The following is a 72089-nucleotide window of genomic DNA, read 5'->3' as shown; positions in this document are numbered from 1 at the left end:
TGCTCAAAGCGTCTGTTTTCCACATGTCCCAACAGTGAGCAAAGAGTAAAAGAAAATGGAATTTTAAGACGTACGGGCCATAAAGCCCTATTGGTAAAATACCCCTTTTGCTTGGTGCCAGACGTTTACCATTCATGTATTCACAGTAGCTTGAAATGAAAAACACTGACCTATAAATATCACTTTATGGGTAACAGTCCCAAAGGCAACCTCATTGAAATCATTTTGCCATCATCTGGGCACCATGTTTTCCAGCCCAGCACTGAGTTAATTTAAAATAAATGACCACTTCAGTGTCTCTGTGCCATATAAGGTGGGGTGTAATTTCATGGGAAAGGTAGGTGCTTAATGGAGCCGTGAAACACATACAGAGCCAACACCTGTTTTATACAAAAATTCTGGGCTTTATATAAACGTGTCATTAAGTCACAAAGACTTGTTGGGAGCCGAGTTTTTACTCTCTAAACAATTCTCGCTTGTGAAAGCCTTCAAGAACTTTCTTGACTTGAAAATGCATTTAATGATCTGTAAAGGGCAAAAGAAAAATGCTGAAATCCACTACAAATAATAATTCCCATGTTCAACATGGAAAAATAATGACGTATCGGTAATCATTAGGTTTTGTGTTTATCTAGAGTTTTTCTCCAAAGCGGCTGCAGCAGTGAGAGTCACCTTTCAATACAGAGTGGCTCCCTAAGTTAAGTCTTGAGCAAACAGTGGGAGAGAAAATATTTCCCTGTGTGCTCACACATCTTTCTTCCCAACTTTTAACTCATTCTCCTCTTTTCTTATGTTTCTGACATCTCCTGTTAGATCCCAGTTTCAGCCGGAAATGGCGCAGGTGATGTTTCTTTACTGTCTTTGTTTAAACTGATTCTTTCTTTCATGTAACAAATAGGCATTGGCTCTCACTCCCATCAGAGAAAACTCTATGGGTGTGTGGCTTGAGGTCCCAGAGAGACAAGAAATGGAATCTAGCATCTACTGAGGGGCCCTTGCTGGCTCCACTGCGCCCCCTCCAGGACATAGTAGGTCTTCATCACTGCAGGCACTCTTTCCGTCAAAACAAGTGCAGCTAAAGCCCAAGGCTCCAGGAGTTCCCTTTGTGGCTCAGGGGAAATGAATCTGACTAGCAACCATGAGGACACAGGTTCGATCCCTGACCTCACTTAGTGGGTTAAGTTGTGGTGTAGGCCACAGACGTAGCTTGGATCTGGCGTTGCTGTGGTGTAGGCCAACAGCTACAGCTCCCATTTTGACCCCTAGCCAGGGAGTCTCCATATGCATATGCCTTGGGTTTGGCCCTAAAAAAACACAAATGAAAAAAATCCCTAGGCTTCAAAGTGAAGACAGAGAATTCAGCTGATAAGCTAATCATTTCATCTCCTGTGTGCCTTGAGAGGAAAAGAAATGAGCTTCTCACTTTCAAAATGAGGTAAATCCAGGATGAGCTACTAAGAAATAGGTCACTTGCCTCAGAAACCCAGGCAAAGATGGTGCTACATGAATCCCCAAAAGCACCATACATGCCAGAATGATGAGAGAGAATTGGAACCGAATCCCACCCCTGACAGCTGGCAGACACCACAGGCAGCCGGCTCAGCCTCCCTGGGTCAGCTTCGTACTTGTAACATAGGAAGAAACATCTCAGTCAGCCTCCAAACCTGGGTTTTGAGACCTTTGGTGGGGGGGAAGATGCATGTCCCAAACCAGCTCTCTCTTCCATAACTCACCACATTGCAGATGAGATATCGCTATGTGAACAAAATTGATTCTTCCAATCTAATCACTCAGGGGGAAAAAAATTGCACCTTTAAGACAAAGAGAAACACCAAAGCTGGCAGTTCTACTGAAAAGAAAAAAGTTTTCACAATATCAAAACACCTTTCCATGATGGAGAGAAAAGGTGTGTGTGTGTGTGTGTGTGTACATATTTTTTTGGCAGGACAATCGGAATGAAGGGACCAATTTGCTTGTTTGTTGACCAGAAATCTCTGCCCAGTTGACTGTTCTGCCCTCCTTAAGGGAAGTTCTGGAACTGCCCAAGTGGGAATTGGGTAAAGAGCCATCCCTCCCTCCATGTCGCCTTCTCCCCACTTTACTCAGGAATTGGCCTCATTGCCCGCTGCAGCCCCACTGCTGAGAGCCCCCCCCACCCCCACCCTCTGCAGTGGGGAACCCCTTTCTCCTCCATCCCCCCCCCGCCTTTAGGAAAGAACATACCGCCCTGCAGGAGGGCTCCCCCAGACCAAGCCTGCCTTTGCCTGCCTCCTGCCCAGCTGCTTCCCTTAGACATTGCAGAGGAAAGAACTAATACATCCTGAATGGAGGCTGGCAGTCTGGGGGACAGGCTGGTGTCAGGAGCCTAGGAGGGCACCCTGGGAGTCCTGGCAGATCTGAGAGAAGCTCAGAAGAACAGTAAGAACAGGACGCTTTGCGGTCAGTTATTTTTTTCTTCAGAAGTCCCACGCCCTTCCCTGAAGATCAGTGAAAGCACCAGTACATCAGTCAGTCCTTCCTCCCATCTCCCTGGGGGACAAGTGTTTCCCCCAATATCTGTGAGCCATCTCGTCTGATCAGCGCTCCGGAAGCTCTGAGGCTGACGATCCTGCACTGCAGCTGTTCCTGAGTAACAAATATAATTAAGGCTCTTCATTTAGCAAGGAATCCACCAGAGCACTTGGGAAAGAAGTGACATTTATGAGAACATTTACATTTTCATGCTAAAATATTATCTGAAAACTTCACGCTCTATCACTAAATACGGTTGTGGGTGAAATTAAACACATCTCGTGTGGCTCAGCATCCCAGGCCTCTTAAGCCTTGTGCTCTTGAAATGTCTGAGGTTGCACAGGCATCGACGTAAGAAGGTGGTTCAGGAGGGGGAAAATGAGTCCGTTTTTTCCAGGGAGTCTTCCGTCCTTAGGCACCTAGGAAACCAGAGGCCGTGGTGTGGATTCCATGACCCAGTCGACTTGACCAGCTGCCTTATCCTGAGGCTCATAGCAGCTCCTGAGAAGAACTGAAGGCGGAAACGCTTGCCTACCTGACAAGAACGTGGCTGGGTTTCCTGATGACTCTGTCTGTGGCTTCTAATCTGCCCTTCCTGACAACTCATTACTTTCTCTCCTAAACATGCCAGGTGCTAGATGGCCATCTCTGGGGCTGAGGAAAAAGGACGTGAACCTTCTGAAGTGCAGAGTTGAGCCACTCGTCTCAGCAGACCCCGCAAAGATTCTTGCTGCGGGAGCTCCTCCTGAGAGAGTCTGGGACTCATTGCCCAGCAACAAGCGCTCCCTGGACTTTAACCCCGTTCGCATTTCTCTCGCTTGAATGTATGAGGGATGGATGCACGTAAATTTAGCAATCTAATAATGAACAGACTTGGCGGTTGCCAGGGGTGAGGAGGGGAGGGTTGGGAAGGATTGGGTGTCTGGGATTAGCAGATGCAAACTAGTATATATGGTGTATATAAAATATATATATATACATATACATATAAGATGGGTAAACATTAAGGTCCTACTATTGTAGGGAACCTGTATTGAATACAGGGACCTGTAGTCAACATCCTGTGATAAACTATCATGGAAAAGAAAAGAAAAGATATACATACTTACATATATTTACATATATATGTATTTTATATTACATATATTTATATATTATATTTTGTACAGAAATATATATTTACATATAAATATATATATGAATCGGTTTACTCTGCAGCAGAAATGAACACAACCTTGTAAATCAACTATACTGCAATAAAATTTTTAAAAAATACTGCAGATTACCAAGGAGCTTTTAAGACCAAAAGACGAAAAGGAAAAAGAAATCAAACTTTGCCTGGGAGACACTTTGAACATATAGACATAACTAAAGTCTTATTTTAAACAAATTTTTCCCAGTGAATTGTGCACGAAGCATAGGGGTGTCGCCTTTTTAGACTCCTATATTGTGTAGAGTGTGGCTATCACTGTATTCTTCTCATTCAAATGGTTTGCTTCTTCTTTTTACTTTCTTTTTTTAAAATTTTTTTTTATTTTTTATTTTTTAGGGTCACACCTCCAGCTTATGGAAGTTCCCAGGCCAGGAGTCAAACCGGAGCTATAGCTGCCAGCCTGCACCATAGCCACAGCCACAGCAACATGGGATCTGAGCCACATCTTCAACCTACACCAGAACTCATGGCAACACCGGATCCTTAACCCACTGAGCGAGGCCAGGGATCAAACCCGCATCCTCATGGATACCAGTCAGGTTTGTTACTGCTGAGCCACGATGGAAATGCCAAATGGTTTGTTTTTGACATGTGCCTCACCCACTTAGATGAGGTTTCCAATACGCCAAGGGTAGGGCTACCATGTTCCAGGGACCCCTCCATACCCTTTGGTTTCTCTAGGGTTCCATTTCTTCTTGGCTCTGTGGTATACTCAAATCAGATGACTTTTAACAAAAAAGTTGGCGATGACATCAGTATCAAGTCAGCTGCAAGTCAAGTTTGCTTCCCAAACCCCCTTCCTTTCCCTGGAGCCAAATAACTATGAAAGATTTTATAACGGTACTTAAGACCCAGAGGACTGTGTATCAGTTAGGACACGAGTTCTGCAATGTGTGACAGAGACCCAGAATCACACTGGTTTAAACAAGATAGAAATAGATTTCTCTCTCATTGGCAAGTTGCTCCCAACCACACATCCTGGAGACTTCATGAAGTCCACATTCCAGCCAGCAGGAAGGGCTGGGGGAGGCATGGGGGTACCACTCCTCTCTCGACTCTCATTGGCCAGAATTTAGTGACTCAGCTCTACCTGGCTGCAAGGGAGTCTGGGAAGTGTAGTCTTTAGTCTGGGAGAGCTTGTCTGATAACTGGAAGGCTACCAGATAATGTCCCACACAATAACCATGAAGCCAAAACAATTTGTGACTTTAGACCAGACTCTTCCCTTGAAACAGATTTGTGAAAGTACTCCCTTCACTTTACAGCTCCAGGAGCAGCATGTGCATCAGATAGGATGCTTCCTATTTGGGGATCTGCATTTCTTGATCCCAGGAAAACTGTATAGAGAATGGAGTGTGCAAAAGAATTATCCAGATTAACTCAAGGCAAAAACCATTAATTTCTCAGAAACAAGACTTCTTATTTGGGGGTGGGGGGCGGAGCTTGAACCGGAAGGACCCTCTTCCCAGACTGAGGCGTCTGACATGCTGAGAATCATTAAGTGAAAAGTCTCCCTTTGGGCAGAGAAATCTATTTCAAGTAGCTGGGTGCAGCACCCCCAAAAGCCTGACAATGTGCTGAGGAATTCCCTTTATGGCTCAGTGGGTTATGAATCTAACCAGTATCCATGAGGATGCAGGTTCCATCCCTGGACTTACTCAGTGGGTTAAGGATCCGGTGTTGCCTTGAGCTGTGGTGTAAGTCGAAGACGTGGCTCAGATCCCACATTGCTGAGGCTGCGGTGTAGGCTGGCAGCTGCAGCTCTGATTTGACCTCTAGCCTGGGAACTTCCCTATGTTGTGGGTAAGACCCTAAAAAAAAAAGAGGGAGAGATGATGTGCCGAGAGAATGAATCACAGGTTACAAGGCAGAGTCAAACGTCACTCTGGTATGTCACCATGTTTAGGAAGAAGAACAAGCATTCAGTTGATCAAAAGTCACAATTCTGACCTTAGCCTGCTTGGGTCCCCACATGGGAAAAACATGCCTTCTCTGCCTTTCCCCCGGCAGCAGGGCTGCTGGCTGCTGCTTCTAAAGAGCACTTGACTGGGAACTTACACTAAAAGACGACACGTCTTTATTTTACCCTGGATTCAGGAAAAGATATCCAAAAAAGGAAATGTTTGGCTCCTTGAGGGCTGAGTTTCTGAGTTTGCTGGCAGAAATCATCTAAAGCAGTGATTCCTCACTCATTATACATTTTAAATATCTGTGCCCAGCCCCAGCCCCAGGGATTCTGAGCCAGTTATCCCAAGGTTGGGCCAAAGGACTGGAATTTTTCAACAATCCCAGAGTGATCCTGATGTGCAGCCAGGGTTGGGAACAAATCATCTAAAAACCTCCCTGTGCTTTGCTGTTGTTGTTGTTTGTTTGGGCTTTTGTGTTGGTTGGTTTGTTAGGGCTGCAGCATATGGAATTCCCAGGCTAGGGGTCACATTGGAGCTGTAGTCACCGGCCTACACCACAGCTCAAGGCAGTGCTGGATCCCCAACCCATTGAGAGGCCAGGGATCAAACTGCACCCTCATGGATACTAGTCAGAATCATTTATGCTGCGCCACAATGGGAACTCCTAATTTTATTTATTAAAGTATAGTTGAGTTACAATGTTCTGTCAATTTCTGCTCTACAGCAAAGTGACCCAGTCATATATATATACACATTCTTTTTCTCATATTATCTTCCATCATGTTCTATCCCAAGAGTTTGGAATAGTTCCTGGTTTGTTTTTGTGTGTGTGTGTGTGTGTGTGTGTGTGTGTCTTTTTGCCATTTCTTGGGCCACTCCCGCAGCATATGGAGCTTCCCAGGCTAGGGGTCGAATCAGAGCTGTAGCCGCCAGCCTACCCCAGAGCCAGAGCAACGCCAGATCCCAGCCGCGTCTGCAACCTACACCACAGCTCACGGCAACGCCGGATCCTTAACCCACTGAGCAAGGGCAGGGACCGAACCAGCAACCTCATGGTTCTTAGTCGGATTCGTTAACCACTGCGCCACGACGGGAACTCCAGAATAGTTCCCTGTTCTATACAGCAGGACCTGATTGCATATCTATTCTAAATGTAAGCGTTTGCATCTACTAACCCCAAACTCCCAGTCCGTTCCACTCCCTCCCCTGTGTTTTGCAGTGAACCCTGATCCAGGCCAACCACTATGGGATATATAACCAAGATGAAGAGATTTCAGACAGACTGAGGAGGGAGCCCTGTTGCCTTCAGTGGTTGTAGCCAATTATCACACATCCACAGCTCTGATGTTGAGCCCTGGGAAAGAGTCGATAGCATAAAAAGAGGAAGAAGTAACAAGGGAGATGATGAGCTTCGGTCATGCTCTTTTTGTATCAGGAATCCAATTAAAGCACCCCTCAAAAGATGTGGGTTTAATAGAACCCTAGGAATGCACCTGAAACAACTGTGGAAAATGAGCTGATTCTGGGGATCGGCTCCTCTGTCAGTTTCCCTCAAGGGCCTAATATTAAGATGGCTCATAATGTTTCCTGAACTGCTCACCTCGCTGCCTTGTTGCTCACTCCCTTCTGCTAGTAACCCAACACTCCAGCCAAGCTGGACCACTCTTCGTTCCCAGCGTCCTGACTTTATCATGGAGTCATTTTCATGTCCCTCAATAGGGTGTGCTCTGGGACCCCTCTTAAGCCCATAGGTTGCACCTTTATTACAACACAAGCTATTGCCTATTTTATACTTTCTTGTATTCCAGCCTTTTCCTCCCAATGGTTTAAAAGCATCTTGGCGTTCCCATCGTGGCTCTGTGGGTTAAAAACCCGACGCAGTGTCCGTGAGGATGCGGGTTCAATCCCTGGCCTTGCTCAGTGGGTTAAGGATCCAGTGTTGCCACAGCTGGGCGTAGGTTGCAGATGTGGGCTGAAGCCTGTGTTGCTGTGGCTGTGGCGTAGGCTGGCAGCTGCAGCTCTGATTGGACCCCTAGACTGGGAACCTCCAATATGGTGCATGTGCGGCCATTAAAAAAAAAACAAAAAACGCATCTAGCAAACAAGCCCTGAGTCTTACTCATCTTTGCATCCCTAAGACCCTAATGATGTGGTGCTTTCCATGTGATTGGCCTTCAGCAAATATTTATTGAATACATGTGAACTTCCAGAAGCACCTCCAGATGGTTCTTTCATTTAGTGTGTGGGTCCTGAGAAAAGGTACTTCGTATCTTATCTCCTGCTTCTGAGCCATGAGAGACTTCGCCACTCTTTCAGACTCTTCGAACAAGGTTCTTCTAAGGCCTGCCCAGGATTAAGAAAAATCGCTCTGGACCTGCCACCTATTATTTATGTAGCAGCACGGCAGTCTGCTATCTTAAATGGCTCTCTTCCAGCTGCCATGAGTCACTTGATATTTCAGGGTAGGAAGGAAAAAATCCCAGAGTCCCTCTTTCAAAACTCTTGGGGCTATTAGAGGAAAAAAGGCTGGGAATGGGTGGGGCTCAGGGGTAGACACACAAAGAAAGTTCTTCGAATGACAATAAAGCTTTTAAATCATTGTGGCAAAGGAAGAAATGCTTTCCAGATGCCAAGAGGTTTTTCAGTTAAATGAAATTCTCCATCTCCAGGGAGGCTTGGGCCCCGGGTTGGAGCTGCAGGGAGGAGGGAGAAAGAGCAGGCAAAGGATTTTACTCCTAAACACATTCTTGGTTTTTTAAGCTTTAAAAAGCCAGCCGAGGAGTTCCCCTCGTGGCACAGCAAGCTAAGGATCCAGCGTTGTCACTGCAGCAGCTTGGGTCACTGCCGTGGTGCAGGTTCAATCCCTAGCCCAGGAGCTTCCCCATGCTGTGGGTGCAGCCAAAAAAACCACCCAGCCAAACACTCTGCCTCCCTGGGAAACAGGAAAAATAACTCTATGCACAGAGTTGGTGACGATTGACTGATTCATATTATTGTCATACTAATATTAGCATGATTGATATTATATTTATATGACACCTCACAGTTTACAAAATTTTTTTTATGCACTGTCTCACTTTGGCCTCACACCAACCCTGAGAGTAATAGAAATTATGATATCCAGAGTCCCCGTCATGGTGCAGCGGAAATAAATCTGACTAGGAACCATGAGGTGGCGGCTTCGATCCCTGGCCTCTCTCGGTAGGTTAAAGATCCGGCGTTGCCATGAGCTGTGGTATAGATCTCAGACGTGGCTCAGATCTGGTGTTGTGGCTGTGGCGTAGGCGGGCAGCTACCGCTCCGATTCGACCCCTAGCCTGGGAACCTCCATATGCCACGGGTGCAGCCCTAAAAAGACAAAAAAAAGACCAAAAAAAAAAAATGCAATTATGATACCCATTTTACAGAGCGTGAAACTGAGGTGCTGGTCCCTGGCAAGGAGGAGGGACCACATGTTCTTTCCAACCACAACACATTCCATTGATGTAGAAGGCCAGGCAGATGGAGGTCCATGCACACATCCCCCTACTCAGGACACGGGTAGAGCCAGCGAGGCTCTGGGGTCAGACCGACCAGCCCTGGATCCCAGCTCTGCCTCTCCAGAACCATGGGCGGGGGGACTTCCTAAATTCACTGGGTAGCAGGCTCCTAATTTGTCAAAGGGGCACACTCATACTCACAGGTTTTCCTCAGGATTAAACGAGTTTGCAAAGTGCTTAACACAGGACCAGACACAAGACAAACCCTTAATGAATGGTAGTTATTAATATTAGTATAGGCTTCACACATGAGCACTAGCCCACCACATATTGCCAAATGCTCTATAATTATGGCTTCCAGTTAAATACATGGCTTAATGGAAAAAACATCTGGGAGTTTTCTCTGGCTGAGAGTAAACACTAATTTCAAATGAAAAATCTCTGCTAAACCATTGTACCTCAAAGGGGACGCTAACATTTTTTCAAGATTCTGTATTCTGTTACCAAAAGTACACACACTCATCAAAGCTGGAGTTTGTTTGTTTTAAAACGCCTTGTGTTTTAAAATTTCTCCCAATAAACCATGTCCACCAGATTAAACCATATTTCATTGCTCACTTCAATAACCTTTACACGTTAATCAACCACCTTGAGTTTGCCCCCCCCCCCGTATTTATTATGCCTGTATTTTATTATTTCCTTGGTCAGCCTTGTGCTTCAAAGGCTTTCCGGAACAGCTCAATCTCAAAAATATGCTTCTGGATGACACTTAAGAGATGGGATTTTAACCCAGTGGTGAAATCATTTTAATGATAAAAACAAAACCATGACATTAAGCAAATCTTTAATTATCCAGCCAGCTTGTAAATCCCCTCTCCCTTCCTTCTCATTCAGTTTGCAAACCCAGGATGTCATCTCATTAAATCAATGGCTCAGATGTGCATACAAATGTCTTACACTAAACACACATCTCTCTTTCCACCTCGGTCCCAAAATCTAAGCCTCTCTTACACAGTGGCAACATCATATTAAATCAGAGGGGGAAAAATAAATAAGAAAATCAGGAAGTTGAAGCAAAGAGAAGCAACTGCAGCTGGTGCTTTAGGTGAATGGTTCTCAGGTGTCGAAAGGAGATTTTGTGATGGGAATGCTCTCTGGGTGGGTGGGTGGGCATGTGCGTGTGCCCATGCAATTCAATAATTACCTAATTCCCTCCATTTCCAATACCAAGCTACGTACCTGGCACATGTACGTCTTTTTTTTTTTTTTTTAATGATTTTAATTTTTTCCATTATAGTTGGTTTACAGAATTCTGTCAATTTTCTACTGTACAGTAAATTGACCCAGCCACACATACATAAATACATTTTTTTCCTCACATTATCCTCCATCATGCTCCAACTCAAGTGACTAGATATGGTTCCCAGTGCTATACAGCAGGATATCATTGCTTATCCACTCCAAATGCAATAGTTTGCTTCTATTAAGCCTACACAGAAAAGAGACTCATGGACTTGGAAAACAGACTTGTGGTTGCCAAGGGGGTGGGGGAGGGAGTGGGATGGACTGGGAATCTGGGGTTAATAGCCTTTTTTTTTTTTGAATACTAAGATTTTTTTTTTTTTTTTTTTTTGGTTGCACCCATGGCATACGGAAGATCTTGGGCGAGGTATCGAATCCAAGTCGCAGATGTGACCAGAGCTGCTGCAGAGACAATGTCAGATTCTTTCTTTTTTTTTTTTTTTTTTTTTTTTTTGTCTTTCTGCCATTTCTTGGGCCACTCCCGTGGCATATGGAGGTTCCCAGGCTAGGGGTCTAATCAGTGCCATAGTCACCAGCCTACGCCAGAGCCACAGCAACGCGGGATCCAAGCTGCGTCTGCAACCTACACCACAGCTCATGGCAACGCCGGATCCTTAACCCACTGAGCAAGGCCAGGGACTGAACCCACAACCTCATGATTCCTAGTCGGATTCGTTAACCACTGCGCCACGACGGGAACTCTGACAATGTCAGATTCTTAACCCGATTCGCCACAGCAGGAACTCCAGCACATATAAGTCTTAATAAATGTTTATCAAATGAATCGATGAATTACAAAATATTCTACTAATATCACATCCTGTAATAGCCTTTGCAGGATGCTTGATCCCACTAACTCCACATCTATATTTAAGAATTTGTTGGAGTTTCCGTCGTGGCTCAGTGGTTAACGAATCTGACTAGGAACCATGAGGTTGCAGGTTCTATCTTTGGCCTTGCTCAGTGGGTTAAGGATCCGTTGTTGCCATGATCTGTGGTGTAGGTCGCAGACGAGGCTCTGATCCCGCATTGCTGTGGTTGTGACACATGCTGAGGACTACAGCTCCGATTAGACCGCTAGGCTGGGAACCTCCATATGCCGCCCTAGAAAAGGCAAAAAGACACACACACACACAAAAATTTGTTTAGGCAATTAAAAGTCTAAATAATTATACTTTGGAGTTCCCTGGCACCCTAGCAGCTAAGGACCTGGCATTGTCACTGGTGTCACGGGTTTGATCTTGACCCGGGAACTTCTGCATGCCATGGGCACGGCCAAAAAACAAACACATAAATAAATAAGCAAACAATTATACTTTGTTCAAGCCCCAAATACCATTCAGATTAGATAACATGTGGCTCCTGTACAAGCTTCCATATTGCATCTATCCAGGCGAGCTCCCCTCCACCACCCCGTCACCCCAAGAGTTTGCCAAAGTTTTTGAAAGACATGGAAACACGCATCACACATGGAAGGAACACAGAGGAGACGGTGTTGAATGCCCTGCTGAGAACCAACCAACACCCGTACTCCCCGCCGCCCGCAACACCCATGACTGTAGGCCGAGACCCCACAGTCGCCAGCTGCAAGCCCTCACTTTCCTCTGTGCTGGGCTCAGAGAAAGGCCCAGAGCCTGTGGACTGGGGATGGCTCCCAATGGCAGGAAGTAACACAGGCAGTCGGCTTTTGGGCGTCCTGATCCCAGATGCTCCTGGGATGTCCTTGTAGGAACAGACTCAGTGAGGAAATAAGGCACCAGTCCCAAAGTCATTTTAAAAATACATCTGCTATTGGAAAGAGAAGAGAATCGAACATCTTTCTCCTGGAACTGATTGCAGACAAGCGGGAACTTGAGGTCTCATTCCTGGGGACACTTCACCCAGCTACACAGCTGCAATGGATCCTTATCCTCCTGTACAGAACACACACGAAAGCCCCTGCCCTTTAATGATCAGGGTTTTTTCACTCTTAATAATCTTTCATTCTCACCATCTGGAATTGGCACCTGAGTGATGGTCAGATCTTTAATATCCTCCTCTGAGTGGGTAAAATTGGATGAATTTCTTTGGGACTGGAATTAATATTTGGAGAGCTGTTTTCTTTAATTACAGACTCAAACATCTCCGGGTTTTTCATGACCAAGGGAATTACGTTCCAAATCAGAGTTGGTGTGGCCAGACTTGATCCCGAGAAGAACATAAATAAGTTCTTTTCTTCACTGTCGGAAAACAGATGGGTACCTGCTCTTCACAAAAGGACTCCAGTTCATATCGATTTATAAAGAGGTAGGCTGGGGGCAGTTAACAATCTGGACTCTATTCGGTGGGTCTAAACAAAGAGGCATCCTTCTCTCTATGAGAGGGATCGGGTGAGACCATACGTGAGGAGCCCAGTGGGAGGAGGGGTGGGTTGGACAGAGGAGTCGGACCACAGGCTGAGAGGCAGAGGAAGAAGGAGGCAGGGGCTGGGGCTGCAGGATGAGGCTGTGTTGCAGGACAGTTTCGCTGGCAACGGGAAGTCAGGGGAGGGGCAGGTGGGAGCAGGAAAGGATGGAGCCACAAGGGAGATCCAGCCCCCGCCCTGCATGTCAGGGTCTGGCCGAGATGGGGAGGGGGGGGGAGGAGCATATTCCCCAGGAGATAATCTAAAGAAGTGGGACTTGAAATTGGGACTTGACTAGATCACCGACAAGGTAAAGGTGGGCCTAGGGCAAGCCTGATGGGGTTCGAGGAATGGGAGAGTCAGGAAGGAGGCGGGTTGAAAGGGTTCCGGTGGACAAAGTTCCAGAAAGCCCCTGAGGAGGGGCAGGACCTCTGCGTGCCCAGTCAGTCAGTGGTCACCTCACCTCTTGCCACCACTCCAGAGCAACTGGTGGACCTCGGTTCCCTCCCAGGTGCTCTGCATAAGCAGTGACATCCAAAAGGGACAAAGAGTGGAGTCCACCCCTTTGTAGAGATGGTTTTGCATGGGGCAGCCATTGAGCTCCCCAATCTCAGATCTTTCAGCGCCTGCATTTCAGGACCAATTTCTCTGGCAACATGGTGCTTGCCCAGAGGAAGAGCACCAGTGGGGGAAGGTTCTTGAACAGGGTCAAAAGGAGAAAGCTGTTGCCTGCAAAGAGCTGTCATGTGGGGGAGAAGGATTGGGTGACCCAGAGGGGCCAAACAGGGAGAAAATGTCGAAGCTGCAGGGGGACAGATGATAATTACTTAGATTTTTCTTAGAGCGCCCCCTCTTGGAGCAAAGCGTTCCTGGGGATGTTTGAACCATCACCAAGTTGTTGAGTTGGTGGGGGCTGTAGAGCCTCAACTTCTTTATGTTACAGAAAACAACACTTCAGCCTGGAAATGTTGCAGGCACATCGTGGTCCTGGATGTGAGAGTGTGGGCTCCTGCATTGAGGGGGCTGTTGATTGAGATGATCTGTGAAGCTCATTCCAACTTATGGCTCCCATGGAGTTCCCATCATGGCGCAGTGGTGAACGAATCTGACTAAGAATCATCAGGTTTCAGGTTCGATCCCTGGCCTTGCTCAGTGGGTTAAGGATCTGGCGTTGCTGTGAGCTGTGGTGTAGGTCGCAGACATGGCTCGGATCCCGAGTTGCTGTGGCTCTGGTGTAGGCCGGTGGCTACAGCTCCGATTCGACCCCTAGCCTGGGAACCTCCATATGCTGCGGGAAGCGGCCCTAGAAAAGGCAGAAAGACAAAAAAACAAAAAACGAAAACAAAAAAAACCTCATGGCTCCCAAAGCATGGCTCAAAATCCCAGCAGAGAGGCAGAGGATCATAGCAGCTAAGAACACTGGCTTTGGTCTCAGAACTGGACTCAGATCCTGCCTCCACCATTCACCAGCTGGTGACACGGAGCCGCCTGCCATCTAACTGCCTTGCATCAGTCTTACTTCTTTATTCACAAAAATGGGATCAATACCTGTACTATCTCAGAGGACTATTGGGAGAGTTCAGTGAGAAAATACAGGTTAGCTCTATTATTATATTAGCTAGGTTATTTTCTTAGCTTGGCCTCAATACCTGACTTAATGTAGTTGTTTTATTGGGCACAAAATATAATTTATCTGATTGCTGCTACACTGAAAAATCCTATGCTGGATGTTAGGCCTATTTACATGAATCCACTTACCCGCCATAAAATCCCAGCCTTTCGGGGCCTTTGGAATTCTGCCAGGTTTCTCTTGAAGAAACATGTCATCTGAAGAAGTATTTATGGTCAATCATTCACCTGTCAAGCAACTACATCAGGCCACTCTCAGAGCTACACACTGGAGAGAGAAAAATAAACTAGACTTGCCTTCAGGGAACTCAACCTAGAGAAGAAAAGAGAAAAGCGGCAGGTACTTTTTTTTGTTTTCCAAGAAAGGACTCTAGTTCACGTCAACTCATATTTGGGGGTGAATACTTGTTATGAGTTGAATTATGTTCCCCCAAAAAGACATGTTGGAGTTCTGTCACTCAGTAACGCAGCCTGTGACCTTATTCGGAGATAGGGTCTTGAGAAATGCAATCAAGGTAAAATGAGGTCATTGGGGTGGGCCCTAATCCAGGATGACCGGTTCCTTACTTAAAAAAAGGAGGAATTTGGACACAGAGAAATACACACACAGAGAAATACACATACACTTCACATGCCTCCATGTGAAGATGAAGGCAGAAATTCTGATGATGCTTCTAAAAGCCAAGAAAGGCCAGAGAGTAAATCACTGGAAGCTGGACAAGAGGCCGGGAGCAGATTCTCCCTCCCAGCCCTCAGAAGGAACCAACCCTGCAGACACCTTCATCTCTGACTTTTAGCCTCCCAGACTGTGAGACAAGATGTGTCTGCTGTTTAAGGAACCCAGTTTGGGACTCCTTAAACTGGGAACCAGAGCCTTAACAAACTAATACAATACTCTATGCTAAGTCTTCTACTGGGCACTTCACAAGCTATAAAATAAGGTATAAACTCAGAGATACAACTGGTTGTGATATGGTGTCATATTATAAAACAGCAGGATGAATGAAGCATTGGAGCGGCACAGAGTAAGAAGTGATTAATTCTAGGTGGTTGGCAGGCAAGCAAAAAAAAACAACAAAAGGAACTGATTGGAGTTCCTGTCCTGGCTTAGCGGGTTAAAGAGGCAACTGGTATCCATGAGGATGTGGGTTTGATCCCTGGCCTCACACAGTGGGTTAAGGATCCCACGTTGCCTCGAGCTGCAGTGTAGATCACTGACGCAGCTTGGATCTGGCGTTGCTGTGGCTGTGGCGTAGGCTGGCAGCTGCAGCTCCGATTTGACCCCTGGTCTGGGAATTTCCGTATAGTTGCAGGGGCAACCCTAAAAAGACAAAAATAAATAAATAGATAAAAGTAAAATAGATTTCATAAGATTAAAAAAAGTGATTAATTCTAATCAAGGAGGGGTGAAAGCAAGAGAGTCTTTATAGAAAAGGTGACATTTGAGCAGAGTCTTAAAGGATGAGAATTCGGTGGCATAAGGGGTAGAGTGGTGTCACCAAATAAGAGGGAAGGTTGGGAAAGAGCAAGCTTGGGGGGAGGAGAGTAAGGTCAGGAGTTCTATTCTGAATGTTTTAATTTCAAGGTACCTATTAGATATCCAAGTGGAGATTTCTATTCTGTGTACCCAGAATTAGGAATCACCTTATTGTGTCTACAAAATTTAATCAATCATGGAGTTTCCTTTGTGGCTCAGCAGTTAATGAACCCAACTAGGATCCAGGAGGATTCGGGTTCCATCCCTGGCCTTTCTCAATGGGTTAAGGATCTGGCATTGCCATGAGCTGTGGTGTAGGTCGTAGATGCAGCTAGGATCTGGCATTGCTGTGGCTGTGGCATAGGCTGGCAGCTGTAGCTCCGATTCGATCCCTAGCCTGGGAACTTCCATGTGTGTGGGTGGGGCCCTAAACAGAAAAAAAAAAAAAATCAATCAATCAATCTTATCTAGGGGCCACAGAAAACTAATGCATTCTTTTTCCCTTGTTTAATTTTTTATTTTGATATAATTTCAAACATACAGAAAACCTGTAAAAACAGTGTAAGGAACCACTACATAGCCTTTACCCTGGTCCCACTTATTTTCTCTCCCTTTCTTTTTCTTGCTAAGGTTTATGCCGAGGCCCGATGCTCCCTGTGTAACAAGCGAGCCCCCTCCCCCCCCGGATCCTCGCCCTGCCTGCGCGTCTGCCTCTCTCATTCACAGCTTTGTTCTCCTCCTTCCTTCTGAGCTGGATGACTACCCAGAGAGTCTCCCGCTGCCGCAGCATCGGAAAGGTGGTTCCTCCACCTAACAGCTGGGTTGGATTCTGGGTCACCAGCAGATAATTTCTTGCCTGTGGAATTCAGAGGGAAGGGCTGTGGAGCGGGACCCTGGCCCAGGAGTGGACGGATGCAGAGGCTCTTTGAAGCAGGTGGGGTGGGGGAAAGTGAGTCATCACTGGCCATCAGAGATGAGGGACTCCCTGCAGCTGGACCCTGGACACACTCGCAGCCTGCCCGGCTTCCTTAAAGGAGCCAAGTGTGCTGGAAAGGAGGACGGAAAACTGCACTCATAGATTAGCCCTCAAAAAAAAAAAAAGCGTTAATAGAGCTGGCCTGTATGTTGTGGAAAATCCTGGGTTCACAGGACAGAGGCAACATAAAACTGGGCTTTGTCAGGCTAGAAGCAAGAAAAACATCATTAGAAAAAAATGTAGGGAGTTCCCTGATGGCTCAGCAGGTTAAGAATCCAGCACTGTCACTGCAGCGGCTCGGGTTCAATAACTGACCCGGGAACTTCTGCTTGCCGTGGGCATAGCCAAAAAGAAAGAAAGAAAGAAAGAGAGAGAGAAAGAGAGAAAGAAAGAAAGAGAGAGAGAGAGAGAGAAAGAAAGAAAGAAAGAAAGAAAGAAAGAAAGAAAGAAAGAAAGAAAGAAAGAAAGAAAGAAAGAAAGGAAAAATGTAAAACCTGCACCAAGGCTTTAGCTATTCCAATAACCCCATCCTGATTCTAAGTCAATTGCTGTCTTTCTGAGCCCTTCTCTTCTCTTGCTTTCCTCCTCCCTCCTTCTTTCTTTCCTGTTCTCTTACACTGGTTTAATTTTTTTTTTTTCAGGAAAGTCTATGAACTTGATGAGTTGCTCAAGTGTGTGCTGATGAGCCAATTGCATGGTCCCCTGTGGTGTCAGACTCTCTGCTTCTCAGGGGCAGAGGGATGAGCAGAGCTCCTTCAATTACCAGGAGCAGCCTCTGTGCACACCTGTTAGCTTTGAGGGACTAACAAATAGTATCCCTGTTCCCCACTGAAGGTTTCGAAAGAGTTCAGAGTAGACACAGGAATCTGGCAGATGACAATGGAAATAACACCTTCAATGCAGATACAAAGCACTCCTGGAGGGCAGATGCAGATAGAAAATGGCAGGTACCACGTTAGAGACCAACCCTACAGGCATCCCTTGTAACCAAGAACAAATGAGTTGCCATCTCTATTTAAAGGCTCATCCATCAAGTAAGCTCTTCCTCTTCCTCTGGGAAAGCGTGATGCAGGAGCAGAGGGAGGCCAGGGTGCTCCTTTAAAGAAGGACCCTCCACAAGGAAGGAACCAGCCAGAGTTGGGAATCTGTGTTCCCCGCACAGTGCCCCCGGCAGGAAGAGGCTCAAGAGGTTGGCTCCCAATGCCCTTCCCAAAAGAATGTCAGGAAAGGCAGAATCTCAAGCATCAGTGGAGGAGATATTCATGGAAGTTTTTGGACAGTTGCCTCTGCCTGCATTAAGGTTGGTCCTCCTCGGCTCTTGTCTTGCTATCATCATAAATCAAGAAGGAATGTTTATCATCAATCTCAGGAACCTCTCAGGAGGCACTAGAAGGCACTCGAAACTGAGTTTAATCACCTCTTCCTAAACCTCTCAATAGGTTTCAGTGTCCTATGAGATGAAATCCAAATATATTAGGCTGGTATGACATACTCTGCTTATTTTCCTGCAATAGCCATCTTCTTATGTTTTTGTTTTGTTTTTTTCTTTTTAGGGCGGCACTCGTGGCATATGGAGGTTCCCAGGCTAGGGATCTAATCAGAGCTACAGCTGCGGACCTACACCAGAGCCACAGCAACGCCAGATCCAAGCTACATCCGCAACCTACACCACAGCTCACGGCAATGCCGGATCCTTAACCCACTGAGCGAGGCCAGGGACTGAACCCACAACCTCATGGTTCCCAGTCGGATTCGTTAACCACTGAGCCACGACGAGAACTCCTGAGCTGGCTTTTGAAAGATGGATGAGTGTTTGCCTCGGGGACAAAGAGAAAAGGGTGTTCCATTCCACAAGGAATGCATGTGTAAAGGCAGAGTGGTGAGAAAAATCAGAGAAATCTAAGCTTATCCACATTGTTGGAGCACAGTTTGGGTGTGAGAAAAGGGGAGCAGGAGACAGTAGGTCTAGACAGGGGGGAAAGGCCTTGTGCTCCACACTGAGCAGCTTGAACTTGATCCTGGAAGTTTCTCACAGCACAGCTCCATAAGTGACTAGTTATTTTAGTTCTGTTCAGTATAACTTTACCTTATTTTTTCATTTAATTTTTATTTTAGATTGGTGTATAGTTGATTGACGATGTGTTAGCAGCAAAGTGGCTTACATATATATATGTAATATATTTCCATATATATATTTCCATATAGATATAGATATAGATATAGGTATAGATATCTCCACTCTCTTTCAGGTTCTTTTCCCATATAAGTTGTTTCAAAATATTGAGTAGAGTTCCCTGTGCTAGACAGGAGGTCCTTGTTGGTTATCTATTTTATGTATAGTAGTGTGTGTATGTGAATCCCAAACTCCTAATTTATTCCTCTCTCCCCATGTTTCCCCTTTGGTAACCATAAGTTTGTTTTCAAAGTCTGAGAGTTTGTTTCTATTCTGTAAATAAATTCATGTGTATCATATTTTTAGATTCTACATATAAGTCATAGCATATGGTATTTGTCTTTCTCTGAGTAAGTGGATAATTTTTAAATAAGTGATCCCTGTTGAGAATGACGATAAAAGGCGATGAGCAGAACGTTGCATGGACTTTCATTTTGAAAGATCATTGTGGCCTCCCCATATCGAGAAAAAGTAAGCTACGTTACACAGATCAAACTCCCAGCTGAAATCAGAGGGAGAAGATGGATGAGACTGTAAAAGCAAAAACAACTTCAGGGAGTTCCCTGGTGGTCTAGTGGATAGGACTCAGTGCTTTCACCACTTTGGCCCAGATTCAATCCCTAGTCTGGGAACCGAGATCCCACATCAAGTCAGTTCACACTGTGGCCAAAAATAACCCCCAAAACTTCAAAACATTGAATATATGAAAATACATGAGGAAAATAAATAAATAAATAAAAATCAAAGCCAAAATCAAATACATGAGGAATATATGATGAATTTCCAGGCTAATTTTTGGATGAAACTCTGTAACCAGAAAGGTAAACCAAAAATGAGATCTATAAAACTTCTTCTTGGGGAGTTCCTGTCATGGTTCAGCAGTAGTGAACCTGACTAGTATCCATGAAGTTGTGGGTTCGATCCCTGGCCTCGCTCAGTAGGTTAAGGATCCGGCATTGCCATGAGCTATGGTGTAGGTCACAGACACAGCTCAGATCCCACGTTGCTGTGGCTGTGGTGCAGACCAGCAGCTGAGCTCCGATTCAACCCCTAGCCTGGGAACTTCCATGTGCCACAGGTGCAGCTCTAAAAACCTGGGGGTGGGGAAGGGGTGAACCTTCCTGTCTGAGGGCATTTGCCAATAACGCAAGTGACTCCAGATGCCAGCAGCAGACCTAGACAGGGAGTCAGGCTCAAGCTCACTGAGACTGAGGAGTTTGGGGAGACCCTTCCCACCCAGAGCTGAGACCCAAAAGGACTATACCCTCAAGTCAAGCGCAGCCAGACCTCATCCTACCTCTCATCCCCACCAGAACCTCTAGAAACTTCACAGGGTCACTTTGGTGATAAAAGAGAGGGGGAAAAGGAAAAGAAAAGGAAAACCAGCCATTCTTGGATATTTGTAGCCAGGGCCAGCCCTCTAACAAGTTCACACCTCATTCTACAAAGTCTGGAGTGTGAGCCAGTGGCTCTCAAACCTTGAACTTGTAATGAGGTGTTTGGATTGAGAGCTTATGTCAGGAGAAAGCACATCAAACCTAGGCCTCAGAGAATTCACACAAATAATTTTTCCATAGAGATGACCAGAAAGCAGTCAAAGATTAGCAGGCACACAAGATAACAAAACAACCTGCATATAAACAAGAAGCAGCAAAAATCACAGACCACAGGAAGAGATCCACGAAGACTTCAGACATTGGAATTATTAGACCCAGATATTGGAATTATTAGATTTGTTAGAAGAAAAAAACTTTGGTGACATGTTTAAAGAAATCAGTAACAAACGTGAATACAAAGGCATGGGACAGGAAACAGTACAAAGTGATACAGCATATTCGAAAAAGAAAGGAACTTCCAAAATGGAAAAATATAAGAACCAAAAATTATAGTAACAATGGTTGTATGTGGCTGCAAACTGGTTAGAAAGAGAAAATTAGTGAACGGGACGAAATTTTGGACATCCTCTGATTGAAACAGAATCATTGTCTAGGACTTTAGGGCAAAATCTTCCCTAATCTTTCTTTTTTTTTTTTTTGTCTTTTTGCCATTTCTTGGGTCGCTCCTACGGCATATGGAGGTTCCCACGCTAGGGGTCGAATCGGAGCTGTGGCCACTGGCCTACACCACAGGCACAGCAACGCCACACCCGAGCCGAGTCTGCGACCTACACCACCACGGCAACACCGGATCCTTAACCCACTTAGTAAGGCCAGGAATCGAACCCGCAACCTCATGGTTCCTAGTCGATTCGTTAACCACTGCACCACAACGGGAACTCCATTCCCTAATCTGTCAATTGCATTATGTCACGGTTCCACAGGTTGAGCTGCTCTTTTCTAGAACATATGTGGATAATTATTATCACTGCTTCCACATAGAAGCTGTAATTCTTGACATATTTAATGTGGTGGTTGATTGCACCCATAGTTTTGGTCAGCAGTTCCAAGAAAGCCGCAATTCATTTGCCTGTGCAGTAGACATCCAGTCTCGAGACACTCAACTTGGAACTCTGAAAAAGTGGAAGTTGGCCATCCCCGGCAGGTGGAATTATCAGTAGGTGCCTGATGAATGCCTAGTGGGTCAATTTGATGATGTTTCCTTTTTTTGATGAAGAACCAACTTTCTTGTGTGGCTCCATATCACCAACATCCTGTGTCTGGGGTGTTGTAGGATTTGGAAGTCAACAACCCTCCTCCATATGGCACCTGGAGGGCTGGAGCAATTTAGCTGAAGTTTCCATAAGCCGAACTGCAGTAAGGACCTCTTTGCACTCTGTTAATTGGAAATAAGCTACTCTCTTTTGGAGAGGGCTTCAACCCTCTGAGGGCTGCCATGGAAACTCGCTCACTAGAGGATTCAGCAACTCCTCACACGTTTCAATTCATCCACAGATAGAATCCAGATAAAGAAATGCTCACAAGAAAATCAACTATAATAAAAAAAAGTTTTTTAGGAGTTCCCGCCGTGGCTCAGCGGAAATGAATCTGACTAGCATCCATAAAGACACAAGTTCGATCCCTGACCTCGCTCAGTGGGTTAAGGATCCAGGGTTGCCATGAGCTGTGGTGTAGGTTTCAGACACGGCTCGGGATCCCGCATTGCTGTGGCTTTGGTGCAGGCCAGCGGCTACATCTCCAATTTGACCTCTAGCCTGGGAACATCCATATGCTGTGGGGTGTGACCCTAAAAAGATAAATAAATAAATAAATAAATTTAAATAAATAAATAAAAGCTAAAAAAAAAAAGAAATGCTTACAATATAAAAATATTTATTAGCAAGGGACTGCATGTGCATCTTGCCAGATATGGGCCCCCCCTTTCTTTCCCTTGGAGGATGCCCAGCTGGAGCATCCAAGGATAAAGTTATTCAAGGCGTATCATCACAAACCAGCTCTGAAGACTGACCATTAAGAGCTCGGGACGTGTCCTGCGGGAAGGGGAAGAGAAACAGGGAGGTTCAGGTCAGGACAGGGCGGCGAGAGGACACTAGGGAAAAGCGTCCTGAAAAGAATCCATCTCCGATTCACCTCTGCTCTGCTCGCAAAACCTTCCGTCCACGGCTGAGACTGTGGAGCCATTTCCCCCAAACAAAAGAAAACAATGTTACCAACTCAGAGGGAGAACAAAGGCCTGGATTAATAAAACTAAAGGGAGTGAGGAAGTCTCTTGGAAGGAGAAGGCAGAGCTTGGCTATCTTTCATTTTCTCCCAGTTTCCAGATTCCGAGCCTCTTGTCTATATTATTAGAGCATTACTAGGAGGAAAATGAGTGGCTGTGAGTGCCATGTTTTTACATTCCGAGCGAGGAACTGAGATCTAGGCATGTGGATGAGGGATGGGTCCAAAGAAGTTAGTGGAGGAGTTCCCATGGTGGCTCAGCGGTAACAAACCCAACTAGTGTCCATGAGGTTGCAGGTTCGATTCCTGGCCTCCCTCCGTGGGTTAAGGATCCGATGCTGCCATGAAGCATGGTGTAGGTCGCAGATGCAGCTTGGAGCTGGTGTTGTTGTGGCTGTGGTGTAGGCTGGCAGCTACAGCTCAGATTAGACCCCTAGCCTGGGAACTACCATATGCCACAGGTGCGACCCTAAAAAGACAAAAAAAAAAAAAAACAGAAAACAAAGTGGGTAGTGACAAAACCAGACCCAGGACCCAGGTTCCCTAACGTTACCACCTGCACTAACCATTCCTTACCCCAACTTTCCAAAGCCCATCAATCAACAGGTTCTATTGGGTCTCATTTTCCCATTCTTTCTCTCACCGGTGCTACCACAGGGGCACAAGCCCTTATCACCTGGACCCAAGACAAAAGAAGAAGGCAGTCAGGTTCTGCACTTAGCCCCTGGGCAAACATACATTAAATCCTTACAACAAACTGTAAGGTGAGTAGTAATTCCTGTCTTGTATATGAAGGAGCAGACGCTTGGAGATTGAGAGAGGTCACACAGCTGGCAAGTGACAGAATTGAGACTCAATCTCTGCATTCACCTGACTCCGGGTCCACACTCATCACCTCATGACTGCCTCCCAAGATGATTTCAGTGGCTTCGTAGGTGCTTATCCTCTTTCCATTTCAAACCACCCTGTACACAGATACCCGAATAATCGTCTTAAAGATTGCTCTTAATCATGTGACTCCTTTCCGCAAGAACCCAACCTTTAGCTTTATTATTTGAGAGTGTCCACCATCGGGTCCAACTAACACGTCCAGCCTGCCTCCCAAGGCTGGTACGTGCTGCTCTGTGGATGTGTCTTCATGTCTCATTTCCCTCCCCTACACTGCCTTCCCCCTGCCTTTTATTCTCCTCAAAACCCCATCATTGGTTCCTTTATAGTCTCCACACTAATTGAATGCCTACTAATTCCTCCACAATATTTTTTTTTTTTTTTTTTTTAGTTTTATGGCCACACCTGCGGCACATGGAAGTTCCCAAGCCAGGGACCGAATCCGAGCCACAGCTATGACCTGTGCCACACTACCAGCAACACAAGATACTGTGACCCACTGCACCGGGTTGGGGATCGAACCTGCATCTCCACAGCCACCCGAGTGGCTGCAGTTGTATTCTTAACCTGCTGCACCAGAGAGGGAACTCCCTCTTCAAGATTTATTGGCAAGAGACAGGACAGTTCAGTGGGCCAAGCACTGGAACAAGTTGCCTGATTTGAATTCTGACTCCACCAAATACTAGCGACATGAACTTGAGCCAAACTCTCAACCTCTCTGTGCTTCCACTTCCCAAAACATAAAATGGGACCATCATGGCTCCTACTGAGAGGGTCAAATGGAAACACTTGGAAGGGTGCATGGAACAGAGTAATAACTCAGTAAACAGGAGCTAGTCCTAGCAGCAGTTGTAGGTACGCAGCATTGGGCTAGTTGCTGGGATACAGAAATGAATCACTCGCCATCAGTCTCTTTCCTGAGTCCAGTGAGCAGGATGGTCACGTCAACCAGTTACCACAATCCAGCGCTCTTGTGCTATAAGAGAGGCAGACACAGAGGGCTGGCATGGGGGGAGGTGTTAAGGGTCTGAGGAAGGGTAAGCTTTCAGGAAGGAAATTACACTGCATCTCGAAATTAAAGAAGCATAGGAGTTTCTCTGAATAAACACAGTGACATCCAAATAAACAAGGCACAATTATCCAGTACCTGTAGGGAGGAGCCAGAGGCTGGAACATGATGAGGGCTGATCCCATGAAGACCTTATGCCATTCTGAGATGTTTATCCTCAAGACTATAAGCAGAAGAACGCCCATAATGATCTCAGCCTCTTCCAACCTGGTCTAGAACACTCACTGCATATTTTACCAATATGACACTTGCTATCTTATCTTATTTCTGAGTACCAAGCAACCCACATAGCACATCTGAGAAGCTTTACTATGCTGACCCACCAATGGTCCCTCTTGGATGCTTCTTATCCTAGGTTGATATGTTTTCTACCAGGTAACTCTGCTACCTTGGCCATAGCTGACCGGACCAAGGATTAGCATCTGACCTACAGGCAAGGACCTCTTGGTTGGCCAGTGCCCTGGGAGGGGACCCAGAACCAAAGCCGGGCTCAGTGCTGCTGTTCCTTCCCAGATGCAGGCTTGCCCAGAGTCCCTCGCTGAAGGCAATCTGAATGTGAAACATACAAAGAGTAAAACACACTTTGAAAAAAGCAGTAAGCAAAAACCATGAGTCAATTCAGCCTACAGGGAAGAAAGCAGTAATGTCAGACAGTCAAAGCTTAGACAGAAATAGATGAGATGCTTGTTAACACAAAGCACTAGGCAAGGGAGCCAGTAATGAGATAAGCCTGAACCATGGTCTAGTTCCCCATCACTCCTGGTTTGTTTGAGTTCTGCAGGGCAGTGGTTAACACAATTTGCTGATTTTCTTAATTTCCTAAGCATCTCAAATTAAACTCTAAAACATGCTGGGTGAGTCTCTTTTCCTTGGAACCTGAAAGAGTCTAACATAACTGGGACAAATCCTTCCTGCTCAGCTAGGCAGTATGTCCCAGGAGTGCTTTCTTGTGGAACAGCCCGTGCATTGGCAGAAAAGCAAGAAGGAACACAGCTTATTCAGAAAGATTCCCAGGATCATGCTAAGAGGGGATGTAGGCAGCCTGTGGGCAGAAAGGGAGACACCCGGCAAAAGCAGGGAGGGGCCAGATCTTAAAGGGCCAGTCATAACAAGGAATCCAGGTTTTATCCTGAGATTATGGGTCTTTGTTTAAGGGACTGGGAAAAAAAGAATGGGATGGTCAGGTTTGAGATCACTGGGTTAAAATGTAACTTTAACACACTGTTGTCTCCAATGGCGGTAGATACAAACATTAACACAAGGGAGTTCCCATTGTGGCGCAGAACCCGACTTAGTGTCCATGAGGATGTGGGTTTGATTCCTGGCTTGGGTCAGTGGGTTACAGATCTGGTGTTGTTGTGAGCTGTAGTGTAGGTCACAGAAGGGGCTCAGATCCTGAGTTGCTGTGGCTGTGACATAGGACAGCAACTGCAGTTCAGATTTGACCCCTTGCCTGGAAACTTCCATATGTTACAGGTGCAGGCCTTAAAAAAAAAAAAAAAAAAAAGACAAAAACATTTAACACTAAACACTCAAAGAAACTCTTCAATCAAAATGAACTCTCCCTGTGTGACCAGGGAAGAAATCCAACTTCATCCAACTTTCCAGGTATATTCACTCAGCCAAAAATGTAAAACAATGAAATTTAGACAAATTACATACTCCAGTGCCCAGAGTCCCCCTCCCCCAAAGACAACCCTCTCCAAAAATTACTTCCCTGATACAGAACATAACATACGTGAAGAAAACCCAGAGCTCATGGGGCCTTTTCTGAATGTGTTTGTGAAAAAGGACACTCACTTCTCTTGGGAAAACCATCTCTAAAGAGAGCTTTCATGGAAAGTCGCCCTGTAAGCATCTTACCTACCTTCCGGTGGTCTGAGTCTCATTGCCTGTTTTTGCCTCACACAGCCGGGCCCTGGGAAGCATCCAGAAGGACTCTGACTGTCAAAGACGTCCGGACGCAGGGACACACAGACCGGCAACAAGAACTCGGGATGGAGGGACCTTCTGGGTTCACTCTGGAAGCCAGCCTCCAGCTGCCCACGCGTGGACTCCCCTGCTTCCCGCTTCCTCTCGCTTTCCCGCTCTTTCCCTCTCACCGATGCCTTCACATAGCCCTGCATTCCCAGGAAACGTGGTTACGCTGCCACTTTGAAGAACCACCACTTCAGAGCAAAGGGATCGCGCCCCCACCACGCTCGGGGCTCCCACGGGCTGTTTGCAGAAAAGGTCTTCTCAAGCGGAGAAAAGGCCTTTGGCGCGATGGCCACTCCCAACTGGGTGGGTTAATCAAGGCTCTTTGTGCAGTTTCCCCACCATCCATCCGCTCGCGCTGAAGACATGGCAGGGAAACGTGCAGTTTGTCATCCTGACTCAAAGCCACAGAGGTGTTTTTTTTTTCTTTTTTTTTTTTAATATATTTATGTAAGAAATTCTTTCTCCCGCTGTACAGCATGGGGATCAAGTTATTCTTACACGTATACATTTTCCCCCCACCCTTTGTTCTGTTGCAATATGAGTATCTAGATATAGTTTTTCCAACCTGCCAGGACCTGTGCAAGTTAGGATTCAAAGGCGCATCACAGAATGAAACAGAAAGAAGGGCGGCGGAGGCGCCAAGCTGGGAACGGTCCCCGACGCTGGGCCACAGCAGCCCTCAGACTGGTGAACCCCATTTCCTCCGTTCTTTCAGGTTAAACCCCATCAAATTTGATCCACCTCCAACCCAAACTTGTCTCCAAAAAGATGATTTTTTTCTAACCCCCGGTGATGACAGGCTCATTTGGAGGCAGTTCAGCAGAAGTGAACCGCGGTCTAAAGTGAGACGCTTCAGCCCAGCGCCTTAGCCTGAGTTTTCCCCCTGTTCTCTGTTCCCGTCTAGTTATTCATTCCTTCCTTCTAGCTCTTTCTTTCCAGTTTTGGGCCTCGGCTAAGGTCACTTCGGGGGCCTCATTGCTGCTTCCTTTTCTAATTGTCTTTTCATCTTTCCTGCTCCCCTCACTCTCACTTATCTTTTACTCTTTCCACCCGGTTTCTTCCTTCTCCTTGCCTCTCTTTTCCCTTCTTCTGCCTTCTTGCCTCTTCGCAGCCTTAATGTTGAGAGGATCTGCAGTCCTGAAGCTGGAGTGATATTCCTGACGCTGGCAGCAGGTACCACCCGGCCACTGATTCCTCAGAACAGACACTAGCAGTGAAGCTGGAGCGGATCCAGAAGATTCCTTCATCTGCTTGGAACTGGTAGGTTGTAGGAGGTGGAAGAGGGAAGGGGGGTGAGAGCAGAGAGTACCCTCAGGAGGGTCACGACAGTGGCTAATTGCTGTGACGTTAGCAATTCAGAACTATTTCAGTTCTCTGATGATCAGGAGCATACCTGATTGAAAACCAGAAAAACAGCCAGTGACATCTGGGAGCTGGCCTGGTTCTATCAGCCAGGCCTTGGTGTCGCTAGGGCCTGGCACTGGCACATACAGCCAGGCCTTGTTGAGTATAACAGATTTCACAGAGCACCTGTGACTGTGGTGGATCCAAGCCAAAATAAGACCACACAAAAATATGAACATCCTCCAAAGTGCAAAGATGACCACACATCCCCCTATCCTGGCCATGAGTGACCCCTCTTCCTTACCAATTACAACTCCAGCCTTGATTATTCATCCTACCTTATAGGGTTGGGTTAAGATACCACCATAGAATTATCCCCACTTCCAGAAAACATCCAATCCTGATTTCTTTTTTCTTTTTTTTTTTTTTTTTTTGCTTTTTAAGGCTGAACCCACAGCATATGGAAGTCCCCAGGCTAGGGGTCAAATCGGAGCTATAGCTGCCAGCCACAGCCACAGCCACACAGGATCTGAGCCGCATCTGCAACCTACACCACAGGTCACGGCAACGCCAGATCCCCGACCCACTGAGAGAGGCCAGGGATCAAACCCTCATCCTCATAGGTACTAGTCAGATTCGTTTCTGCTTCACCACAACGGGAATTCCCCAGTCCTAATTTCTTGAACCCTCCTCCAAATCATCAAGCACAAGCTCAAATCCAACAGTAGGTCTTTCCTAACACCTGTTAACTGGGTCTCCCCAAGTTCCTCCATGGTGGGCACCTCCCTGTTACAACAAGGAACAAGCCCAAGCCCAACTTGTTCAACCAAAGGTGTGTTTCTGGTGGTCTTTGGCTGGCAGATCATGGTAAGATGTGATTGTGCCCTGCCAAAGCCTGGACACCACTTTGAGGAGGGGATTTCAGAGGAGGATCTGAGCTCTCGGAGAAGGCTGCCAGGTAAGTCCTCTATGAGGAAGAGATACGGGGACCTGTTCCTCACCCTGCCCCCCTTCCTACTGATAATTCTGGAAGAGCATGACAGGGCCAGAAGTCTCTAGGATCTAGAAGGCAAGATCCTGCCTGTGGCCGCAGAGTCCTGCCATAAGGCAACGCAGAGGAAAGGACACAAATTGGTATAGATGAGTCTTTTTGCCTGCTCAAGGGTGGGGCACAGCTCCCTACCTTCTCAGAATAATTTTCAAGCATCTATAGTACTGCTCTTACCCCCTCAACAGCCCACTTCCATTCCAGACCAGACCATACGTCCCCCCATGACTAGCTTTTTAAGTTTGGTTCAGGAGTTCCAACAGGCAGTATTTTCCCTTTCATTGCTGCTTTCACCCAACACACAGGAAGGAGCTTAGAGCAACCAGAAAACCTGTCAACCCATCAAGGCTGATATCAGGAGATAAGACCAAGTCTGCCTTTTTGGGGGGAGGTGGGCCTCGCTCAGGGCATATGGAGGTTCCCAGGCTAGGGGTCAAATCGGAGCTGTAGCTGCCGGCCTACACCACAGCCACAGCAACATCAGATCCGAGCCACATCTGCAGCCTACACCACAGCTCATGGCAACACCAGATCCATAACCCACCGAGCAAGGCCAGAGATCAAACCTGCATCCTCATGGATGCTAGTCAGATTCGTTTCTGATGAGCCATGATGGGAACTCCAAGCCTAACTTTTAAAACACAACACAATCTGAAGGTAGGCACTAAGTTTCCAGGAAGCTGAATGGCCACATGGTATTGCAAGTTTCAGTAACAGTGACTCTTGTTATAAAGCAGTTCCTTCCAGCCTTCAGACACTTGAGTGACATATGCTTCAGACGGATTCAAAATTGCTAGATAGGAAATTAGCCACCAACCCAGGATTGCTCTAAATTATTCAAGATGTTGGGAAAATACATACACCAAACAGATCAATCAAAGAAATCAAATACATACCCTGCAGTTCTGAGACAATTAGGTGGAAACAGTCTGCAAATGAACGCTAACAATTATTTCTCCCACTGAGTGGTATCAGAAAACTTGGAAAAATTAAACATGGTAGCATATCACCAACCCACAGAAGGCATCATCCTGAGCACTGGATGTCAGTAAACAGAATTACAAAGCCTCACAGTATCACGAAACAAGGGCAAACCTGAAGAAATCACCATCCTTCAAATAGAACAGTGATTATTTCCATGTGTGAGCTTATGGGGGGTGTGGAGTTCCTGATTCAAAATTCTCAAGGTCGCAGGAGATGCACCGGGGAATGCCAGAGTCCCCACCAGCCCCCCAGCTGCCCACTTCGGGACAGTTTCATCTGACAAAATAAAGCAACTGGAGGATGTTGGAACAGAGAACACTGTGGCACGAAGGAGGCATTCTCCCTGAGCTCATTAAAAAAGATCTGTTAATTGGAATAACTAAGCTGCTATCACAAATAAACCTCAAATTCCCAGGAACTTAATGGAATAAAATTGTCTCTCTCTCTCTTAAGTACCATTCCCATGGGGGTGTCCTGGCCAGTGAATAGCTTTCTTCCTTATGATGACTGCATTCTTGTGACCCCACCAGCCCTCCGGTGCAGCGGTTCTGGGCCTTGGTCATCCTCTAACACCAGGGGGGGCTTAAAACTCTTGCTGTCCCCACCACCCACAGACCAATCTCATAAGCATCTCAATGGGCAGCGGGATGTTTTGTTGTTGTTTTTGTTTGTTTGTTTGTTTTTTGTCTTTTTGCCATTTCTTGGGCTGCTTCCACAGCATATGGAGGCTCCCAGACTAGAGGTCAAATCGGAGCTGTAGCCACCGGCCTAAACCACAGCCACAGCAACACGGGATCTGAGCCGAGTCTGCGACCCACACCATAGCTCATGGCAACACCAGATCCTTAACCCACTGAGCAAGGGCAGGGATGGAACCCGCAACCTCATGGTTCCTAGTCGGATTCATTAACCACTGAGCCACAACGGAACTCCAGCAGCAGAATTTTTTTTTTTAAGCTTCCTAAGTGATTCCAGTGAACAGCAAAGGTTGAAACCCCTTCACCAGAGGCCTGGAGATCTCCACTCTGAGTGGTGGGAGAGAAAAGGAGTAGCAGAGAAGGCAGACCTGCTACCCAAAGTCCCAGCCTGAAGTGACAGACATTTTTCTCCTCACCTTCCATCACCGGGAACTTGTCACACAGCCACACGTGCATGCATTGAGGGCTGGAAAATGCCACCCCTGCCTGGTTTTCCTGCTCCCAATAACATTGCCACAACAGGGAAGAGAGAGGACACATTTTTTTTCCTTTTTTTTTTTAATTAGGGCCATACCCTCAGCATATGGAGGTTCCCAGGGGAGGGGTCCAATAGGAGCTACAGCTGCCGGCCTACACCACAGCCACAGAAACATCAGATTCTTAACCTGATGAGCAAGGGCAGGGATCGAACCCCCATCCTCATGGATACTAGTCGGATTTGTTTTTTTGTTTTGGGGGTTTTTTTGTTTTTGTTTTTGTTTTGTCTTTTTGCCTTTTCTTGAGCCACTCCTGCGGCATATGGAGGTTCCCAGGCTAGGGATCTAATCGGAGCTGCAGCCACCAGCCTACACCACAGCCACAGCCACACCAGATCCAAACCACAGCTCACCCACTCCACAGCTCATGGCAATGCCGGATCCTTAACCCACTGAGCGAGGCCAGGGATGGAACCCGCAACCTCATGGTTCCTAGTCGGATTCATTAACCACTGAGCCACGATGACAGGAACTCCACCAGTCAGGTTTGTTAACCACTGAGCCACAACGGGAACTCTGAGAGGACGCATTTTTGATGGTTAACCGTCTTGATAGAAATGTGAGTGTATAGAAGGACTAGGCAGAAGTAGACAAGGAAAAAAGAGGTGAGTGTCAGGAGGAGAGAGATAGAAGTAGAACTCTGATGCTTCAAGAGTCAGCTGTCACACAGGTGGTGATCCCTCACTGCCTTTGGTACCGTGGCTCACCTGGGAATACAAGCTCCGCCCCACCTCCCTTGTGAAGTCATCTTCTCCTTTCCATCTTGGATGCATTTCCCTCCTGGGACCAAAGTTGTGTTTGGGGTTTGGGTTTGGGTTGTGTGGTTTCCCAAAAGCACCATCTCACTGATCAAATCACTCACTCTCGGTGGCACTGGTATGCAGTGGAAAGAACAAACCCCGGAGGCATTCTCATCTCCCCAACTCATTTGAGGGACCCTGAAGAATAAAGGTCATCGCGTATGATGGTAGGGGATCATTCTCTCTCTCCACCCAATAATCAGCATTATTTTGGCAGCAAGGAGGTGGCAGAGGGGGCCGTGTAAGTAGGTACTTGAAGTCCACTTGCATAGCCCACGCTGAGAGTGAAGGTATGAAAAGTCACGGTCAAGTGGAGAACTTTGGCAGCCAGGGAGAGGGCCCATTGGAGCTCCACTGACTAGAAACAGGTAGTGGCTTCTTTGTTTAAATCCAAAAAGAAGCCCATTTTCTGTGTGGTTGCAGTCTGCAAGTTACCCTTGTTATGAACTAAGTGATGGGAGATGTCCCTTCCCTGTGTCACAGTGCAGAGCGGGTGGGGCAGAGCCCAGCTGCCCAGGAGACAGGAGCAAGCCCTGGCACTTTGGGAAAAGAGAGCTTTGTGACACTTGGGGTCTTTAGGAAGTCAGTGTTTTTGCTGAATGCGTTAGGGAACATTAGCCTCCTTTAAATACCATCAGGTTAGGCTCAGGCTGAACATAAACTTGGAGCAATGGCAGAGCGGGACTCAGAAATCTCCAATAAGGGCCAGACACAAGCAATCAATAGCCCCAACAGACCAGGGTAGGGCAAGACCCACATGAGAAAGGGTCAGCAGGATGGCTGTGTAAGGAAAGACGCCTGCATGAAATCAGGCAGACACAGTCCCTTGGCCCACTTGGCCAAGGGTCTCACCAGGAGATTAGGAAGTGGAATGAATCCTTAACGCCACTGAATGGTACTCATGAGAGTTGCAGATGACCAGCGTGGGTTACCCCTAGAGTGATGTATTCGTGTTCCAGTTCCATGGTGGGAGTTCCGTCATTCCCAACACATCCCATTTGTCATCTTTTAGCGTTCAGTGCAGTGCCCCTCTGGGTGTTAATAGAAACAGATTCCTAGCTGGATAGGCCCCACTGGCCCCATACAGCCAGGGTTCCAGTGCCCAGAGAATCCAGGCAAGCAGTTTCCTTCACAGGCAGCACAGCTGCCAGCAGCATCTGAAAAGAAGAAAAAGAGAAATGAAAAGGGGGAAAAAAAAGGAAAGGAAATAGAAGAGGGAGGGAGAAAGGGAGGAAGAGAAGGGAAAAAAACCTCCCAGTTCTGGGAGGGAATAGAGCATCTGAAAATAAGAGAGTTGCAGGCCTGAAGAAAGTAGAGGATCCAGTGCAAATTCTGGCAAAAACTAATTTTTGTGACCTTGGACACGTCACTAACGGTTTCTGGGCTTCAGTGTCCTGTAAAGTGAGAGAGCTGGGCTAGGATTTGTAAGGTCCCGTCCCGATCTGTGACACCACCATCCAATGGTGAAGATGACTGTGGAACATTGAATCTGCCATTTCTAGATTTGCTTTGTGTAAATCTCTAGCCATTACACTGATGGATTTAAAGATGACACAAAAGAGAACTCAGTTTAGAGAATTATACAGGCCTCTGCTTTCTCTCCTCCTTTCCGCTCCTTAACCTTAGCCATCACCGCTGCTCCATACAGTTGTCATCAAATGAAGAGCAGAAGAAAGGAAAATGAACTACAATCCCATCCTGTGGTCTTCCTTCCTTAGTAAAGAGCAAACCTCGAGCAACAACAACGTGCCAGTAAGTACAGCTGGGATCTCGATACATCACAGAGGAAAAGCAGAAGGAGGACGGACGTGTAAGCTGTGACTGGCTTTTCTGCCCCAGGCATGCAAGGGGAACCAGCACATAATGGCCATATTGCCTCGCTATCTACTCGGGAGACCCAAAGAGCGTGTGCGAGCCTTCACCTGGGCGCTCTGTCGTGATAACTCAAATCCGATGCGTGTTTTCCCATTGAAGCTCTCGTCTCCTCATCCTCACACATTTGGGCTTTTGTGCCCTTTGTGCTATTTAACATTGTACATAAAAAGGCGCCATCACCGTGTGAATTTGCCCATCACGCATGTACCAAGCTCAGTTGGTCAGCGTAGCCCTGGTGATGAGGTCATCTTCCAGAACTTTTGGATTCCAGTGGTATGGGAGCAGCTCCTGTGTCCCTGGATCTCTTTGCGCTCAGCACTGTAAACAAAAATAACTGCAAAGAAGAGTGTTAAACAGAGGTCTATTGTCTCTCAAGAGTCAGACCTCTACTTGATCATTGGATAAAGGAAGATAAGATAAGTTACAAAGAACCGCAAAGATATAGGCACCTAAAGGACAGGAATGGATAGTGAGTTTCTTTCTCCTGTAAGATTCCAGATGCCCAGGCTGACGAAGGCTCTGCCATCTTCAGGAAGCGGGTGCCAAGATCCCCCTGGGAACTGCCCTCCCAGTCAGCCAGGAGGGGAGACAAGCGGAAGGACTCATAGGGGCTGGACCTGACAGCTGTACCCACTACCTCCATTCACCACCCAGTGGTGAGAACTTGGGCACACGGTTACACCTCAACGCACAGGAGGTGGAGAATCGTCATCTCACTAGATTTGTGGCTAAAAAAAGATGAAGGATTTGGAGGAACAGCTGAAAAACCACTGAGTTGCAGGTTGCAGGTTGCAACTCCTTCGTGCATCATAAAATCAATTTAGAAAGTGCAAATTAGCATTTTTAAAGATGAGTTGGAAGAGAGGAGAAAGGAAAGAAATGGTAGGAAAGGAAAGGCAGAGGAGGGGAGAAGGAGAGAGGAGAGGATTTCCGAGAGTATTGCATGTAGGAAGGGTAAGTAGCAGTCAGTGGAATTTGTATCAGTTGTATGTGCGTTGATGTTACTATGTCAAATAAATTTTTTTTTCTTTTTCTTTTTTTTTTTTTTTTAGGGCCTCACCTGGGGCATATGGAAGTTCCATAGCTATGGGTCGAACCGGAGCTACAGCTGCTGGCCTATGCCACAGCCTCAGCAACATGGGCTCCGAACCACATCTGCAACCTATACCGCAGCTCACGGCAATGCCAGATCCTTAACCCACTGACTGAGGCCAGGGATCGAACCAGCATCCTCACAGACGCTAAGTCGGGTTCTTAACCTGCTGAGCCACAACAGGAACCCCTGTCTTTCTTACTATGAGTCACAGTCAGAAAGATTTGAAAGCCCCTGGCTTAGTCACTCCTTCTTAAGTTTGTTGTTTAAAAATCTAGGAAGATGAGTTTTTTCTCAGCCCACAGATATGTCTTATAGTAACATTACATTAACGCTATTAGTTATCCACCGTAGTTTGGAATCTGCTCTTGGACACCACAAAATGATGGGAATGTGTCCATTTATTCACAACAAAGCAAAACCACATTTGTATCAGCCTGGATTCAGATCCCCACTGATTTGTTCATTCAGTCCTCCATTCATTCACACCACAGTTATATATTGAGCACCCGCTCTGTGCCAGTCATCCTGCAGGTGCTGGAGATAAAGCACTAGGCAAACAATCAAGGTCCCTACCCCCCCCTTTGAGTTAGAGATGAACAACAAACAAGAAAACAAAACAGATACCTGCAGAGTGTGAGCAGCATATTTTGTTAACTTCTTAGTGCCTCCATATCCTCATTTACAAAATGCGTTCCGTACATCAATGCCTCCCAGGTACGTGAGGGTGCTTCGTAAGTGTGTATATACTTAGGTAAGGAATTACCTGCTTCAATGACATTTTGCCCAACACTGATCCCACACCGGAGTGTGCCAGGACCATGGAGCTTAGTTATTAGCAAATCAAACAATCTCGATCCAAAGCAGCCTCTCCTGGTGGTGTGGGTTGAACTGTGTCTCCCCGAAAAAGATATTTTAGAGTCCTAACCCCCAGTACCTCAAAAGGTGATCTTACTTAGAAACAGACTTTGCAGGAGTTCCCGTCGTGGCGCAGTGGAAACGAATCTGACTAGTAACCATAAGGATGCAGGTTCCATCCCTGGCCTCGATCAGTGGGTTAAGGATCCGGCGTTGCCGTGAGCTGTGGTGTAGGTCCAAGACGGGTTCGGATCTGGCATTGCTGTGGCTGTGGCGTAGGCTGGCAGCTACAACTCCCATTTGATCCCGAGCCTGGGAACCTCTATATGCTGTGAGTGTGGCCCTAAAAAGATCAAAAAAAAATTTTTTTTGAAAAAAAAAAAAGGAATAGTCTTTGCAGATGTAGTCAAGTTAGGACAAGGCCATTAAGGTGGGTCCAAGTCCACCATGGTTTGTGTTCTTATAAAAAAGGAAAATTTGGACACCATCACACACACGGGGAGAACCCACGTGAAGATGAAGGCATAGATCAGGAGGGTGTGTCTATGAGCCAAAGGACACCAAGGACCAGCAGCAAGTCATCAGAAGCTGGGAGAGACACTGAACCTTGGAAGGAACCAACCTGGCCAACACCTTGACCTAGGACTCCTGGCCTCCAGATCTCTAAAAGGAGCAAGTTCTGTGTTTAAGGCACCCAGTCTGTGGCACTTGGTTAGAGCAGCCCCAGGACACAAACACACCTGGAAACCAAGACCCAGGACAGCAACCCCAAGCGTCCAGCTAGCGCTGCACCTGGTCTTCAAGTGCTTCCCTGATGGATGAGTCTAGGACTCCAGGCTATCTGCTGAGTGGAAAAACTGAAAATTAGGGCCATTTTTGCTCACACGCTCCAGGGTTGTGTTTTGTTTTGTTTTGTTTTCGTCTCTTTTTTTAGGGCCGCACCCGCAGCATATGGAGGTTCCCAGGCTAGGGGTCAAATTGGAGCTGGAGCCGCCAAGCCACGCCACAGCCACAGCAATGCCAGATCTGAGCTGAGTCCGTGACCTCATGGCAACGCCAGATCCTTAACCCACTGAGCGAGGCCAGGGATTGAAACCGCATCCTCGGGGATCCTGGTCAGATTCTTGTCTGCTGAGCCACGATGGGAAGTCCCAAATACTCCCAGTTTTCTTTTTCCCAGCAAGCACTTTCTGGAATAGAGCAGTCATAAAATGGATATCATCAGCTTTTTTTTTGCTTTTTAGGGTCACACCCGAGACATTTGGAAATTCCCAGGCTAGGGGTTGAATCAGAGCTGCAGCTGTTGGCCAACACCACAGCCACAGCAATGCTGGATCCTTAACCCACTGAGCAAGGCCAGGGATTGAACCTGCATCCTTATGGATCCTAGTCTGGTTCCTTACTGCTGAGCCACAACAGGAACCCCTATCCTGTCAGTGTTAACATCATCAGCAACCATTCACCTATACCAATCTCAGTGAGCAATAGATTTTAACACGTCCTTACACTGAGGGCTGGTGCCAGCTACACCCTGCAACAAAACTGGTTAAGCCTACGCATGATTTATTTCTGCTCCTATAGAAAGATGACACTTTATTCATTAAACTACTCCCTTTAACACATTTCTAAATCATTGCTTTTCACCCTGATCCCCACTAGTTTTCATTTCTGAGTTTCAGCTGGAGTGACTTCGATAATGAATTCTTTTTTTTTTTTTTTTAACCTGACAAGGGACATTAAAACTCCTCCCTGCTGAACATTTAAAAGGGAAATTCAGGCCCTTTTTTGTCAGGCTGTTTATCATATCTCTCAAATACTCAAATCCATTTCCTTTGGAAAAGGTTTGTCTTTCTACGACAGGCATATCAAAAGGTTTTATTACAGTGCTCTATTCACTGGAGCTGCTCTGCCTGAAGATAAAAAGGAATTCATTTTCTGGACTTTCCTTGAATGCCAGCTCTATCATTTCCTTCTCTTATCAACGTTCTTAACCCAAGAAGAATGGAGGGGAAGGAGAATTCCAGTTAATGTTCAATATCAAGCTCCATCATTGACTAGCATGAATATCGAAAATGCCAAGAATTTATGAATTCAAGTGAAAGTGATAAGACACACACACAAAAATCTCTGCAGGTACTTCATAGCAAGCAATCATTGGATTTACCTGCACACCACCATGCTGCATGGATCCCCAAATCTGAAAATCGCTTCAGCATCATTTTTTTTCTTTTTTCTTTTTTTTTGTCACACCTGCGGCATGCAGAAGTTCCTGGGCCAGGGATCAAACCTGCGCCACAGCAGTGACAACACGGAATCCTTCAATGCTATGCCACTGGGTGACTCCATTCAGCATCATTTTTTAATATAAATTTTATTGGACTATAGCTTTTTTTTTTTTTTTCTTGCTTTTTAGGGCTGTACCAGAGGCATATGGAGGTTCCCAGGCTAGGGGTTAACCAGGAGCTGTGGCCCCAGCCTACCCCACAGCCACAGCAAGGCCAGATCCGAGCCCCATTTATGACCTACACCACAGCTCACGGCAGCACCAGATTCTTAACCCACAGAGCAAGGCCAGGGATCCGACCCACAACCTCATGGTTCCTAGTCAGATTTGTTTCTGCTGCACCACGATGGGAACTCCTTAGTGGAGTATAGCATATTTAAGTACAGCCTGATCTGTCTATCAGTTATGGCTTTAATGTGTACGAAAATCACTACGGGATCTGGTTAAAACACAGATTTGTACTGAGTCGCTCTAGGCTGGGGCCTGAGACTCTGCATTTCCAACACGCTCCAGGGTGATGCAGGGGCCCTTGGTCAGGGACAACACATGGAACCGCCACAGCTAAAAGGCCAAAGCCGTGTGTTCCAGGCCTGATGGGAAACACTGGCTTCACTTTAATCCTTACAATGGATCTGTTGGAATAAGAATAATGTCAAAATGACATAAGAGGCTGGGGTCCCCACCTCAGGAATAGAACCAGCATCCTCATGGATGCTAGCAGGTTTCTTAACCCACTGAGCCACAGCAGGAACTTCTGACCCAACACCTTTCAAGAGAAAGCAGCTTCCATGTGAGCTTTGCGCAAAACGTCACACACCAACACCGTGGTACAAGTCACGCATGCATTGGCACCAGGCCCCGACCCATACTATTTTGAGCAATGCTACGTATTCACCCTATCCCAGTGGAGGAAAAAAGTAAAGACACTTTCTCCAACTATACTTTCAGCTTGTGCTCTTTCCCAGAGAGCTGAGTCAAGGGAGGAGATGCAACTTTCTGAAGCCTTGATGAAAATCTGTATTTAAACCTTATAAACACTGCAAACCATTTTTGAGGATTTGGATTTTCCCACCCTCCAGCTCCTCACAGCTTGTTTAAGGAATAAAGACAATTTACACTTACACACATAAACACTTGGGTAAATGGAAAAAAAAAATGAATAAAGAGATTCTGCCTGCCTCTTTTGCTTTTTGGGTATCCATAAAATTGTTTTGTAGAATTCTCTAACAGACTATAAATAAGCCTTCCTTGAGATTCCTTTTCACTTGGACTTGCCTTCTTGCTGTAGATTTAAGGAGCTGGGTGTGTGTGTGTTGGGGGGGGGTCCCTAAAGCTAGAAATCCTCCAAGAAAGGAATTACTAGATTCATAGATCATCAGCACAGGACCTCAAATCTCCTCTGAAAAGCTCGTTCTATTACAAGTTGTTGTTGTTTTTTTTTCCATCTTTTCTGGGGCCGCACCTGCGACATATGGTGGTTCCCAGGCTAGGGGTCTAATCGGAGCTGTAGCCACCAGCCTACACCAGAGCCACAGCAACGCAGGATCCGAGCCGCGTCTTTGACCTACACCACAGCTCATGGCAACGATGGATCCTTAACCCACTGAGCAAGGCCAGGGATCGAACCTGCAACCTCATGGTTCCTAGTCAGATTCATTAACTTCTGAGCCACGATGGGAACTCCTCTATCACAAGTTTTCAGCAACTATAAAAACTAGTAAACGATGGATAGGAAAAAGACAAATTTATAGCAGGCAGTCAAGGCTGGCTTTAGGCATGTTTGTCTCTGAGACCAGCTAATCCTTTGCCATCCACCCCAATAACTTTCAGAGACCTCCTCCCCCACCACGCTCCCACCCCCAGCCCACACCCACACTCCGTTGCCGTGAGCTGTGGTGTAGGTCACAGGCACAGCTCGCAGCTCGGATCGGGGGTTGCTGTGGCTGTGGTGCAGGCTGGCAGCTGTAGCTCCGATTAGACCCCTAGCCTGGGAACCTCCATATGCCGCAAGTGTGGCCCTAAAAAAAGACGAAAGACAAAAAAAAAGAAAAAGAAAGAAAAAAATTAAATTAAAAAAAAATAAAATGAAACTTACAGCTGGCAAGTCCTGTGTCATCAGGTCCATGCTCTCTTCTATCGAAAATGAATCAGAACTCTATCTTAGATTAAGGGAGAAGAGGGTGTTTGCTTATGTGGTATGATTTAAAGCCCACTCTGCCCCCACTGTAAAAATCTCCTCCGTATACTGCCACAGGATCTAAAATACTGTCATTGGGATTTTTGCCACTTTGCGTTCCATTTTACTGTTTCCAGGAGTCCTCTATTGAATTATAGTAGCACCTTGCTGAGATTAACACAGCAAGTCATAATCAGGGAAAGCAGGCTCCAAGAGACAAAGAAGTTGTAACAGAAAGTAAGGAGGGAAAAGTAGGTCTAGAGCATAAAGGATTTTATTTTATTTTTGTCTTTTTAGGGCCACACCCACAACATACGGTGGTTCCCAGGCTAGGGGTCGAATTTGAGCTGTAGAGCTAGAGTCACCAGCCTACGCCACAGCCACAGCAATGCCAGATCCCAGCCACATCTGCTCCTACACCGCGGCTCGCAGCAACACTGGATCCTTAACCCACCAAGCGGGGCCAGGGATCAAACCTGCATTCTCATGGATGCTAGGCAGATTCATTTCTGCTGAGCCAGGATGGGAACACCAAGGATTTTTTTTTAAGAGCAGACACGTTCCAGAGATGTAAATAAGGGTAACATGGCAGCCCTGGGTTACAGAGAAAGGGCCAAAAGAGAAAGGAACATGAAAAAGGATTGGGAAGAAATCGGCCCCTTTGCACAGCCCTGTTCAGCACCAGCTCAGTGGTGGATCACACGTGAAATAATCGTTGGATGAACTAGTCTTCATTTCAGTGTGGTACCTGGCTAATGTGTCACCTCTCACTGTCTTGCCTATGTCAGATTCCCCTTCTCTTACTCCACCCAGTAAAGTTCTCCCTAAAATCTATTGAAATGTGCACTGTTTTTAAAAATGACATCAGGAGTTCCTCTTGTGGCTCAGCAGTTAGCGAACACGACTAGCATCCATGAGGATATGGGTTCGATCCCTGGCCTTGCTCAGTGGCTTAAGGATCTGGCGTTGCCATGAGCTGTGGTGTGGATCTCAGATGTGGCTCGGATCTTGAGTTGCTGTGGCTCCAGCATAAGCCACCAGCTACAGCTCCCATTGGACACCCTAGCCTGGGAGCCTCCATATGCCACGGGTGCAGCCCTAAGACCAAAAAATTTAAAAAAAATTTTTTTAAATAAAAATGACATCAGTATGGGAATCAAGAATGGTGGCAAGATAGGAAGGGATGTATTTTGGTGGGTAGGTGGGACCCTTTCAACAGACCTCTACATTTCTATGACAGCCTGTTTCTTTCTACACAGGACCAAGTTGGTTGGTTTTATTCTATTTGTGTCCTAGAGAACCTAAGTCCAGTCCCCCCATTCATTCATCAAACATGTATTGCGTACCCACCATATGCCAGACACTGGAATTCTCAGGAGATCCAAAAAGAAAATCATATTGCTGACTTCAAGAACTTCTTTCTTTCTTCCTTCATCTTTTGTGTATGTGTGTGTGTGTGTGTGTGTGTGTGTGTGTGTGTGTGTGTGTGTTTAGGGCCATACCCTCGGCATATGGAACTTCCCAGGCTAGGGGTCAAATCAGAGCTGCAACTGCTGGCCTACACCACAGCCACAGCAACACCAGATCCAAGCCATATCTGCAACCTACACCCCAGTTCATGGCAACACTGGATCCTTAATACTAAGGCCAGGGATCGAACCTGCGTCCTCATGGATACTATTCAGGTTCGTTACCACTGAGCTGCAATGGGAGCTCCCTCCAGGACCTCTTATGATGATAAACTGACCCTCCAAAAAAATCATAGCCCTGATTCTGTAGCATTTGCCAAATTCCAAGATGTAAGTATTTCCATTATGGCTAATATCAAGCTACCCAGAGTTTAACAGCAGGCTCACCACACTGCTGAACACATAACAGTCAGTTGTCCCCAGCAGATACCAGGTATGGGCTCAGGTGCAACCCCAGGGCCACACAGATGTCTACCTGTAGGGACATCAGAGAAAAATCACAAATTTCATTGAAGGAGAGAGCTGAATTTTTCAATGCACCATTAGACTGTAAGCCCACTGAGAACAGAGCCTGTGCTTCCTTTTTTATTGCATCTGTCATGTAATGTCTTTCAAGTGATTTTCAGCATAGGACATAGATCCATGTCATAGCTATGAAACTGAGATTTTGAAGGAGATGGGATTAATATAAGTGGCTTGCTCCTTTGTCCTGGTGACTGTACAAGTAGTTTTCAGGTTTTACAAAAGGAAACCTTGCCATCACCAAGTACATCCTGAAAATTCATTTGATTATCTCAACTTCAGTTTTTAATTAACTGTGCATATGGCTGCCCACTCATTGGGGTCAAATGCCCCAGCTGGGGATGGCTCTTCCTGGCATCTGGGCTGAGTTAGCATGTGCCTTTGGGATCAGAGTCTGTGACAAGAGGTTGTGAAAGAGAAATTCAGGAAAGGTCACAGACTCAGGTGCCAAAAGCAACAGCACTGGCTCCAAAAGAAGAACAGCACTTGAGCCCAAAAGAAGAAGCAGCCATGGAGAAACATCCTGGGCAGCAAATCAAATTCACTCTGCCTTAGAGGTCAACAGAGGACCAATCAAGGCCACTGGAGGGCTGGACAGGGGCTAAAGGCTCTGAAGGTTTTAAGACTTGGCGAGTTTCAAAATAAGAATTCACTGACACGCCACTAAATCCAAAAGCAGAGAAAGGCCAGTGATCCGGAAAATACCACCCCACAGAGATGCAAGTCACACTGACAACCCCTTCTGTTGGCGCCATTGCTACATCTCATATTTTAATGCAAAATCCAAAAAATACTTAGTGGAAAGCAAGTCTGTAACCCTGATAGACCACATGGCATGCTGCCTTCCAGAAAATAATCTTTATTCCTGGAAAGTGTATGTTTCCATGTACTTTTAAAAAAATTGTATGCTGGAGGTCCTATCATGGCTCAGCAGAAAAACAAATCCAACTAGTATTCATGAGGACGCAGGTACGATCCCTGGCCTCGCTCAGTGGGTTAAGGATGCAGCATTGCCATGAGCTGTGGTGTAGGTCATAGACAGAGCTCGGATCAGGCGTTGCTGTGGCTGTGGTGTAGGCCAGCAGCTACAGCTCTGATTCGACCCCTAGCCTGGGAACTTCCATATGCTTCGGATGAGGCCCTAAAAAGACAAAAAAAAAAAAAATTGTATACTGGAGTTATGTCTCCCAATGCCAAAAACAACTGTCTTTTTTATGTTAGTTGGGAGAAAAAAATCCATTAATCCATTATTGATACTGTGTAGACAGACAGTTGATTCACTAGATTTTCAACTGGCTCCTAAAGTACCTGGAATGGAGACACTACTCCAGAACATGCGTAAGAAACATTAAACAGGAAAATACTTAAAAGTAACTAGCAAAAGCTTCTAGCATCCTGAAACACCAATTATAAAAGGCCAATTACTATCAAATATTCTTTGATTCCTTCATGGAAATGTGTAATTCTTCACCAATGGCTACCAACTTCAGCCTTTCAATAAAGGTCTTTATGTGAAAGATAAAAATCTTTATGTGAACTTCCTTTAATTCAATTTTTTTGCAACATAAATACATCATTAAATTGCTCCAGGAACCCTGCAAACATTTTCTTAGTAGCCGAAGCACAGTGGTAACTAATGTTTCATTTACTATGTTTCAGCATAAAAAGCTACTAGTCTGAAGATCCCCTAAAACACCAAAAATTTTCCTGAAATCATTAGAATTTACCCTACAAAGCAACAACATTAATACATAGTATATATTGAATCACATTTATTATTTGCATTCGAGCTACTTCAAAAAGTATTTGAAGTGGATTAGCCAACAGGTACATGTACTTTTCAATCATTAAAATAAGCATAGGAGTGCCTGCTGTGGCACAGTAGGTCAAGAAAACAGCTGAAACTCTACCCAGTATTCTGTGATGATCTGTGTGGGAAAAGAACCAGAGAGAATGGAGATGTGTATATGTATGACTGGCTCACTTTGTTACATACCAGAAATTATCACAGCCTTGTCAATTAACTCTACTTCAACAAATCTGAAAAAAAGGGAGAAAGAAAGAAAGAAAAAAAGAAAGAAAGAAAGAAAGAAAGAAAGAAAGAAAGAAAGAAAGAAAGAAAGAAAGAAAGAAAGAAAGAAAATGAAGGAAGGAAGGAAGGAAAGAAAGAAAGAAAGAAAGAAAGAAAGAAAGAAAGAAAGAAAGAAAGAAAGAAAGAAAGAAAGAAAGAAAGAAAGAAAGAAAATGAAGGAAGGAAGGAAGGAAAGAAAGAAAGAAAGAAAGAAAGAAAGAAAGAAAGAAAGAAAGAAAGAAAGAAAGAAAGAAAGAAAGAAAGAAAGAAAGAGAAGGAAGGAAGGAAAGGAAGGAAGGAAAGGAAAGAAGGAAGGAAAGGAAGGAAGGAAAGGAAAGGAGGAAGGAAGGAAGAGAGGAAACAACTCAGCAGCTCGAGTCACTGTGGAGGCACAGGTTTGATTCCTGGCGCGGCACAGTAGGTTAAAGGATCCAGTGTTGCTGTAGCTGTGTTTTGGGTCATAGCTGCAGCTCAGATGCAGTCCCTGGCCCAGGAACTTCCATATGCTGCAAGTGAGACCATTAAAAAAACAATAATGATGAGGATAAAATATAAAAAGCATGCACTTGCAAGAGGGAAGATTATTATATGAAACTCAGACTAAGGAGAGTTATTAGAACTGAGTCCTAAATTTTGCCTTAGATTTTTCTAGAGTCAAATAGGAAATCTGGTGAATTATGTAATTCTCACTCATTAAAAGAAAAACAAAATTTTTGTCCTTGGGACTAAACCAAAGAGCAAATTACCGCATGAGTCCATATATAAAGAATATTAAAGAGCACTAATAGGCAACTTTTAAAGCAGCTTTAAAGATGCAAACGTGTTCTTCAAGTGACCATTTTTTATATTAAACCCCAAGGCATTTCTGCAGAGAAGTAAGGTTTATGATTTTCTGATGCGAGAATTTGATACCAAGCTAGAACCTGGAAAATGTAGACCATTAGATGGTTAGAAACTCTGTTAGATTACCTTCCTTGAATATAAAATATCATGGCTGTGTTTTGAGAGATGATCCAAGACTAAGATTAAATATACAGATTAAGTATATCTGTGTTTCTGTTGAGGTCTGACATCGGATCCATGTGCTTTCCAAAACAGAAATGCAGAGAAGAAGATGCCATTTGGTTTTGAAAATCAAAGAGCAGTTCAGAAGCTCCCAATTATGGTCCCTGTCTGTTCCATCACAGCTCCTGTGGACACCTTTGCCGAAGGGGTTCTACTGCATGTGCCTGGCCAAGGCTAACCAAACCCGGGACGGTCACTTGGCTTAAAAGTGTTTGTTTGTTTGTTTTTTAATTGATTTATTTTTCCGCTGTACGGCATGGGGACCAAGTGACACGTACATGTATACATACTTTTTCCTCCCACTGTTGTGTTGCGATGTAAGTATCTAGACATGGTTCTCAATGCTACACAGCAGAATCTCATTGTAAATCCATTCCAAGAGCGATAGTTTGCATCTGTTAACCCCAAGCTCCCAGTCCCCCCCACTCCCTTCCTCCCCCGTCCCCGGGGGGGCAGCCACAAGTCTAGTTGATAAACCATAAGCCACTTCAAACTGATGACCTCACTTGGTCACTGAAAACATAAACTTGTCCACTCTGATCCTCTCACCCACTGGATGGCTGAGTTGATATGACACCCTTCTTGGCTGACTTTTCTACTCAATGTTACTTTCCACCTGCCCCATCCCCACTGATGTGCTCAAATAAGCAACTTGTTCTTGAGTCCCTGTCTCAGGGTCTGTCTCTGGAGGAACCCAAATGAAAGCAGCATCTCTGCCGAAATCCTTTCCTTATTAAGCCGTCTGAAGTGTCCCAGGGAGCAGTTCATCTCCCAACTCACCTTCCGCATTGTTTTGTTTTGGTTTTTTTCTTCTTCCCCACAGATTTGCCACATTGCCCAGAAGATATCTATCAGGGCCTTCCTAGCCTAAGAACCACGACGCCTCCCGTGGGTCTGTGAGGAAAACCACCACTGTACCTCTGCAAGGGGCAGCCTCGCTTTGTCATAGGAACAGTCCCGGCAGACAAGAGACTGAACTCAGCAGCTGCCCTTCATCGTCACTCTCCAGTACAAAGGGACTTCACCAAGGTACTGGTTTTCCCATGGTGAGGACCGCCAGACAATTCAGTTCTTGCTCGCTCCAAATTTCAGCAGGAACCCAAGTTTTATTTTTAACTGTGCAGGAAGGCGTTGCCATGGTAACATAAGAACTCCAAGAGCAATTTGATTGATGGATGATGTTGCAGCGAAGAAGGATTGATGTGAAAGATGGGGGGGGGGGAATCATACACTTTTATCACCCTGGGCTGAGTTTATAGATCTTGGTTGTTACACACTAACAATATGTATTATCTGTTTATCCTTATGCAGAAGGAAACATGGCCATTTTCCTAGCCTGGTCCCCCAGAGCAAAATGATAAGGAAAGAATTGATCATCAGGGAAGTGAGCGGGTCTCATGATTTTAAGAGATGTGTGATCAATGTGGCTGAAAGAAGGTAATACTTGCTGGGCCGGCTAGCAGAGCAGAGCGTTCAGACACCCCGCCCGGCAGGGAGTTGATGGGAACATTTGCTGCTCCCTCCCTCAAGGGCATTTTACTTTCAGCCATCCTCTCTCTTCAATTAATCGTCCTGTTTGTAGCAGGGATAGTATATTTGAAATAGCCCTCTAGATATTTTCCCTCTTGGAAAACTCATCTTTTTTTCCTTACAGCATAGATAACGGTTCTTGCCCTGGGGAAGGGAAGGAGGCTTGCCAGTGAAGAAGGGAGACATGAGGGAGAGGAGTTCTCAGCAGATGGAACCAAATGTGGGCAGTCCTTTGGTGGTGCAGGGAGAAAGTTCCAGAGCAGCAGTTCTCAAGGTGGCCCAGATCCTCCTGTGGGGCCTCAGGTTCCTCTGGGTGATGGGGGAGGTTCTGTGATCAAAACTATTTTCATGGGAGTTCCATGGTGGCTCAGTATGTTAAGGATCCAGTGTTGTCACTGGTGTGGTGCAGGTTTGATCCCCTTAGCCAAAACAACAACAACAACAACAACAACAACAACAATTTTCGTGATCCTCCTAAGACATGAAAGGCATGCTTCCCCTTCCCACTCATGCAGGAAAGTCCAATGGAATTTTCCAGAGGCTACACAATGTATGATATCACAATAATTTAGATACCAAAGTGTGTATTTTCTGTTAGATATATACTTAAATAAAAGCTGTCTTCTGTGAAGCCAAATATTAAAGAGATTTGGGGGAAAAAAGTAAAACTAATTTTCTAACTAGCTTTTCTGGAAAATGTAATTACTCTGCATTTTAAAATGTTCTTTCAGGAGTTCCCGTCGTGGCTCAGTGGTTAACAAATCCGACTAGTATCCACAAGGTTGCAGGTTCGATCCCTGGCCTCGTTCAGTGGGTTAAGGATCTGGCATTGCCATGAGCTGTGGTGTAGGTAGCAGATGCAGCTCAGATCTGGCATTGCTGTTGTGGCTCTGGTGTAGGCCAGCAGCAACAGCTCCAATTAGACCCCTAGCCTGGGAACCTTCATATGCTGCAGGCGTGACCCTAAAAAGACAAAAAATAAAAAATAAATAAATAAAATGTTATGTCATTAATCTGTAATGAGTTTAATGTTATTTTCAATGGGTTAACAAATACTCTTGATTTTTTTTCTCCGTTTCTAATACAGGAAATAACAATACATATAGCTACTTAGGCAAAAGTTCTTTGAGGGTCCAAAAATTTTTCAGGGTATAAAGGGGTCCTTAAGACCAAATAGTGTGAGAACCATTCAGAAGCGATAACACCAAGATAAATACATTGCTAAGCAATCTGAGAATGGACTCGGGTCCTAGCCCAACTGGGACCTCAGCCCAAGAAGGCTTGAGGGAATTAAAGCCACTTCTCAGCCTTCATGGTGAGGCCTGGAGAGGTGAGGGCCTTAGAGAAGATACACACTCACTCTGGCATACAGCTTAAATTGCTGCTCACAGAAAAGGACTCCACCTACACGGCTGGTGGGAGGTAAGATGGTGAAGCCACTATGGAGAACAGTATGGAGTTTCCTTTAAAAACTAAAAATAGCGTTGCCATATGATCCTGCAATCCTCCTCCTGGACATCTGTCCAGAAAAGACACAAACTCTAATTCAAAAAGATAGATGACACTCATGGACTTGGAGAACAGATTTGTGGTGGCCAGGAGGGAGGGGCAGGGAGGGGGAATTTGGGGTTAACAGATGCAACCTATTGCCTTTGGAGTGGAAAAAGCAATGAGATCCTTCTGTATAGCACTGGGAACTATATCTAGTCACTTATGATGGAGCATGATAATGGAGAAAAAAGAATATATACATGTATGTGTGACTGGGTCACCTTTCTGTGCAGTAGAAAATTCACAAAACACTGTAAACCAGCTATATTGGAAAAAATAAAAATCGTTGTAAAATTCAAAAAAAAAAGATACGTGCACTCCAGTGTTCCTAGTGGCACTATTTACAATGGCCAAAACATGAAAACAACCTAAATGTCCACCGACAGATGAATGGATAAAGAAGATGTGGTATGTATATTTCTATTCATATGTGTATTCAACCATAAAAAAGAATGAAATAAAGTCATTTGCCGCAACATAGGAGGACCTAGAGACTGTTGTACTAAGTGAAATAAGTCAGATAAAGATAAATATCATATGATATCAGCTATATGTGCAATTTTTAAAATTATTCAAATGAACCAATTTACATAACAGAAATAGACTCAAAGGCATAGAAAACAAACTTACATTTCCCAAAAGGTAAAATGGGGGAGGGAGGGATAACTTAGCTTGGGATTAACAGATACGTACTACTATATATAACACAGATAAGCAATAAGGACCTACTGCATAGCACAGGGAACTATATTCAATATCTTGTAATAACACACAATGGAAAAGAATTTGCAAAAGAGTATACACACACACAACAGAATCACTTTGCTATATACCTGAAACTAACACAACATTGTACATCAACTCCGATTCAAAACACTAAAATCAAAGAATTTTTCAAAACAAAAATGTTGCTCAGAGCAATCTGAGATAACCTTTTTGCTTAATGGTACATCTGAGTACTAGTGTTCAAATGTTACCCCAGATAAATGTTCTTTTTCCTCTATTCCTCTCCTGTAGAAATCTTTCCGCTTGTCATTCTTTGGCTTCCATTATAGGTCTCATTTTCTTTCTCCATTTCCTCCTCTGCCATCATCCCTCTCCTTTCACTCTGCCACTTCTTATTATTCTTTTTCCTTGTTTTGTCTTAGCCAAGTTGGTGGCAGCCTAAACCCACTGGTCCAATAGCCGTCAAGCTGTTTTCAAGACTTGCCACTTATCGTGGGCATGCTTTAGGGTCCTAGAAACTTGACGCAGAACATTTTATTTAATCCTCACATAACTCTACAAGGCGGATTTATAGTTGCTATTTCACTGCCACTCAGAGTAATTAAAAATTTACCCAAGGTCATGCAACTGGTTATGTGTCAAAATCTGCACCCACATCTATTAGAACCCAAGCCCATGTCCCTTCTAATCTATTAGCTTCTTTAGATACAGTATTTTACACGTTACAGTCCAGGAGCTATATGTACCCTAATCTTGCTGCCTTCTCTTACTATTCCTTATGACATATATTTGCCCACGCTCTTCATAATTCAGTGGTTGTAAACAAAGCGAGAAATGGGGAATAATCACACACAGCATTGTACCTAGAGGCTCATCTAGGAATAAAATTCAGAAACTCTATCAATGGAACCCCAGTTTACATCTCTCTTTAACGGAACATCCTCTGAGAGTTGGGGATGCGCTAGATGTCATGTTGACGTCAAAGAATTGCCAAAAAAAACCCTGAACTTTATTAGATATGATGTTAAATTAGCTTTAAGCGCTTACTATAGACAAGACACATAACTAATTACTCTCCATATATTATCTCATTTAATTCTTGTAAGGACCCTGCATGACAGATTTTTATTAACCCTCTTTTAGGGATGAAGAAACTGAAGCTCCTAGGGTTTTAAGATGCTTTCTTATGGAATGACAGCTAGTAAATTCAAACTGAGGTCTATTTTATTCCAAAGGCTAAGTTCTTTCCAGTCCTCGCAATGATTGTTTCACTGATATATTATAACCAGGCTGGTGGCATGTGACTTGGAATTATTAGATTTTTTTTTCTTTTTTTCTATACACCTTTTCAGATTCCATGCATTACCTCAGGCAAAAAAACTGCCACATGGAAATGATGCATTGGCCCAAGAAGGTGTTTTCTAAATCAGAAACAAATCAATTTATTTGCCTTTGCATTGCATGGATGTCTTTCCTCCTTTTAAAGTTGGAGGAAAGTTTGATGGAGGCATCAAAAATGGCCTTTTACAAGCTATTTGTCTTGGTTACTATCTACTAGCTTTGGGTGCCTCCCATCCTTTTTTTTTTTTTTTTTGAGAAAATTGGGAAATCACTTAGATAGTAAGCTATCAATTATACTAGGATGCAATTCAGAACTGAAATAAACCTCATAGTGTTCAAATGGAAACTTTCAAGTACTGAAATCCAACTGATTACCCAAATGGGAGATGGTTCTGAATTTTCTACTTCTCCACAGTGCCAGAGGGACAAGTGACATGAGATTTCACTGAGGAAGCACCAGAGGAAAGGAGATAGAATCTCTTAATCAGAATGAACATTTCAAAGGCTGCAGCCAGCATGTATGCAGTGAGGCATGAGCTTTTAAGTGAATAAAACATGGTGTAGAGTAAGGAGTCTGGTATGCTATCACCTACGGTTTAAAAAAAAAAATACAGGGTTGAGAGAAAACATTTGCAAAATGGATCATAGACTTACACGTAAAATGCAAAAACTCCTAGAAGATAACATAGGGGAAAACCTAGGTAACCTTGGGTATGGTGATGACTTTCTAGATACAATACCAAAGACACACAAAAGAAATAATTGGTAAGCCTCACTTCATTAAAATTCAAAACATCTCCTCTCATTGCAAATCAACCACAATTTAAAAAAAAAAAATTTCTCTGCTGAAGACAATGTCAAGAGAATGAGAAAACAAGACACAGCCTGGGAGACAATATTTGCGAAAGATACATCTGATAAAGTACTATTATCCAAAATGTATAAAGAACTCTTAAAAGTCAATAAGAAGAAAATGAAAAAAGCAATTTTAAAAATGAGCCAAAGACCTTGACAGTTACCTCACCAAGAAGATATAAAGATGGTAAATAAGCACATGAAAAGATGCTCCACATCATAAGTCGTTGGGGAAATACAAAGTAAAACCAGGAATGAGATACCACTACGCACCTCTTAGACTGGACAAAATTCAGAACCCTGACAACACCAAATACTGGCTAAGACAGAGAGTAACAGGAGCTCTCATACAATGCTGGTAGGAATATGAAATGCTAAGACCATTCTGGAAGATAGATTGGTGGTTTCATAGACAACTAAACATACTTTTACCATACAATCCAGCAATCACACTCCTTAATATTTCCCCAAGGAAGCTGAAAACTTATATCCACACAAAAGCCTGCATACAGATGGTTATACAGCAGCTTTGTTCATAATTGCCAACACTTGGAAGTAACCAAGATACCCTTCACTAGGGGAATGGATAAATAATCTGTGATACATCAGACAATGGAATATTCTGCATGCTAAAAAAAAATGAGCTGTCAAGTCATGAAAAGACAGGGAGGAAAGGTAGATGCATATTACCAAGTGAAAGAAGCCAATCTGGGAAGGCTACTTACTGTATGATTCCAACTACATGACCTCCTGCAAGAGGCAAAACTGCAGAGATCATAAAAGATCAGTTGTTGCTGGAGGTTCGTGGGGAGGCAGAGCACAGAGGACTTTTAGGGCAGTGAAACCACTCTGTATGACACCAGAAAATACATGTTATTACAAATTTGTCTAAACTCATAAAATGTACAATGTGAATCCTTATGTAAACTATGGACTTTGAGGGATAATGATGTGTTAATGCAGGCTTATCAGTTGCAGCAAAGGTACCACTCTGATGGGGGATGTTGATAATGGGGAAGGCTATGCCCCTGTGGGAGAAGGGGTAAGTGGGAACTCTCTCTACATTCCCCTAAATTTTTGCTGTGCATCCAAAACTCCTCTTTTAAAAAAAATCTATTAAAAATCAATAATAGATAACATACAGGAATATGTATATGAACATATACATATAACACACATCTGTATATGGAATAACCAAACACGGAAGATTCCAAGATTACACCTAGTTTTCTCTTTCCCAAGTTGTGATCTTGAAGAAGCCTATAGCTTATCTGCAAATTCTTAGATGATAAAAAAAAAAGGCTTCCAATCACTTCTAGTCACAAAATAACCTCATCCTGGCAGATGCCTAGTCCTGTGTAGTAGACAATGTTCCAGACTTTACTGAAGTTCAGATTTCCTCCTTCTGCCAGCTCAAAACTTGCTCCAGGCCATGAGGCACCCTGGATCTATTGGAAATATGCACCCTTTGCTCCCACAAACTGGGAGGGCGGGCCACTCCCTAGGCAGCCACTTTTCTTTGCTACATCATCAGATCAGCTAGCCACTGCGGTCTTCTGGCCTTTGGGGTTCCATAGCTGTTTGTGGCACCGCATTCTTCAGAGCTGTCACACCCCTCCCCAAATCTTCTCTTCAACAAGTGCAATATCATCAGTTGCTTTAACAATCTTTATAAAATGTGCTTCCAAGGCTGTATCAGTTAGCTATTGCTGTGTAACAAACCAAGCCGTGTTTTAAAAACAACTATTTAAGATAGCTCATGAGTCTACAAGTCAGCTGATGGTAGTTATCTAACAGGCTTAGCTAATCTCAGCTGGACTTGTATATGTATCTTCAGCCAAGTGCCAGGTCAGCTGTGGTCTGATTGTTATACAATAGCCTGCTCTCATGTGAAGCAGCTGGCTGACTCTTAACTGGGATGATGGGCACGACAAGGCTACGTGTCTCTCACCTTTTGGCAGACTAGCCTGGACCTGTCCACTTGGTAGAGGCATGGTTCCAAGAGAAAGTGTGGAAATGTGCAAGGGTTCACGTAGTCTAGGCTCAGAACCATCATTTCTGCCACATTCTATACAGGTCAGAGAATATCACAAGGCTGGGTGAAGAAATAGACTACACTTCTTGATGGAAGAAACTGCATGTTCAAGTTGCAAAACTTGTAAAAACAAGGATGAGGTTAAAAGATTGGGGACCTTTTTGCAATTAATCTACCATACAGGCAATTCTCTATCCTGGTCTTTGTAATAAGCTCTAGCTCACATGGAACCCTCTTAATGCTATTTCTATTAGTCTAATCTAAGATGAACATTAACTTGTAAGGGAAACCACAAAGAAAAATTGTAACACTGATATTATTGCTGACTTTTTTTTTCCTTGCTCCTGAGGCTGCTAAGCTACTGAACTCATGTAGCAGATTTTTCAACTCCTCGTTCAGAACATTACATATGTAGAGGAGGAAAAAATTTTTCCTCTACCCTCTTAAGATTATCACTTGGAGGATGCAAAGTAAAATGAAAAAGGCAGATTAATAGAAAAATGAATTTATAGTTTATTGATGTTAATTTTTTAAATTTTATAAGCATGGGAGCAGGGGGAAGGGTCACAGAAAGGAAGTGAAAACCCCAAAGAAGCATTTAGACTTAGAAACTTCTATATAATTTTAACAAAGGGTGGTGAATTGCAGAGAAGTGACTAGACCAAAAAAAAGGGCATCCTAGGGGCAGTAAATTGTGGCAAAATAAAGGTATGAGGAAACTAAGAGTAGATAAGGGTTGCTTAGTAAGGTTTGTATGCAGACTCAAGTTGGAGCCCTCTCCAGTGATAAGAGTATTTTAGAGTGATTAAAAGTCATTCTCCTCTTCCTCACACAGAAGAGGGAGACAGTTTTATGATATGTTATGTTATGGAAATGTATGTTAACTTTAGAAAAGGGAAATTCATGTCCTGCTTTTAGACAGAGGCAGAAAGCTTCTCCTGTCTCTGCTCTTTCTTAATTGCCTTCAGCTGAAAGTGATCCTTGTGCCAAAGTGGCTTACTTGGGGGGGGTCCATATTCTGATCTCCTGCACACATATACATCCTTGTTAAATTTCATCTTGTTAGTTTCTTCACTTTGAGAAGCCTGAAAATGTAATTCAGGCTGTTCTTTGTCAGAACATAAGAGAAAACTCAGTCCAATCAAACATGAAAGTTCTGGGCTGATGCAACAGCTCATTCCACACTTGGCTGAGGCCCCTCTAACCTGATGCAGCTCAAAGAAGAAGTCGAATCAGAAGCTGCAGTCGCAACAGTTTCTGGTGGGAGATCTATGGTTCCTGCTAGAAAGACCCTTTTTATCCCCAGCAAGCTTATAAGATTCAATTCAGACGTGTGATGCAGGTCAATCCAGCAGTCCACTGTGGATATACACCTAAGACAATTCAAAAACCAATGCTAGAGGAAAGAAAGAAATCAAACCGGAAGGCTACATGCAAAAGAATCAAACTGGATTACTCTTTCACTCCAAAAATAAATTCAAATGAATTTAAGACTTGAATGTAAGACCTGAAACCATAACATTTGTACAAGAAAACATAGGCAGTAAGCTCTTTTTTTTTTTTTTCTTTTTTGGCCGCACCCATAGCACATGGAAGTTCCCAGGCCAGGGGTCAAATCCAAGATGCAGCTGCAACCTACACCACAGCTGCAGCAATGCCAGATCCTCAACTCACTGCACCAGGCCAGGGATCAAACCCATGCTTCAGCAGTGACCCGAGCCTCCGCAGATACATTGGATCCTTAACCCACTGCAGCACAGCAGGAACTCCAGAAGTAAGGTCCTTGCCATCAGTCTTAGTACTGTATTTTTGGATCTGTCTCCTCAGGCAAGGGAAATAAAAGAAAAAAAAATGGTACTGCATCAAACTAGAAAGCTTTGCACAGCAAAGGAAACCATCAACTATCAACAAAATGAAAAGGCCACCTACTGAAAGAAAAAAGATATCTGCACATCCAATAAGGCATTAATACATAAACTATACAAAGAACTCAACATCAAAAAAATAAACAACCCAATTAAAAAATGGGAAGAGGACCTGAAGAGATATTTTCCCAAAGAAGACATACAGCTGGACAACGGGCCCATGAAAAGATGCTCAACATCACTTATCATCAGGGAGACGCAAATGGAAAGCACAGTAAGATAGCACCTCACACGTATCAGAATGCCTGGGATCAAAAAGGCCACAGATAACAAGTGTTGGTGAGGATGTGGAGAAAAGGGAACCCTCGTGCACTGTTGGCAGGATCATAAGTTGGCACCTTGCTGTGGAAAACAGGATGGAGAATCCTCAAAAAATTAAAAATAGAACTACCATATAATCCAGCAATTCCAATTCTGGGTGTTTATCCAAAGAAAACAAAAACATAATTAGAGAGTACATATGCACCTCTATGTTCATTACAGCGTTATTTACAAGGCCAAGATATGGAAGCAACCTAAGTGCCCATCCTAAGTATATCCACAATGGAATATTAGCCATAAAAAAGAAAAATCTTGCCATTTGCAACATGGATGGACCTAGATAGTATATTATGCGAAGTGAAATAAGTCAGCCAGAGAAAGACTAATACCCTGTGTTATCATTTATATGTGGAATCTAAAAAACAAATGAACGAGCATGGCAAAACAGAAACAAAGTTATAGAGATAGTTTACAGAGGGAAGGGAGGTGGGAGAAAAGAAAAAAAAGAGGGAGATTAAGAGGTACAAACTTCAGTTGCAAATAAATGAGTCACTGATATGAAATGTATAGTGTGGGGAATATAGTTAATAACAATGTAATATCTTGATATGATGATATTGATAACTAAACTTATCGTGATCATTTTGAAATGCATAGAAATATTGAATCACTACGTTTATATAATAGGAACTAACACAGTGTTGTAGGTAATTATACTTCAAAAACATACAAACAGGGGAGTTCCTGTTGTGGCTCAGCGGTTAGAGAATCTGACTAGGAACCGTGAGGTTGCAGGTTCGATCCCTGACCTTGCCCAGTGGGTTGGGGATCCTACATTGCCGTGAGCTGTGGTGTAGGTCGCAGAAGTGGCTGGGATCCCGAGTTGCTGTGGCTGTGTGTAGGCCGGCAGCTATAGCTCCGATTAGACCCCTAGCCTGCGAACCTCCATATGCTGCGAGTGCAGCACTAGGAAAGACAAAAAGACAAAACAAAACAAAACAAAACAAAATACAAACAAGGAGTTCCCATTGTGGCACAGCAAAAACAAATCCAACTAGTGAGTATCCATGAGGACTTGGGTTTGATCCCCAGCCTTGCTCAGTGGATCTCAGATCTGTCGGCATTGCCATGAGCTGTGATGTAGGTCGCAGAGACAGCTCAGATCCTGCGTTGCTATGGCTGTGGCGTGCGTAGACCAGCAGGTATAGCTCCAACTCAACCCCTAGCTGGAAACTTCCATATGCCTTGGGTGGGGCCCTAAAAAAAAGCAAAGAAAAAAAAATACAAACAAACTATAGAAAAAGAGATCAGAGGTTTGTGGTTACCAGAGGCAAAAGGTAGGAGTCAGGAAGATGAGATGAAGGCAGTAAAAAGGTACAGACTCCCAAATATAGGATAAGCTAGAGATGTAATGTACAACATGATAAATACAATTAACACTGCCCTGTGTAAGAGAGTAAATTCCAAGAGTTCTCATCACAAGGAAAAAATACTTCCTTTTCAATTTAATTTTGTATCTATGTGAGATGATGGGATGTTCATTAAACTTCCCAGGGTAATCATTGCATGATGTGTGTAAGGCAACTCATTATGCTGCACACCTTAAATTTACACAGTGCTGTTTGTCAATTACATCTCAATAAAACTGGAAGGAAAAAAGAAAGAAATCAAAGAGTGGGGACAGGAAAGGAATAAATCAAAAGGGAGGATCCAGAATAAGAAAGAGAAATGAGCGGCAAAAGATTTGTGCAAGGCGCAGACCAAAGCCTGTTGGGAGAAGAGACAGGAGAAAGAAAGTGGGACCCAGCTCTGGTTCATTTCCTGCCCGTTCTTCAGGATGCAAAATCTATTGTCTATTTGGCAGACTGTTTGAAAAGGGCCCTCCAATTGCAGTCCCAGAAGGTAGGGATTTAAAGGGTAAGGCTGTCTGATCAACTGAGGGGATGGGTACTTGGAGTTCACTGGGGAGCCATTTCCATCTCTCGTCTAAGGGAAGCAGTTACTACTCTATCAGCAGAAGAATGCGTCCTAAAGACTAATGGTCCAGACCACACTAAACTGAAATGGCTCTTCACAGGGAGCCTTTGTAGAGACCAAAGCCATTGGCTTGGATCTTAGGGATCTTTCTGTTGGATGCATATCAAGCATAGTTTGACAGCACATGCGCCCTTTTGGAAGGCACGTCTACCACTGACTCTGAATGAGCTTATCTTCCAAAATCCTAAGCGGTTTCTTCATGTTTAATCCACAGCTCCCCTATAATGTATGCAGAATGCTTTTCTTTAACGCTTGTCTTGAAGAGGTTTTCTTACTAGAGAAAATGCATGTTCGTACATAGACTGAACAAGTACAAAACAAAGACCAGACTAGACAAAGGATGGAGGAATTACAGCAGAAAGCTGTCACAGAGGCAGAAGAGAATCGGATGAGGTAGAGCTGGGTGGCCTCAGTTTCCTGTGACCGGAATCACAAATCCCCACAAACTAGGCTGCTTAAAACAACGAAAAGGTGTGTTCTCACAGGTGATGGAGGCTGACTAAATTTATTGTGATAAAATTTTTTTGTTTGTTTGTTTTTTGCTTTTTAGGGCCACACCCACGGCACATGGAAGTTCCCAGGCAAGGGGTCGAATCCGAGCTGCCAGCCTACACCACAGCTCAGGGCAACACTGGATCTTTAACCCACTGAGTGAGACCAGAGATCAGACCCACATCGTCATAGATCCTAGCTGGGTTCCTTAATGGCCGAGCCACAAAAGGAACTCCTATTGTGGTAAAACTTCTACCAAGTTACTAATGGACAAATGTTGGTTACAATGAGTATATAGACTCCCTTGAGTACATGGGTCTACTATTTTTATACTACGAATAAGATCAGGGATTTAGGAGTTCTCTCGTGGCACAGTGGGTTAAGGATCTGGCACTGTCACTGCAGTGCCTTGGGTCATTGCTATGGCGTAGTAGGATCAATCCCAGGCCTGGGAACTTTCACATGCTGCAGGCACAGCTGAAAAATAAATAAATAAAAGATAAGGGATTTTTTTTTCAATTTTTCTTCTTTCTGCGGTCCTATGACAGGAAGCCTGTCATTAGCCCTTTCTCCTAAATTAACAATACATCAATCGAATCCTTCAAAAACTCTGAACTTTTGGGAATTGAGCATCAAGCAGAAACTCCATTTCTAGCAAATTATCCTGCAGGGATGGGAGAGCATATCAACTTGGCTTATGGGCTCAGGAGTCAGACCTGGGCTTAAAACCCAGATCTGCCACACTCCACCTGTGTTACTCTGAGCAAGTTACTTAACTTCAGTTTTTACTAATTCCTGCTTCTAATACTTATTTTCTTGACCTGTTAAGAGGATTCATTGAGTTGATGCATGTAAGGTTCTCAACCCAGACACTAGCACAAAGGAGGTTCTTAATAAATGATGATAATTACTGCTATTAAGGAAATGATCACAGGAATGGCTAAGCCATTAGTGCCGAGTCGTTGTTAGCCCGTGGAAAAATGCAAATTCTTACCACTAGAACACAAAGTAAATAAAGTGTAATTTATCTGTACGATGAAACATGCAGCCATTAAATGATGTTATAAAGACTATTTAAGGAATGGAAAGATGATATTCATGACATTATATTAAAGCAAGTTAGAAAACAATATGTGCAACATAGTCTTGGGTTTTAAATAATACTATATATGTAAATACCCATTGTGTCAAAAGAGAACAAAAAATCAACAAAGAAGTGGTTCTGTCATTCATTCCACAATACAGCACCTCCTCTGTGCCTAGTGCAAGAGAAGTAAAAGTGAACACAACTGACAAATTCACCGCCCTCCTGGAACTGACCTTCTAGTGGGTGGATCCAGGCAATAAATGAATTTTAAGAGGTGAAATGTAGAGTATATCTGAGGGTAATAAGTGCTAAGCATAAAACAAGTGAGGAGGAAGGAATAGGGAGCCTCAGTTGTCAGAGGGAGGCATTTGCTATTTTAACGAGAGATGTTCCCACTGATAAGATGGCAGCTGACCTGCGACGCCAGGCTGGTGAGGGAGCACGTCATGAGCAGAGAGAGGAGTGCCCAGATTGAGGAAACAACCCAGAGTGCCAAGGCTAAGAGCAGGCTTGCCTCTTCAGCAACAAGCTGTAATGGACGAAGTGGCATAAGCAAGGGCCAGGGTGGGGAAGGGGTGGAGCAGAAGGAATAGGACAGAAAGGGTGAGACAGAGGGGTGCAACAGGAAGGGCTGGTGCCGGAAGGGGTGGGACCGGAAGGGGTGGGACCGGAAGGGGTGGGACCGGAAGTGGAAGCAGGAAGGTGTGGGGCAGTAAGCAGTGATTTCTAAGATATAGGGATCAGCATCTAGGCAAGATGCCCCCAAGTCTGATCCACATATCCTAGAAATTATCAGAATTGTTTCTCCTTGACATTTTCTGAGTCTGACTTTAATGCCTGGGACGTCGGCTGGGGTCTGCAATGCCATTAGGATAGGAAGCCTAAGCCTGGACGTGGACCAGCAAAAACTCTTCCTCCCCTTCAGGGCACTCTCCGTCACTCTACCCTGTACTTGAAGGCAATCAGTGGCTCCAAGGAACTCCAGGATGTTGGACTATGGCCGAAATCTAGGGACCCATGGGCCAGGCCTTAGTTCCAGGAGAGCAGCCTAATGAATGGATCCCACCACTCACCTGAGTAGTATTTCTTTGGTAAGACTGTGCAAGATTAGACTCCTAGAATGGTGCAGATGTGCTGATTTTATATGAATCATGTAGGATATGGGATGAATTCAGGGAGCTGGGCTACCAGAAATCTAACATCAACTCTTGGGTGTCTATAGGACTGTGTAACAACTTTAAGCCATATGTGTTTATTTATTTATTTATTTATTGGCTTTTTAGGGCCACACTCATGACATATGGAAGTTCCAAGGCTAGGGGTCGAATCCAAGCTGCAGCTGCTGGCCTATGCCCCAGCCACAGTAAAGCCAGATCAGAGCCACGTCTGTGACCCACACCACAGCTCACAGCAACACCAGATCCTTAACCCACTGAGTGAGGCCAGGGATCAAACCTGAGTCCTCAGGGATACTAGTCGGATTCGTTACTGCTGAGCCACAACAGGAACTCCTAGTCATATGTGTTCTGACTAGAATGCCACCTCCAGGTCACAGTGGGAGGTAGTGACAGGCTTCCTTTACCCTGTATGTCCCTGTAACTGGCACCTGGTAGCCATCGTTTCTCCTGAGGCTTCATTCCATGTGTCAGGCCATCCTCAGAGGGGATATGCTTACCCCTTCTAGGAGCTCTTTGAGACAGTTGCTCTAAAGCACAAGTGGATCCCTCCAACTGATGTCCTCTAGCGTCTCAATCAACATGGCAAGACTACTCTCCCAAGTTGATCTTATGTCATGTTGGATATGGGGACAGGGGTGGGTGGGGTGTTCCTGGGATAAATGGAAACACTCTTCCCATTCCACCCCCCTCCTGTCCATCCTCCTGGATGGCAGTGTGTGCAAAGCAGGGGTTGAGTCGATGTTGAAAGAGACCACATTCTAGGAAGGCAATGATTACAGCATCAAGGGTTCGAGAGAAAATTATTGTTCTATGTTCATTCAACAAAATTCTGAGTAGGAAATGTAATGGGTCTGGAAAAGAAAGTACCGCATTTCCCTGCATGTTCTGGGTGAGATTTGCACTTGAGGTGGTCAGCAATAGAGCATGGTAATAAGTCCTGATAGAGTCATTGGAAGCTAGCATTCATGGGCAGCATGGTGGATGAGGCAGCTTCACAAGTAGTAAGATAACAAGCATTGAATATATGCTATTAGGGAAATGCCAGAAGATGAATATTATTTTAATACAAAGAGATTCTGAAAGCCAGGGCAAAGTCATCACAGCCTTCCTACTTTGTCATGTGATAAGAGATGTGAAATTAGCTGGAAACATTACATTTGACAATGAAGAACACAAAGAGATGGCCCCTGGGTCTGAGCAGAAAGAGAAACAGTTCCTGGACACTATGAAGACCCTTGGCTGCCACTGATGGGACGATAAACAAATACAGCCCCTTCCTTAGCTGCTGCTAAGGTGCTTGGTCCTTCTGAGAAAGTTAAGGCCAAGTTGGGTGAGGCCCTTGCTTCGTCTGACAACTAGCATCTTGCCCAGCAGCACCTCCCAGCACTTGCCCACACCACGGGCTCCATCTCGGAGCTCACCTGCACCTACTCTGCCCTCAGCCTGTACGATGATGACATGATGCTCACGGAGGATAAGATCAATGCCCTCATTAAAGCAGCTGGTGTAAATGGTGAGCCTTCCTGGCCAGATTCGTTTACAGAGGCTCTGGCCAGAATCAACATTGGGAGCCTCATCTGCAATGTGGGGGCTTCTGGACCTGCCCCGGCAGCTAGTGCTGCCCCAGCAGGAAGTCTTACCCTCTCCACTGCTGCTGCCCCAGCAGAGAAGAAAGTAGAAGCAAAGGAAAAGAATCTGAGGTGTCCAATGATAACATGGGGCTTTGGTCTTTTTGACTAAACCTCTATAACACATTCAATAAGAAGAAGCTGAGGTCTTAAAAACAACAACAATAAATACATAAGAATTTCTGTTCCCATTATCCTAAATCTTCTTCAATAAATCACTGTATCTCACATGGCCTCTATGTATATTCTAATATATCTGTGTGTGTGTGTGTGTGTGTGTGTGTGTGTGTCTTTTTAGGGCTGCACCTACAGCCTATGGAAGTTCCCAGGCTAGAGGTCGAATCAGAGCTGCAGCTGCCAGCCTATGCCACAGCCACAGCAATGCCAGATCCTTAACCCACTGAGCAGGTCCAGGGATCAAACCCATGGCCTCATGGATACTAGTCAGGTTCGTGACCACTGAGCCACAAGAGACCATCCTCTACTATATCTTTTAAACAAAAATTTTATACAGGCAGAAGCTCCACCAAAAAAAAAAAAAAATGGCAATGTTCCTGAGGAGATGAGAGGGGTTGGGAACTTGTGTTAAAGTGGAAATGCTGGGAGTTCCCGTCGTGGTGCAATGGTTAACGAATCCGACTAGGAACCATGAGGTTGTGGGTTCGATCCCTGGCCTTGCTCAGTGGGTTAAGGATCCGGCGTTGCCGTGAGCTATGGTGTAGGTTGCAGACGAGTCTCGGATCCCGCATTGCTGTGGCTCTGGCGTAGGCTGGTGGCTACAGCTCCAATTAGACCCCTAACCTGGGAACCTCCATATGCCACAGGAGCGGCCCAAGAAATAGCAAAAGACAAATAAAAAATAAAAAAATAAAGTGGAAATGCTGTTCATAGACAGAGCATGGGCCATTCATCAGTGGACAGACACAGATGCAGTCAGATGGGTACATAGGGTGATGGGAACCTGTGGAAGCCCTCTTCTAATTACTTCTATTAGTGAGCTAGACAGCAAGCTGAGAGTCAGGATTAGAGACGGGGCTTGAGAAGAGAGAAAAAGCTATGAAATCGCTCGCTCAGGGAGCAAGAGCATAAATGAACTAGGGAAATGTCATGTGACTGCCCAGCAGCAATAGACATCCACTTGAGGTTAGTGGCCATCAATTAGAAGAGGTTCCAGTTGGCATGATGATGATCAGCCATGCTCCGTTGCACAGACATGCCATCAGTCGAGATTGAGGGTTTTGCCAAGAGAATATGATGAAGGGAGAAAAGGAAGGGAAATGAAGAGTATACACAAGATAGTGATATAATTTGGACCGTGGAATCTAAGTATGGTAAGCGAGGAGGTGAGGGCATGAAGAGGCTGCGAAAGACAGTGAAAACGGGAGGATGGATGGATGTTGGTGCCAGTGATGCTGAAGAAGGTGTGTCACAGGAACACTAGATGGAGTGAACAGTAGAGGGGGAACAGTGGGGTGCTTTGCTTAAAACTGGCACGTAGAGCTGGTATGGTCATTGGTACTGGTGAGGTCTAGGGCAAGACCATGAAGGGGAGGCTGAGACAGGGTGAAGGACAAGATGGCTGGAAGAGAAGCAGCCAAGAAACTGAGAGGTGAGGGTACTAAGATGGTTACTTATGTGGATCCGGAAAATCTCCAAGACTTATAGTGAGTGGTCCTCATCCTCGTGGAAAGAATGACAATGAACATGCTTCGAGGACTGAGGATCAAGGTAGGGTTGGAAGACCTCTGCCATGGGAGACACAGGGCTTACAATCTGAGTGACATTCAAAGTGAGGGTTTTCAGGGAGAGGACAAGGAGAATGATCTGGAAGTGGCAAGAAGATTCGGGAGGCAATTGAACCCATCCCCAGGCCCCATGGCATGTAGGTTGTATAAAAGAAAGCAGCCGCCACCACGTGAGAGGGAGGCAGAGGGTCCAGGGTGTTGGTGTGAGAGCAAGAGGGTGAAGGGAAATTTCAGAGAAGAGGCTGGAGAGAGAAGGCTGATGCCTGACCTTGAGTTCCAGAGGGCTCAACAAAACAGATTTGGAAACTTGAGGTTAGGGAGGTTAACCTCGGGGCAGGGAGGTTAGGTCCAAGAAAGGGGTTCACAGAGCCTTACTGGCTTTGGAGTCCTGGGGAATGAGGGATGAGCAGGGAGACTGAGATAACTAACTCAGGATGATTCCTTCGGCTGGTGTCAAGGCAGGGAGCGGTGATAACGCTGTGAGAGCTGCAGGGGGAGGGAGTGGAAGGGGAGTTTGCAGAGTTCTGGGCATCCTGCTTCCCTCCTGCCCATTGAGGTGGACACCACAGAAAGGGAGGAGTCTTACCTGCCGAGTCTGCACTTCATCCCTCCTTGGGCGGGAGATTACAGATGGTTTAAATATCCTTTTTTTTTTTTTTTTTTTTTTTTTTTGGAGTTCCTATTATGGCTCAGAGGGTGAAGAACCCAACATAGTGTTTGTGAAGATACTGATTAGATCCCTGGCCTTGCTCAGTGGGTTAAAGATCCAGTATTGCCAAAAGGATATAGGTCAAAAATGCAGCTCAGATCCAGTGTTGCTGAGACTATGGCATAGGTCTGAAGCTGCAGCTCCGATTCAACCCCTAGCCTGGGAACTTCCATATGCTGAGGGCCCTGAAAAAAAAAAATCCTTTTTGCTCATCTGATTCTATCATAAAGGCATATCCTATTTATTTATTTATTTATTTATTTATTTATTTATTTATTTATTTATTTTTGTCTTTTTTCTATTTCTTGGGCCACTCCCACGGCATATGGAGGTTCCCAGGCTAGGGGTCCAATCAAAGCTGTAGCCACTGGCCTATGCCAGAGCCACAACAACACAGGATCCGAGCTGCATCTGCAACCTACACCAGAGCTCATGGCAACACCAGATCCTTAGCCCGCTGAGCAAGGCCAGGGATCGAACCTGCAACCTCATGGTTCCTAGTCGGATTCGTTAACCACTGCGCCACGATGGGAACTCCCATATCCTATTTATGATAAGAATATTTTTCCTAATCCCCAAACCTTCCAATTCTTTCACCTATTGCATGACTTTGAATTAGCCTTTTTTTTTTTTTAATTTTGTGGCCACACCCACAGCATATGGAAGTTCCCGGGCCAGGGATTGAATCGCAGCTGCAGGGGTGACACACATCACCACTGCAGCATTGCTGGATCCGATAACCCACTGCCCCAGGCCAGGGATCAAACCTTTACCTCTGCATCCACCTGAGCCACTGCAGTCCGATTCTTAACCCACTGCACCAAAGCAGGAACTCCGGAATTGGTTATTTTTAAAATTTAGAGATCATCTCCACTTGTTCACAACATTGTAAATCAACTATATTCAGTAAAAATGAGAATAAAAGATTAAAGTATTCCCTACACATACAAATATAGGCCCATGTTCTATGACTCACAGAGCAAAGGCTTTCCCACACATCTGAATCTACATTCCAGAATCATTACCTATTGGCCTAGAATCTAGTCTTTCCTTGCTGTTACTAAAATATTGAACCCCTCGGAATGACACGCTGTACCTATTTTCTAAGTGTTCTATTCCTTCGATTTAACTCATGAAAGTCAATGCAGTTTTACCTAATCCTGAAGAAGATCACAGAAAACAACCAGGAGGAAGCAACTGTTTTAATTAAACCAACCCTAGGAAGGAGGCTGTACCACGTCTGCCAGGTCCCCACTTCCACACACTGGAAGGAATTCACTTGGGAGAAACCAACAAAAGTCAATCCAAATGATTTTACAGCATTAGGAAGCACATTATTACGAATGTCAAGAGAAGCTCTTCACATACTCAGCCCCTGTTATAACCAAAGACTGGACCTTTCCTTCTCGGCTAATGGCAAGAAGGTACATTATGTTGTCCCGTCCCCTTGTGAATTTCTTCCCAAGAGAGCCCCATAGACGCCCATAAAATCTGTTCCTGTATAACCAACAGACTTTTCGACTCTCCCCATTGCAAGAAGGACTTCTAATGAGTCTTTTAGAATAAAATGCGTTTCCTGAAGAAGGAATTGGAATCGCTGCATGGAGCATTGAAAGCCCGTATTTATCCAGGGGAACAGGAACTTCTTTCGGAATTACTTTCCCCTAAAATCTTCGATCCCGCTCTAACACTTTTTTAAAAAAGAGAGAGAGAAATAAAGGAAACTCTCTATCCAGTATTTACTAGCCTGCCCAAGTATTTAGCAGTGACAGCAGTGGGACCTCTGCCTGGACTGGCCGTCAGTGCTCCAATGATAGTCCCAGGCTGTGTGCCATCTTTTAAAAGACCAGCCTGACTTTACTGCAATTCCTTCCTGACCCAAAACGCATTAGCCCAGACTCCTTGTCAGGTCTGTTTCTGCCTTACGTCTAGTTTTAAAGGAGAGTGTTCTGGGTCAAGAGATTATTTCCAATATTTCCTCTTTTAAGTTGTCTAAAATTTACACACTGATGTAATGAGACAGCAGGAAGATCACTGGGGACAGGATAGCTGCCCATCTGTCTAATGAGATTTGGATGCTCAGCTTTACCGGACTGTTGACTCTAGCCCCCATCCAGTTGGCCAGAGGTTATTTCCACAATATGTTTCTATTTTCTTCTTCAGTTCAATTGAAAAGCACGAAAGCAAGGGGGCCCCTAGTGCTTCCTCAGGAACAAGAGTGATGCAGATCTTATCAGGAAGAGTTTTTCCGGCCCCAACTTCAGTTTTTGTTGGCTCACTATGGATGCATTTTTTTTCCAAGAGGCTTCCTCTTGGAGCTCGGGAAACTGTGTTAGCCTAACCCTGCTATTTGTACTTCAAATGCCTGCAGAGAGTGTATATTCCATCTCCTTGTGTTTATCTGACAACAATGTAACTTACCTAACCCTTTCCTTTCTTAATCCCCTGACCTCTACCCTGTCCCTACATCTACATAAATCAGAACTCAACTAATTGTGGCTTTTTCTGAATTTCCTGTCATTTTTCAATTGTTTCCTAGCATCTGGTGAAGTGGAGTTACATTGGCTTGCTATTGCTGTGTAACAAATAACCACAATATCTTGGTGTTTACCATCAATCATTTATTTACCTTACACATCTGTGGGTTTTCTGGGCCAGCGAGGCTGGTTGGACTGGGCTGGTTCATCTGGGTGGGCTCTGCTCCATGTGTCTTTTGTGCTCCTTCCAGGGCTAATTTAGACATGTTCTTCTCGAAGCAATGGCAGAATACAAAAAGGAGAGCAGAAACACGTTTGCAGGGCCTCTTAAAAAAGAGGAACTGATGGGAGTTCCCGTCGTGGCTCAGTGGTTAACGAATCCAACTAGGAACCATGAGGTTGCGGGTTCGATCCCTGGCCTTGCTCAACGGGTTAAGGATCCAGCGTGGCCATGAGCTGTGGTGTAGGTCACAGACGCAGCTCGGATCCCGTGTTGCTGTGGCTCTGGCGTAGGCCAGCAGCTACAGTTCCAATTAGGCCCCTAGCCTGGGAACCTCCATATGCCGTGGGAAGCAGCCCTAGAAAAGGCAAAAAGACAAAAAAAAAAAAAAAAAAAAAAAGAAAGAAAGAAAAAAAGAGGAAGTGATACCATCACTTCCACCTTTGTCTGCTGATCAAACCAAATCACATGGCCCAACCCAAAGTCAAGGGACAGGGAAATAGAATTCATTGCTCTAGCAGGGGAACTGCAAGTCACATGTCAAATGGCATGGATACAGGAAAGGGTGAAGAGTTAGGGCTAATTCTTCAATTAGGGCTAAAAAACCCACAACAGCCAGTGGACCTGGGTCACAGCACAAGCTTTGGTGTAAGAGCTGGTATTTTTTATCGTTCCCTTTAGGTTCCACCAACTACCTGCACAGCATTATTGATGCTCATTAGAGATCATGAACCTTCAAGGGCTTCGAGAACTTGATTTACAAAGTGCCTGGCAGGAATTTCTGTCGTGGCTCAGTGGTAACGAACCCGACTGGTAACTATGAGAATGAGGGTTTGATCCCTGGCCTCATTCAGTAGGTTAAGGATTCTGCATTGCCGTGAGCTGTGGTGTAGGTCACAGATGGGGCTCAGACCCAGCGTTGCTGTGGCTGTGGTGTAGGCCGGCGGCTGTAGCTCAGATTTGACCCCAAGCCTGGGAACCTCCATACGCCATGGGTGCAGCCCTGAAAAAAAAAAAAGTAAGTATCTGGTAGAACGGATATGGAAGCTGTTTAGGAGGGAAGAATTAAGTCCCTCCAGAACCAGATTACCAGAGTACTGATGAGCAATCCGTGTCATTCCACACTCAGGTAATGAAATCATGATGAGAGGTGATTTTTGTTGAGCACCTATGTTCTAAGCCACCTAGATCTAGACTTTTATTGATGGCATCACCACAGGCTGAAAGGTATTATTGTCACCACTTTCAAAGAAGAAATTGGCTCTAAAAGATCAAGAAAGTTGCCCAATATTACTATGAATTTTTAATTTGAATTAAAAATGTTCTTAAACTGAAAAGTTAGTTTCAAACTCATAGTGGTCATAATCTCAATATCCATATTCTATTCAATAATCCCAATGAACTGAGGTTTAAGAATTCTCTTACTGGAGTTCCAGTCGTGGCTCAGTGGTTAGCGAATCCGACCACAAACCATACGGTTGTGGGTTCAATCCCTGGCCTTGCTCAGTGGGTTAAGGATCCGGCGTTGCTGTGAGCTGTGGTGTAGGTCGCAGACGCAGCTCGGATCCTGAGTTGCTGTGGCTCTGGTGTAGGCTGGTGGCTACAGCTCCGATCTGACCCCTAGCCTGGGAACCTCCATATGCCGTGGGAGCAGCCCAAGAAATAGCAAAAAGACCAAAAAAAAAAAAAAGATTTCTCTTACTGCCTGCAAAATGGACAAACTTGCCATGTGATTATGTAAGGGGACAAATCTCCAAGAGATGGAGTTAAATGGAAAAAGGAAAATGCAGAACAGGTTACATAATATACTATCTTTGGGGTTTTAAAGGGGGCAAGGGTAGGTAGGAAGAAAATAAACATTGGTGCATGCTTTTGCTTTTCTATGCATGAGGAAACTCTGAAACAAAACACGAGAAACCAAGGACAGTGACTTATGAGGAAGTGGAACAGAGACAAGGATGGGAGTGGGAATATCATGGCAAATCTACAGATACTCTCTGATTTTTTGAAAGAAGTAAACATTAAAGTATTCATAAAATAGGAGTTCCCGTCGTGGATCAGTGGTTAACAAATCCGACTAGGAATCATGAGGTTGTGGGTTCAGTCCCTGCCCTTGCTTAGTGGGTTAACAATCCGGTGTTTAGGTGAGCTGTGGTGTAGGTCACAGACGCGGCTCAGATCCTGCGTTGCTGTGGCTCTGGCGTAGGCTGGTGGGTACAGCTCCGATTTGACCCCTAGCCTGGGAACCTCCACATGCCACGGGTGTGACCTAATTAAAAAAAAAAAGCAAAAATAAATATATAAAATTAAAAGAGAAATAAATAAACGCTGGGCAGTCTAGCATAGAAGATAGGACGAAAAATGGGATGAAGTTTTGACTACAAAGTTCCGGGGTTTTTTTGTTTGTTTTTCTTGTTTTTGCTATTTCTTGGGCTGCTCCCACGGCATATGGAGGTTCCCAGGCTAGGGGTCGAATGGGAGCCGTAGCCACCAGCCTACGCCAGAGCTACAGCAACGAAGGATCCGAGCCACGTCCACAACCTACACCACAGCTCACGGCAACGCCGGATCGTTAACCCACTGAGCAAGGCCAGGGATCGAACCTGCAACCTCATGGTTCCTAGTTGGATTCGTTAACCACTGCGCCACAACGGGAACTCCCAAAGTTCCGTTTAAAGGGCAGTAGAATAGAAGAGCATTTAGAAACCCAAATGGCCCTCTATCCACTGTATCCACCATCAGATGATTATTATTTGAACAAGAAAATATACAGCATAGACAACCCCATCTAGAACAGTGCTAGGGGGAGAGTGACCTAGAGCTTTTAATGGGAAAATCAATGTCATCCCTCTGTACTAGATGTTGACCAGTCCTGGCTGTCTTTATCCCCAGATCGTACAATTATTTAATTGCACCCTTGAATCCCTTTGCATCATACCGTGGCAAGTCCTCAGTTCTCTTTCTTCCTCCTACAGAATTTTTCCAGCTGATGTTCCTGTGTGAATTTTCCTCATGGAAATGTATTGTTTATCAGTTCCTTTTAGCCCCTTGTTACCACTACATTTGAATTACAGCTCTTGAAGGTGACTGTTTTTACCATTCACAGATCACTGTCAAACATTTATTTCATGTGGAGTTTGGCTATAAAATAAAGTGGACATTTCTAATGCAATATAATGTGTATATATAAATGAGTGTTTCTGTTTCAAAGTAGTAACTTCAGGAGGTTATACCCATAAAATTTAGGAGATTATACTCATATAGCTCTGTTTGCCTTGCCATCAAGTGAGGAACGTGTTGATACTTACTCTTGCCAAGTTCATCCTCAGATCGGATGTGGTCTCCCTCTGACAGCCTTTCTGGAATCCTCAGATGTTTATTCTGTATAATCCCATAGTTCCTGACTTTCCAAAAATGGTTGCAACAGCATATCCCGTCCTATGCTTTTCTTCAATAACTTTGACATTTCTTCCATCAAGAGAAACTCCATATTTCCTCTCCCTGAATCTGGGAAGGCTTGTGACTAGAGCTCTCAGAGCTGAATCTTTCTGATGTTATATTTCTTCCTGATTCTCTTTAGAATTTGCTCTTAGAGCACAGCCATGGAGCCCAAGCAGCCATAGGGAAAGGCCATGCATAGGTGATCTGTCTGACAATCCTAAGATCCCAGATAACAGCCAGCATCGACTACCACACACATGGGTGCATGAGCCCTCAGATGAGTTGAGCCCGCAAGCATCAATTCACCCTCAATCTTCAAGACTTTCCAACTGACATTTATTGTCTCAGTTTCATGGTTTCATGACTCTGAGATGAGAGATCTATGCCTTTTTAGAATTCCTGACCCACATAACACAATGTTTGCTACCACTTAATTTAGGGTGGTTAGTAGAGCAGCAATAGTATCTGAAATAGATTGTTGATGCCTGAAAGTGGGGTGCTGCCAAAATAAAACCTAAAGTAAATAAAACCTAAAACACACAGGATTGTCTTTTGGGACTGGTTGGTTGGTGGAAACTTAGAAGGCTAAATTTATTAAGGAGGATATTGGCGAGGGATTAAAGGAAACTTTTTTTTTTTTCTCGTCTTTTTGCCACTTCTTGGGCTGCTCCCATGGCATATGGAGGTTCCCAGGCAAGGGGTCGAATTGGAGCTGTAGCCGCTGGCCTTACACCACAGCCACAGCAACTCGGGGATCCGAGCTGCATCTGCAACCTACACCACAGCTCACGGCAACGTCGGATCCTTAACCCACTGAGCAAGGCCAGGGATCGAACCCACAACCTCATGGTTCCTAGTTGAATTTGTTAACCACTGCACCACGACGGGAACTCCTAAAGGAAAGTTTAAAAAATGTCATTGGAAAATGGAAGAAAGGAGACCCTTCTTATATAGAGACAACATAAAGTTTGGCAACATTACCACTTGTAGTAATGTGGAAAATGGGAAATATAGCTAATGAACTCGATGGTCTGGGTTAGATTTCTAGGAAGAATATTGAAAATGGCACTTGGATCCTTCTTCCAATGACAAAATATGAGAAAAGAAATATGTTAAAAAATAAAACATGAACTATAAAAGAGCCACAGCTTACTAGATTAAAATAGAAAATGGTTTCTCCGAGTTCCTGTTGTGGCTTAGTGATAACAAACCAGACTAGTATCCATGAGGATGCAGGTTTGATCCCTGGCCCTGCTCAATGATCCACAATTGCCATGAGCTGCTGTGTAGGTCACAGACTCAGCTGGGATCTGGTTTGGCTGTGGTCTAGGCCAGCAGCTGCAGTTCCAATTTGACCCCTAGCCTGGGAACTTTCATATGCCCCAAGTGTGGCCTTAAAAAGCAAAAAAAAAAAACAAAAAACA

General features: G+C 44.8%; 1 pseudogene; it reads left to right on the top strand.

The window, feature by feature from the left end:
- LOC110260478 lies at positions 26890-62185 on the top strand (annotated as a pseudogene).

The sequence above is a fragment of the Sus scrofa genome, chromosome 4 (genome assembly GCF_000003025.6).
Source record: "Sus scrofa isolate TJ Tabasco breed Duroc chromosome 4, Sscrofa11.1, whole genome shotgun sequence".
Lineage (NCBI taxonomy): Eukaryota > Metazoa > Chordata > Mammalia > Artiodactyla > Suidae > Sus > Sus scrofa.
Note: the sequence above shows the minus strand (reverse complement) of the source record. Positions and strands in the feature narration are given on the sequence as shown.